Source organism: Strongylocentrotus purpuratus, unplaced genomic scaffold (genome assembly GCF_000002235.5).
Source record: "Strongylocentrotus purpuratus isolate Spur 01 unplaced genomic scaffold, Spur_5.0 spur5_scaffold_8, whole genome shotgun sequence".
NCBI classification, from domain to species: domain Eukaryota; kingdom Metazoa; phylum Echinodermata; class Echinoidea; order Camarodonta; family Strongylocentrotidae; genus Strongylocentrotus; species Strongylocentrotus purpuratus.
Window position 1 is genome coordinate 20579897 of NW_022145614.1, and position 72089 is coordinate 20651985.

The window sequence follows — 72089 nt, forward strand, 5'->3', positions numbered from 1 at the left end:
GTGAGATATCAAGCTACATAGAACTATGATCGACACAAAAGATATTGTCTTGAAAACAGTCAGAAACATTAGAACTTGAATGAATAAAACATAATGCAAATGAATAAGACTAGAATGAATAGAACACAAGTTAATTTCTACCATTTAAATCATCCAGTACCAAATACCTGAGCAAAATTCGAACCAGATGCATTTAATGGTAAACTTAAAGACAATGATTCATTGTCATGAGTTTATCGTCTAGACGTATTGCAAAAGATAATCAGAATAATAATGATCAGAATGATACCTCTACTATAAGGCCTAATTCTACATGTACTATACTACACTACTGCCATTGTAGATTATGCTAATAATACAGATGATAATAATAATATGATAACAATTATAATAATACTATATACTTATACTAATTGTCATCAAAATCATCATGTTCATATTCATCATAATAATAACAATAATAATGATTATAATAATTACAATAATAACTAATCTTAACGATAATAATCATGATAAGGATAATAATCACAATAACAAACATAATAATTACAAAAATAACATTAGTAACACCACCAACCATAATAATCATTGTTGTCATTATTATTGTGATACTGCTTCTAGTACTACTCCTACTACATGTACTAGGAAGAAGGAGGGGAAGAGGAAGAATCTTATTGTTTATTTTTTGTATTATCGAGGCATACAAATGCACAGGGAGGTAAAAGAGGGAAAAGTAAGGCGACGAAGAGGGAGAGAGAGGGAGAGAGAACGAGAGGGGGTAGCCTATGGCCCGGGTTCAAATTCAATTCTCTTTAATTTATTTGACCCAGTACTGATGATCATAATTTTATCTACCATGTGATTGCCATGTGTACGCCACACCGAATAGCACTAGCTCAAAAGATTGTACACACTAATATGTATATAGTAAAGCTACATACACTTAACTGAAGGAAAGAAACCTATAGAAAACGGACTGGATATTATTGAAAATACTATTCTAAACAAGAATGTACTACATGTACTACATTACGTTACAATTTCACGAGAGAAATAGAACTCGAGAGGGGAAGAAAAGAAGAAGTGATGAAAATGAAAGAAGACTAATAGCATGAGAGGAAAGAAAAGAGCTAAGAAGACAAAAAAAGGGTGTAAAAAGGAAAAGGAAGAGCAAGAGAGAGAGAGAGAGAGAGAGAGATAGCCTTGAGCTTTTGATCGGCTAATGAGTAATAAATGAAACAGATTTTGAGCGGAGTAATTATCTTTCGCCGGAGAACTTGCACAAGGAGCTAAAACTTGATGTTTTTTTTAAATCAAACATCATGGGGAATAGCAAAAAACGGCTGAGCATTTATTGCACTAATTGCCAGAGGAGCATTTAGACTGTGGGGCAAGGGCCAGTTACACATCTAAAAAAAAAGTTTCGTAGTCCCATCATTGGCAGAGAAATCTAACTATACTAAATGATTGTGATGAAGTTGCTGATGAGAAAACACTTTTGTTCTCCAAATTTCGTACATCCGTTAATGAGATAATCCGCTAATTAGTTTTATTGGATTTTAACAAGATTTCCTTGAAAAAGACTAGCGCCAACTATGGTAAATAAGCCATTGCCGATTCAAAAGGCTTCAAAGTTGCTATTTCTTGATTATTTTTTTGCAAAATGTTTATTTCAGACCTCCATATACTGTTCAAGTGTAAATTTTCTTCGCAATTTATTTATATTTATGCTGTTGGTGCACTTGAAACAAGACTAATTGCAATTTTCCATGTTTTTAATTTTTATTTCAGCACGTCATATCAAGACGAGTCTTGTTAAGCCAATTTCTTGCATCTTGTTTAGGTTACCATCTGTTTGTATATTCATGTCACTCATTTAACTCTTCCTTTTTCTCTATTTCTATCTCTTATCTCTCTCTCTCTTATCTCTCTCTCTCTCTCTCTCTCTCTCTCTCTTATCTATCTATCTATCTCTCTCTCTCTCTCTCATCAATCTATCTCTCTCTATTTCTCACCACACACATATTTTCTTCTCTAGTTTTCATGTCTTCTTTTAAAAATCTCTTTTTATTCCCTTGTTGTTTTTTCCTTGCTCCCCCTCTCTCCATCATATTTTACCTTATTTAATTCATCATGTCCTACTGAGTTTCATCAACTGTCATCAATATTGTTGCTTTTAGTTTAGTTTCCACTTCCCAAAAAATGATATTGCTGTTCAAAACTTTGTTAATAGGGTACTAGACAGCAACACTGCTCATGGTCTGCATAGCATCAGTTTAGAACAATACAAATTTCAAAGAGAAACCTAAGTGAACAAATTCATACCAAAAAAGCCAAATAAATTACATTCTTCTCTGTTTATTTTGATTTCATTCATTATGTAAAATGTATTACTGTACTACCATTTTGTCAAAGACATTTATCTACAACTAGTTTATGACCAGGTACTTTTTCTAATACTTGCTACTGCTAGTGAAATCAGAACTATGGTATGTTGTAATTTACAAATGCAGTTTCACTTGAACTGCAAAGATTGTTAACAAAAAAAATTAAAATATTGATGGAATTGAAATGAATTATGAAACATAGATAAGATGTGTCTAGTCATTTGTTATCCTTATATTCTTTATTTTTTAAATTTTGGTTAAGAGAAAATTTCCTAAGATATGGTGATAGGAAAATGGCCAAAAAGCTTTGATAAAATTTGTTAATGTTGAGAATTCATAAATCTTAAATTTTGGATTAGAACAAGTGTCCAAAGAGTGTGATGGAAAGTTTGAAACGACCCATATATTTGAACATAACAAAGTTTTATTTTGACTAGAAATCTTTGCAATGCTTCAAAATGGCAAAATATGCATGAAACAAATGAGCATGCAATGCAAGAACAAAGGTACATTACTGATAATATTACTGTTAACAAAATTATTTGTTTTGCTTTCCTTAATACAATTCTTCTCAATTAAATCAATATAATCATCAGGTCTGGAATAAATAGGGAACTGTGGGACATCGTTCCCTTGACATTTGAATTGAAATGTTTGCCTCATGATGAAATAAAAATTGGAACAATTTTTGACATTCAAACCTTGGGAGATTAATTTTGGCATCCTGGATACAAATTTATATTGTATTCCTAGGATATAAAAACATTTTTCCAGCTCTGAAATGATATCTTTACATATATTAAGTATATTCTTATATTACAGGTACACATAATGTATATGTAAAACACCCCCAGTCGACCTATACATTTGAATATGTCTATTCATGAAAGGTTGGTTATGTTGTACATAATTTGAAAAGGAACCATAGGGATATAAAAATCGTGCTCATTTTTTGTTTTAATCCCCGAATTTAATAAGAAATATCAGAGAAAAAGTTTCACAATGATCTTGCCTTTGTTCATTTGAATTTCGTTATATATATTGTTGCTATCAATAGAACCAGTTAATGTTGAAAAATCGGCTGATAAACAGCAAAAAATATTGCATACATGTACATTTTATGCTCAATATGAACGGCGTAAATGTTATTACTGATGGTCTCAAATAGGTCCAACAAATAATTCAATGAAAATACAAATACTATTTCAATGTTATGTGTACCTATTATCATTGATAATAAAATAACAAAGATATCCCTTACATCCAAAAATATTTTTTTGTGTTTGCTTCCTGTGAATCAACAGAGTTACCTGACCGCATAAATTCAGGACGATAATGTGTTATAAATTAGATTATGACCATTGTTCAATTGAAAATGTTGTATTCATGATCTGACAATTGCCTTCCTGTGTTGCCTCCACAATTGTGAATTCAATAAAATTAGGTTCCACAAAATATACACTTGGTTTAGACTGCTACATGCTTCTTGATAGTGGTTTAGACATAAAGTTAATAAGCACTAGCTGGCTTTTACTTGTTACCATGTGTCTGCACCAAATATGTGGCCTGAAATTTGTAACACCTTAGCATTTCTGTTTACATTCTGGAACATGCAAGATACTTAACAGAAATCAAATCAATAGCACTAGCCCAGTACTTATTATTTACTAACTTTCTTCAAGATATTTGCTGTAATAAAATTGGTAATACACTCTTGCTCCAACTCCAAACATACAAATTGAAGATACATTGTGCCCCCAAAACAGCACAGACAAGATGCTCATGAACTGGGAATGACATGTAATCAGTGGTGAAACCAACTACAACATTAGGGGTCTACACTCCTGTACAAGTACTTTCAATTAATCTTCCTCATTTTCGTTTTCCTCAGCTTCATCACCAACTTCTTCATCCTCCGAACTTTCATTGGGATTTAGTTCCATATTGTCACATTTGTTACATTGGCACAGATCTGTGCACACCAGACCTTGATTAGCGCAGCACTGTTCGTCAGCTTTGCCTAAGATGCACTTAATGCCAGTTCCAGCACACTATCAGGTGCCAGTGCAAGGTCCATCCAATCAATTACGAGATCATTACCATCCATTTTCCATCCGTTGGTTACGGGAGATGGCATATCTTGGAGTGGTTCAAGGCTCTTCTTGAATATTCTGGTTTGGAAATTTGCACGCTGTATGTGTTTCTTCAGGGAGTCCTGGTTCGGTGGCATAATACTCTCCGTTCTGGTAGCTGTCTTTAGCATTAGGTACCGCACCTCATTGACTGATGTCACATCCTTGTGCCCATAAAGTACACATAAGAAACGCTCCAAACCACTGGACACATCCGAGGGGACATCGAGCTCATTGCCAAGCTCCTTAAATGCTTGAGCATAACCTGTGTTCTTCCGCAGCAAATTAAATGCCATCTGCTTCCCTTTGCCATAAAATGAGCTTACAGAATCACATCCTGTAAAAGCATGGAAGCTAATAAGCGCATCAGTCAGCTCATCCCCAAGTAATTGCTGTTGCATGCACTGCTCTTACATCTATGGTTCTTGCCTTATCTTCCTTGCCTGTATAGAAGTAGAGTGGAGAACTAATCTGTTGTGACAGAGCTACAGCCAAAACAAAGACATCTGTGTCTGGAGATCGGATAATGGCAGGAGTACTGCTAGTAGTGTCAGCAATGTATTTCGCGTGCAATAACATGCGTGTGTCAGCCTCTTCATGGTCACAACACAAAGCATCAACTTGCGTACACAGTTCCATTGGTATCTGCAGCAATCATGTGGCATCTATCGTCGTGTGCAACAACTAACTGAATACCTTTGAGTTGCTCTGCATTGTATTTCTGCCACTCTGTAATCAGGAAGTTGACCCACTGCTGTTTATTTTGACTGTTTGCCAAAAACTTTTTCCACTGTTTCGGTGTGTTCTGGTCTGGTCTTGTTATTTTGACCCTTTGTGATCCGCTTGCAGCTCTCCTTTTCCTCTCAGCATTCTTGATAATATGCTCTGGATATGTGTCGGTGACAAAATGAATGCACGATGACTGGTTTTGATAACACATATTGAGTAGCTGATTCATGATTTTTTGCAGCAACTTGACCAACGGTCTTAGGCATATTCTTGGTATTCATCTGCTGAAGGAGTGCCATGCCATCAACGATCCAAATGCCGCCCTTTGGAGGATGGCATGGTTTTTCTATCCCAGACGAAGTTTCTTCTGATGGAGGAGACAAATCTTCGAGGATGTGAAGAAGCCTTGCTTTGTTGGTTTTAACCAAGCATCCATCGTTTTTTGCTAATGCTAGTGGCAATGGGCCGAGAGAATATGTCATCATGTTGCGCAAATCAACTTGCCTTGTTTTCCCAATGATAACAAGGCGGGCAAACAGATCTCTGTCGCTCTTCAGTAGCACTTCTTTTCCATTCACTCTTGATATGGAACTCTTTGCCAAATTGCTGAAGGTTTTCAGCTTTGACTTGGGCAGCGTGTCTTGGATGGATTTGTCATTGTCTTGTAGGCGCTCTTGACAGTAGCTTGTGAAAGCTGCATCTCCTTTAGCTTCTGCTACCATCAGATCTGTGGAAACATCTGATGATGCCACAACACCAGAAGCTAGATGAACAATCTCACTAGATGTACATGTAACATCTTCAAATGGATTGGCGAGGCTGGTAACGGTTTCCATGATGCGCTGCACATCTTCCTGATCTCTTTTCATGCGGCCTTCCGTCAGATCTTTACGTAATGCAGCTCGCTGCCCTTTTCCTGCCATCTCCTCGCACTGTCTCATGATTGCTGCTCTTTCATGGTGTCCCACTGTCCACCTGCAGACAGCTCCTTTATTCACGGTGAAACCTTTCAATCCCCCTCTTGTCTTTGAATCTCTGTTCACTGTTGCTCTATGGTTTGGTCACATGGAACGCCCACAAAACCATACGCATCCTGCCGTTGCACTGCAAAGTTTCCGTCTTGGAACTCCTTGAGAATGTCTGGATGAGTACGAACCAGCTCATGCATCTCCATCCAGTAGATGGGTAAGTATCGGGAGTAATTGGTCCGATTGTAGCTGAACATCCACGGCAACATTGCTCTGATGGCTGCTAGATGTAAATCCCAATTACCTTCTCTAGTTGCTCTCGTAAATTGCAACAGTGTGTCGACCATATCTAAATATGAACACCAATTACAAGCAAATGTTCCACTTGTCTTCTTCTTCTCTTCAACATGTTCGGCATACGCTTTCATCAGCTCATTAAATTCATCACTGTCCAGTTTATCTGCATAGATTTGGCTTGGAAATGAATCTTGCAGTCTCCCGATGAAATCTCTGTAGACTTTAGCCTCATCCTCTGTTATTGAATCCATGAATGATTGCCAACGTAGTTGGTGAAGCGCTTCAGACATCAGTTTGTGACATCGGATACTTCTGTTGTAATGTCTTCCATTCATGACTCCATTTACTGAACCAGCAGCAAGCACTTCCGACTCGATCAGGATATCCTCAAGACCTGCATCTCTAAACCTTGTACCAATGCAAGCGAGGAAAGTCATAGCGGTGTGAATGCACCCAACCTTAGCACAATTCTGTCCCTGAATAGGGGTGTCTGCCATCTTACTGACTGTGCTTTAGCATATATGGCTTGGTCCACAACTACCACGACAGAGCCTAACTTCAGCGAATCTGCAATCTCGATGCTTCTATGCAAGATGGTGTTAACTGCATTTGTTTCAGTTGGCGATGCATCTATTACGGGCAGATATGCAATTGTAGCCTTCGGGGGAAGAAGTGTGATCAGCATCTGGTTAAAACCAGTCCATCCTGGCAGCATACGACCATCATCTGAAGCTGAAGACTTGGTTATGAAGTAACCAGCATCTGATTTTCTTGCTCGGATGACTGGTGCGGCATGCTGGGTCTTCTCTAGCTTTGTCTTGGAACCAAGACTGCTTGGACTGGCCTTCTTCTTCCCAAAAAAGGGTATAAGCCTTTCCTCGGGAGCCTGTAGAGTGCGCTCTCAGGTCTTTTTTACTGTCTCTTGCCTGTCGTTTGTTGAGTCCACGGGACGAGAACTTGCAGCTGGTCTGTGCTGAATGGCAATGCCATTGGTATTGTGTGTCGTGCCCCTTCCTGAGAGTGTCTCCTCACTGAAGTCATTGTTGTCCCACACAAGTGTTGTAAAAACACTTTCTTGGAGGCATGACGGCAACTTCCACGAGGCCGCACTTTTGGATCAGAGAGCAATTTAATTGTCGGTGGAGCATTGTCTTTTGCGGGGTACTTTTGGGAAGGAGCAACAATTATTGTCGTAGTAGCCTTTGTATTTTACGGGGCACTTTTTTAGCAGAGCAAATGTCGGTGGAGCAATTGTCGGTGTCACCGGAGCAAGTGTCGCTTCAGGCGGAACAAATGTCGGCGGAGCAATTGTCGGCAGAGCAAATGTCACCAGAGCAATTGTCGCGTTTTGCGGAGCAATTGTCGGCGGAGCAAGTGTCGGCGGAGCAATTGTCGGCGGAGCAAATGTCAGCGGAGCAATTGTCGGCGGAGCAAATGTCGGCGGAGCAAATGTCGGCGGAGCAACTGTCGGCGGAGCAACTGTCGCGGAGCAAATGTCGCGGAGCAATTGTCGCGTTTTGCGGAGTAAATGTCGGCGGAGCAATCGTCGGCGGATGCCCGGTCGGATGAAAATGCAGAACGATGAACCCAGGGATTCTGAAAAAACAGTAGAGGGCGTACTTCCGATAGCATCTCTGGTAGGGCCGAAGTATAGCCATTTTTATAAAAACCCACTGCGCAAAGCTTTGATTGACAAGTTGGTTGGCTGTTGACCAAGGTCGGGGACATCTTCGTGCGAAGTTTAAATTTCCTTCATCGTGTGTCCATCTTATGTCAACTTCGGAACAGTGTGACACGGGCATAAGGAAATCCTTTGCAAATTGTTCAATCAGTTCGTAGACCTAAAATCTGCGTAATGGGGGGGGGGGGGTGCTTTAAAATTAGTCACAATGCTCGCCCTGCAGTCCCTTACAAAAAAGTTCTATAGAATTCTATTAAATACAAATCTATAGAATTTCTATACGTAATTCTATACAAATGTTTTTTAGAGATTTTATAGAAAAGTGGGCCACTTTTTTATACGAATTGTATAGAAATTTATAATAATCTAAAATTTAAAAAAAAAACAGAAAATGCAATAAATTTTCAATAATTTATCAAAGCAGGCGCGGATCCAGGGGGGCCAAGCGGGCCTTGCCCCCCCCCCCCCCCCCCCGCAAAAAAAAAGGAGAGAGAGAGAAGGAAAGAAGGGAAAGGGAAAGAGGAGAGAAAGGGGAAAAAAGAAGAGGAAGAAGAAAAGAAAAGAGGGAAGAAGTAGATGGGGGGGGCAAAAGGACTTGCCTCCCAGGCTGTTGCCCCCCCCCCCCCCCAAATTAAAAAATAAAAGAGAAGGAAGGAAAGGGAAAGAAAAAAGGAAAAGAGGAGATACAGGGAAGGAAAAAAGAGGAAGAAGAAAAGAAAAAAAGGGGATAACGACACAACAAATCGTCTTCTTTCTCTAATGATTTAATGAAACGTAAGCTTCCGCTTAGCGCGGGAGGGGGAAAACTAAATTCAGACGAGGATTATTTTTTGGGAACGGTACAACAAATCGTCTTCTTTCTCTAATAATTTATTGAAATGTCAAAGCTTCCGCGTTTCGCGGAAGAGGGAGGGGGAAACTCGCCCCTGCTCGTCACTGCTGGTCACCATTACGAACCAATATTTGGCTCGCATAATTTCAAATGTTGCCCCCCACCCCTGAGAAATCCTGGATCCGCGCCTGATGTAACAACGGCAACAGTTTCAATAAAAAATGTAAGTTCTTCTTACTTAAATCATTGGTCTGGAAACAATTATTTGCCCATTGTTGTGTATTGTATTACATTTTCACTGACAATGAATTCACATTGTAATGCAATTTTCAAGTTTCCCAGGCTTATTTAGGAGAACAGAAGACTGATATTATTTAGTTGTACGATAACATCACTCAGTTTGATTTGATTTGATTGGAGATATATCTCATTAAAAACAGAGTAAAGGCTATACAGTATCAAACAAACCTTCACCATTAAACTTCAAGCTCACTCACACATGATTTATTGCGACACTTTCAAGGCTACTTGTTCATGTATATACAAAGGGCAACAGCTTCAATATTAAACGTAATTAAATCATTGGTCTGGAAAATGTTAATGCCCATTGTTGTATAGTATACAACATTTTCCATAACGATGAATATACTTTGTATAAATGCAATTTTCAGGAAAACCATACTTGTCATTACTGTTATATTTGTTATATGATACTAAAGCAAATCGTTTCGCTTATCGATAATATAAATCAATGTGAAGTACGTGTCAAATAATGAAATCATTACGTGCTATTTTTAATCGGACTAGACATTTGAAATGTATAAAAAAAATGTATACACTATTGACAGCAAGCAAGTTTTTTAAACAAAGAATTCAGAAATTGAACAACATTGCACATTTTAATCTACACGGCATGCTCTACACCCTTAGTTGGACTGTCTTCTTAAGTCTTCCATATAAATATAAATTTAAAGGAGGTCAATAATCATTATGAAAACACCACTTTCGTAAGGTTGACACATCAATATATATTGTGCACACATGTAACAATGTGATAATATTTTTTCTTGGGGGAGGGGGATGGGAGGAGGGCAATCCAAAAGGGGACTGATATGTGAACATTAATATTGATAGGTCGCTTCACAAAAGGGGCATACATAGTCCTTTTTTTGTGGATAGTTTTTTTAGCAAAACACAAAATAGGTGGAGCCAACGTCCACACAAGTCACATCGCACCCATGGAAGTTTTGGCACGAATTTACAAAGGAGGTTTGTCGACAAATCTAGGTTTATGTGCTTCATATGACGCGTTTCGATGCGTTTCAGACCAAGGTTTAGACAAACCTTTGTCTGAAACGCGTCATATAAATTATGACGCACATAAACATAGGTTTGTCTACAAAGTTTGTAGACCCGAATTCACAAAGGAGGTTTAACCTCCTTTGTGAATTCGGGCCTTTGTGTCTGTGTCCTTCCCTTGCTTTTCACACGACACATTTTTTTGCCCATGTCTTTTGCGAGATGCCCCACATTCCGAGAATTTATTCTCTTAGACACAGCTAGAGCGTTCTGCAATTGAAAGCGAAATGTGCGAGTCAGGGGCGGCGATACACGTACACGTTTTCCCTCAATTTTCTGATGGGGATCGTCCCCCATGGATAATTTGAAAAAGTGCACACCAACAAAATGTATAGCAAATACTGACTAAAGACTGCAACACGCCTTAAGGCTCTGGTGGGCCCAAGAGTACAGCGTTTAGACTAATAGAAATGCTAAAATCTTCTCGCTCGGTCGCTACGCTCCTTCGCATAATATCCTAAAAGTATACAAGTAAATATTGTAGAAAATATGTATTCTGTTGGTATCACGTATGTACAGTTTACACTGTATGTAAACAAGATTAAAAGTTATAGAAATAGATCAGTGTTCCAAAAATGAATATTCAGCTTGCTCTTTTAAAAATTCCCTTCCTGCTGAGTACTTACTAAAATTTACCTAGTAAATATTTACAACCCTTCGGAAAGCACACTAGATATCGGCAAAGTAAAAGTGAAGCGTGAAAAAAAGTATATTGCTTGTTTTTATGCTGTAGTTTTGCTAAAGAATGTAATTTTGTAACACAACAAAACTTCAAAAACCTGTGAGGGGTTTACATATAAGACTTATCATACAGCTTTATGGGGGTAGTCCCTTCCGTCACCTCCGCCTCTTTCACTGGCGTACTGGGGGGGGGGGCAGTAACCCCCCCCCAATACAATTTAAACATGGGTTATTTTTAATTTGATACCAGTGATTTACAAGTATTGCTAAAATGGCAGTATTTTTCCATGAGCTCCCGGGGGCTCTACCCCCTGGAACCCACCAAGGGCCCTAAGGCGGGCCCCTGTTTGCTCATCTGGCCATTATTAAATGCCTACAGTCCTTGAGCTTTCGGGGGCTCTGCCCTCTGGACTCAACCAAGGGGCCTAAGGCGGGTCCCTAGATGCGTAATTTAGTGCCTAAAAGCCCTTCCGTTATGTATTTCTTATGTATTTCTTTGTCTTTATTTCTCCATATCCTCTGCACTCTCCTTATGTATTTTTTGTTTTCCCTTTTCTATTACCTTCCCTTCCCTGGGTATACGTGCTTGCACATGTACTATATATGGCTAAACAGTTTTGTAAAAAAAAAAAATATGCGCGAACGGTCAAGGTGTAAGAAGAAGGCAAAAAGAGAACAAAGACGGCATCCATGGAAGCCATGTGAGAGTGTCCACTTTTTTCGCTTTTACTTTCACCCTTGCTTTCTTTCCTGAATCAGAGTTTTCTCACACCTTGTAGAATCCCGTAGAATCGTGCAGGTTATGATCTTGTGTGTGTGTTTGTGTGTGTGTGTGTGTGTGTGTGTGCGCGTGTGTGTGTGTGTGTGCGTGTAACGAAATAACGTATACAATAGCTTGGCAATTCTCATGGTTATGAGATACAATGTGAAAGGAAATGAGAGAATAATGGTCGCGTAGCTTAAATCAAAGTTCCCCATTGCAGTCCTCTCTTTTTGGATATTTTTGCATTTTGTTTTTGTAAGAGGTGTAGCGCCAGAAGAAAGAAGAGGAAGAATAAAAGAAACGGGTGAAGAAGGAGATCGGGGGGCGAAAGGGCCTTGCCTCCAAGGCTGTTGCACCCCCCCCCCCCCCCTCCAATCTAAAAATAAGAGAGAAGGAAGGAAAGGGAAAGGGTAAGAGGAGATAAAGGGAAGGAAAAAGAGGAAGAAGAAAAGAAAAGAAAGGGGATAATTATCATTTGCAATTTTCCCGCCGGTGGATCGAGGAGGGGCAAAAGGCCCTTACCTCCCCCCGCCCCCGCTATAAAATGGGAAAGAAGGAAAAGGGAAAGAAGAGAGCTAAAAGGGAACAAAAAAGAGGAAGAAGAAAAGAAAAGCGTAAAAAGAACGGGAGATCAGTTCCGGTTAATCCTGCCAACAACGTGTGGATTCTAATTCCATAACGGTGGCTTACAAAATAATGCTGATTTCTTTCCGAGATTTTTCCTCAGTTTTTAGTAAATTATACTTTTGTATGCGTTTGTTGGAAAATGACAAATTCCTAAATTTACAGCCAGGCAATATATATGATTATTGAGAAAAGTTAGGGCCCGGGGATCGGCTGGAATCGCAAGCCTCCCCCCCCCCCCCCCACTCTTTTTGAAAAGGTATAGTAAAGAGAAATAGAAATAAAGAGAGCAAGAAAGAAAGAATAGTTAACAAGCTGCTCATCTGACCGAAATTAAACGCCTAAAAACCCCTGAGCTTTCGGGGTTCCGTCCCTTGCACCCCGTCTAGGGCCCTAGACTCCCCTGGATGCTAATCTGACGGAAATGTAATGCCTAAAACCCCTGTTTTTTGGGGGCTTCGCCCGCTGGACCTCACGCCAATTAGTGTCCTGCCAGTGTCACGAATAAGGTATAAAAATATGTTCATCTGACCGTAATCAGATGCCTAAAACCCCTGAGCTTCCCGGGTCGGACAAGGTATCAAAATTTGTTTATCTGACCGCAGGCGCGTAGCCAGGGGGGGGGGGGGAAATAGAAAACAATAGAGAGGAGAGGAAATGAAGAGGACGTAGGGAGAAAAAGGAGCAGACAAAAAAAAATCTTTGAAATTCAGACAAGAATTAAGAGTATAGAGAACGGTACAACGAATCGTCTTCTATCTCTAATAATTTAATGAAACGTCAAAGCTTCCGCGCTTCGCGGAGGAGGAGGGGGACTTAATTAAGACAAGGATTAAAAGTATAGAAAACGATACAACGAATCGTCTTCTATCTCTAATAATTTAATGAAACGTCAAAGCTTCCGCGCTTCGCGGAGGGGGGCGCTGAATTAAGACAAGGATTAAGAGTCGAGAACGGTACAACGAATCGTTTTCTTTCGTCAATGATTTAATGAAACGTAAAAGTTTCCGTGCTTCGCGCGGGAGGGGAAAATTGCATTCAAACGAGGATAATTTTCGAGAACGCTATAACGAATCGTCTTCTTTCACTAATAGTTTAATGAAACGTCAAAGCTTCCACGCTGCGCGGAGGGGGGGGGGGCTGAATTTAGACAAGGATTAAGAGTCGAGAACGGTACAACGAATAAGCCAGTTCACGGTTGCAGTCTGAGCATGAGCAGATCAAGGTCATTGCAGAACAAATTGTGAAATACACGGAGACGGAATACTGGATACGTGCTCATGAAAGTTATGTAATCATTATTCATTTATGCACAAGCAGAGCACTCCATGATACACAGGTGGAAGTATTCTTTGAAAAGGGGAAACAAAGGCTAAGTATGCAGCATCTCCATCGCTGTAGGAGTGATAATTTCAAAATGTACAAAGTGGGACCTCTTCATGTTTTGAAGATCTGTGGATATTCGGGGTCATTGCAGCCATGTGCTAACCGTGAACTGGTCTATTGTCTTCTTTCTCTAATACTTTAATGAAACGTCATAGCTTCCGCGCTTTGCAGAGGAGGGAGGGGGAAACTCGCCTCTCCCTACATCCCCCTGCATTACGTCACTGCTGGTCACCATTACGTACCAATCTTTGGCTCACATAATTTCAAATTTGCCCCCCCCCCCCCCTAAGAAATCCTGGATCCGCGCCTGTGAAAATATGTATCATATGTGCACAAAACCAACCCACCCATTGGAGGGCGATCTAATATGGACAAACCCAAGCTGACACCAAGTCGAGACATCAATGAGTTATTGCTCTCTGAGTGCAGAGGGTCAAGTAGGAATATATGGTATATGTAGTATTTACAGATGGGAAAGAAGAAGAAAAAAGAAAAGGGATAAAGGGGGTTATAACGTCAAAGTCAAGAATTAACGAAAAAAAGATCAAGAGTAGAGTTAAATATGCTACAGTACATAAAAAATAAAGCTTAATTACACATTCATGTGTCATCGACATACTTGTGAAGAAAATATGACTTAAGTCTACGTTTAAAAACTGAGATACTTGAAGCATTTGTTATGGTAGTATCAAGTGAATTCCAGAACCTGGGGCCAGTGGACATTAGTGTATTCAAAGTAAAGGTTGTCCTTGCATATGGTAAATGGAGAGCAGAAGCCTAGCTGTCTAGTATTATAGGTGTGAATTTGGTTATTTTTTCTAAAGATTTGAGCAAGGGCAGGAGGGAGGTCCCCAGAGTGAATGCTAAACATGAGCATTCCAAGCTGCATTGAATAGAGATCTTCTAGTTTTAGAATACTGTTTTCATAATAAAGTAGATTTGTATGTGCGCGATAATTCGCTTTACAAATTATTCTAATAACCCGCTTCTGCACAACAAAAAGCCTGTGGGTTTGAGTTTTGGATGATTTGCCCCATGCCAACATACCATAATTAATATATGATAAAATAAGAGTAGAGTACAAAATGAACAATACCTCTTGAGGTATACATGATCTCAACTTATAAATAACACCAGTATTTTTTTTACACCACTTTACTTAATTTGTCCACATGAGTTTTCCAATTCAGTTTCTCGTCTATGTTTATATTCCAAGAAATTTTGTTGAAGTTACTCTCTCAATTGGGTTGTTATTGAATGTCACTTCGCCTGGCAAAATATTAACTGAATTACTGAACAGTATATAATTAGTTTTCTGAAGATTCAAGGATAACTTATTAGCATTAATCCACTTCATTACTTTTCGAAACTCTTCATTAACAGTTTTCAACAATGTTTGTGAACATTTATGAGAAAAAAATACACTTGAGTCATCAGCAAAAAATATGAATGATAATACACTTGATGAGCGTTGAAAATCATTAATATACAAGATGAATAAAAGTGGTCCCAAAATGGATCCCTGGGGAACACCACATGTTACTTTTGGGGGACTAGAGTCAATTCCACTTAAGGACACATATTGCTTTCTATCAGTAAGATTACTTCTAAACTAATCCAAGGCGACTCCCCTGAAGAGAATTTCATGGTCTACAGTATCAAAGGCCTTGGAAAAGTCTAAAAATGTACCGATGGTGTGTAAGCGACTATCTAAGGCAGAAGCAAGTTTATTTATAAGGTGTAAGATTGCATGTGTTGTTGTATGCTTCTCCCGAAAAACCAAACTGATAATTACTGAAGACACATGTTTTGTTTAAAAATATTATAGTTCTTACATAAATAATTTTTTCCAGAATTTTTGAAAAAAAGGTTAACAAAGAAATCGGACGATAATTTGTCAGTAATTGAGAGTCACCTTTTTAAAAAATTGGTACAACTTTTGCGATCTTCATGTTTATCGGTACAACTCCGCTTGACATAGACAAATTAAAAATATGACCTAGTGGTTGAAGGATAACGACAATAAAAGGGGGTTACAAAATGATTTGTACCAAATTCATTTTGTTACAAAATCATTTTTACCGAATTTATTTTGTAACAAAATTATTTGTTCCGAATCTATTTTGTTACAAAATTTGTACCGAATTGATTTTGTTGCAAGATGACTTTTACCGAATTGATTTTGTTACCAAACGACTTTTACCGAATTGATTTTGTTACAAAATGACTTTTACCGAATTGATTTTGTTACAAAATGACTTTATACCGAATATATTTTGTACCGAAAAACCAGGGTAACACTTGGCGCCTGTGGACGCCAAGTGTTACCCTGGTTTTTTCGGTAACACTTTGCGCCTTGGGTCGCCAAGTGTAACCTTGATTTTTCGGTATCAAATCACCTCATTTTGTCACAGAATACACTCAAAACTGTATTTTGTAACAAAATTATGTTTAACAATTTATTTTGTTACAAAATGACTTTGTGCCGAATTCATTTTGTATTACAAAATGTGTTTTTTGTGGACGGAATACATTTCGTACCGAACTCATTTTCATTTTGTGTACGGAATTATAGTCTGGGCATATAGTTTTGTGTCCGCGGAAGGCACGTCCGGGGAAAAGTTGATTTGGGGAGAGGGGATTAATTATTAACCTTGATAAGGAGTTGTGTTCATACTGCATGCACTGCCTCATCCTGATAACACACTGGTAGCGTACACATGGTGTGTCTACACTCAACAATACCAAGATACTGTTTAAATTGGCAAGAAATAAAGAAGGTGCCTACGTACCGTAGTTATATACTGAGTAAGCCTAACTTTTAATAACTTCATACAAGGAAAGTTTAAAAATCAAAGCTGCAAAGCAAGGCAAAGACTACCGTAGCGTTCGCGCACGTATGTGCACGTTTCAAAATATGGTCCTGCTCTTCCATGGGGTCCAAAAGCAAAAAAATCATATTAATTTACATTCAATATATCAATTTTTGATCATGTAATTTACCAATGCACTATCCACCTTATCGACCCCTCGATCACCTCATCACCCCTATCGATACCGCCAGCCCCTCCCGCTACCCCCTCCTAAGTCCTCTAGGGTATATTACAAAGAACAATAACGATTTACAACTTGCCAATATTTATAGATATGCATATCTTTTTTCTTGTCATACTTTTACAGGTTCCAAAGAGCCTGCATTAGAGCCCACAATTTGCGCCTTGATAGTAAGTTATTAACTAAATGCGCTTTATAAGTATTTGTTATTTTTGTTATTAATAAGAGAACATAGTTTAATTAAACTATATTCTCTCAATAACAATAATAATTAATGCTGTCAGTATATTTGTCTTTTGCTTACTTGAAATTCTTACTCAAGGACATGTGACAGTTACTATGTACACTGTCGCTCATTAAGGTGGAATATTTTTTTTTTATCCCAATTTATGGAATTATTTTAAAAATAATTTTAAAATAGTAGATCTAGATAATAGTATACATTCTCAGATTTTATTGAATAATAATTTGCCAATGTGTGTTTTGCGTGACTGCTAAAGCATGTGTATGCTTCTATGCTTATCAACTAGGGGACCTATGCCCTTAAGTCATAAATGACAGTAATGAGGATTAATGCCCCACAAAAGGGCACTGATATAGCACATCGACACGGTTTTGATCCTGGGGCCTCACAGTTACGAGGCCATTGCTTTGTCACTGAACCATGACTGTACGCAGCGGGGGCTAGGGTAGGGGGCAGTTTCCATAAATAAAAAAAAACACAGAAAATGCAATAAATTGTCAATAATTTATTGCGTTCTACCCCGGTTCCCAACATAAAAAATCTTGTGTGTGCCCATGCCTTGAGCCATAATGCATGACCGTCCAGAAGATTTTTTACGTTGGGGACCGAGGTAAGATGCAATAAATTAGTAGGGGGGCTGAATTCAGACGAGGATAAAGAGTCGAGAACGGTACAACGAATCGTCTTCTTTCTCTAATGATTTTATGAAACGTAAAAGCTTCCGCGCTTCGCGCGGATGGGGGATGGGGGAACTGAATTCAGACGAGGATTATTTTCGAGAACGGTACAACGAATCGTCTTCTTTCTCTAATAGTGTTTATTGTTTGTTCGTTTGTGTGTGTGCCTGTGTGTGTGGGTGTTTGTGTGCGTGTGCGTGTGTGCGTGTGTGCGTGTGTGTGTTGTGTGTTTGTGCTTGCGCGATCGCGCGCGCTTGCGTAAATTAGTGTGGGCGTGTGCTCGTGCTGGTATGTGATGGCTATCGCCGATCATCCCCCCACTCCTCGGTACGGATTTACGCCCCTGGCTGCTATTATCTCCCAGGAAAGTACCCTATAATAGTACATGTACATTCTTTTACCGTGTGTGTAGGCCATTTAAGGGTTTTTAGAGGGTAGATTTTCCAAATACACTGTTGGTCATAATGGTGGAATATTTATTTTTACCCCAGTTTAGGGAAGGATTTTTAAAAATTATTTATTTCTAATAGATCTAAATAATGGCATACATTCTCAGATTTTATTGAATATTAAATTGCGAGTGTTTGTTTTGCGTGACTGCTATATCATATGTGTGCTACTATGCTAATCAGCTAGGGAACCTACGTCCCTAAATCATAATTGACAGTAATGAGGATTAATGCCTCACAAAAGGGCGCTAATATAGCTGATCAGCACGATTTTTATCCTGGGGCCTCACAGTAACGAGGCTATTGCTTAGCCCCTGAATCATGACTGTACGCAGTGTTTGCTAGGGTACGCGGCCCCTTCCACAAATCCCCCAAAACGAAGAAAATGCAATAAATTGTCAAAAATTCATTGCATTTTCCCCCGGCCCCCTACAGGAAAAATTCCTCTGTGTGGCCATGCCTTGAACCATAATGCATGGCCCTACAGAGGAATTTATATTAATAAATTAATATTCAATAAAATCTGAGAATGTATGCCATTATTTAGATCTATTAGAAATAAATAATTTTTAAAAATCCTTTCCTAAACTGGGGTAAAAATAAATATTCCACCATTATGACCAACAGTGTACGAACTTGTTTATAATGCTTAAAATTTGTTTTTAATGTAATGGTAGTTGACATATTATAGCACAGGAAACCATTTATCCAGGCGCGTATCAAGGATTTTCCAATAGGGGGGATCTGGGGGGGGGGGGCGGAAATTTGAAAATCGCACAGACCGTTATTTAATTAATTCAAGATCCCAATACCGACACAGGCTTTGGAAAGGGGGCAGGCTCACGCCACGTCACCGTCACTTTAAAGGTACCGGAAATACAAAGTTTTGGGAAATTTTGAAAATTGGGTGGATAGTGATTCTTTACAGTTGTAATATGTTTGGATGCCCCTGTGGATGTAGAATAAGCACTAGAAAATTCAGCCCCTAAAACACTTCTGCTTTTGAGAAAAATTGAATATAAAAATTTACCAATGCTCCCGGTAAATTTTGATAAATTTCAAATTGCGCCTACGGCTGTACAATGGTAGCTGCGACCATGAAAATTTCAGAATATGTAGTTGTATATGTGTAGTTGTATATGTATATGTAATTTCCAAACGGGAATAGCTAATTGGTCGATTTTAGACAAGAAACATTGTTTTAAAGCTTAATTAATATCTTGACCTTGAGAGGGAGCTATACAACATAAAGAGTTTATTATTTACAATTTCATAACTTTAGACTTAGATTTTAACCACGACAACGAGCACTGAATATTGTAGGATCGCATATATGCTTCCAATATGTTCATTTGAACCAAATTCATGATCCAATACCAAAACTTTGTATTACCTTTAACTTTGAAATTTGTTATCCAATGAATACAAAAGATATATCATGAGTGCTTTTACATGAACCCTTTTTAAATAAATAATATTATGCTGGATTCTGATCCAGATTGCACAACCTAAAATGATAAGATGGTCATCCCCAATACGCTTGCAGTTCTCAATTATGTGCACCCCTTCCTCCTTATTCCCTCATCTATCGTTACCGTCACTGCCATTGACGTATATGGCCGGCCCCCTCTTCAATAAAGGCTCCCAAGACTTCTGGAATAACCCAAAATGTTCTGATCACCATACTGCCGCTCTTTGGTGGGGCCGGGCGCGGCCTTTTCAGAAGTATTTTTTACTAACCTTTTTAGGCACTACGGCTTAAAATATTACAAGCATGCTTATAATTTTTTGAAAATAAACTGAATTCCAACTCAGTTTTACACAACCTAAAAATTAGCCCCCCCCCCCTCCATGCGCGCGCATTTCACACGCACATACCCCCCCCCCCCCAAGTTTTCCCCGTTTTCGTCGTTACTGTCACTAAGTGTCATTTCCTTGTCTTTCTTCCTTTCTCACCCGGCTTCTAGCTCTCTTCTTTCTCTTTTCTCTTTCTCCGTCTCTCTCTCTTTCTTTTCTTTTCTCTTCTCTTCTCATTTTTTTTCTTCTTCTTTTACTCCTTTTTTTCCTTGCTCTTTTTTTGGCGCCGCCACGCCAATAGGGGGGCCGCGGCCGTTTCGCCCCCCCCCCCTTGGATCCGCCACTGCACTCTCCCCTCTCTCACTCCCCCCCCCCCCCCCTCCCCCAACTCTCTCCCTCTGTCTCTGTCTCTCTCTCTCTCTCTCTCTCTCTCTCTCTCTTTCGAATTTCGAATACACATAGTACAGAAAGAATGGGTAGGGAGGAAGGACAGGAGAGAGAGAGAGAGAGAGAGAGAGAGAGAGAAAGGAGAGAGGGGAGAGACAGATTGGGAGAGAGAGAAACGTTGAAAGAGGAGAGATAGAGGGGGAAAACAGATTGGGAGAAAGAAACGAGAAAGAGGAGAGAGAGAACGGGACATTGGGAGAGAGCAATAGAGAGGGGCAGACAGATTGGGATAGAAAGAGGAGAGAGAGGGGAGAGACAGATCGGGAGGGAGAAAGGAGAAAGAGGAGAGAGATAGAGAGAGATGGAAAGAAATATAGAGAGAATAAAAGGGTGTGATAGGAGGGGGGGCAAATGACAACAAGATGCACAAAAAGAAGTAATTACTTGGTAATGAGAGAAGAAGAAAATCAACAATTTGAGCTAAATTCAATGTATTTGTATTTCTTTGTGACTTTGTTGTCTATATATATATATGTTTGAATTGAAATTGTAGACATGATGTTTAGGAGCAATTATACTCTACTGCTCTCTATTAACATATCCTTCTCTCTTCACCTTTTTTCCCCCCTTTCTCTCACTCCTCTATTTCCCACTTATATACAGTCAGTCATAACAAACTGAAGACATGCGATTTTATATCATTCACTTTCTTGTTACCTCCTTCTACCGTTCACTCCTTATTTCCCTCCCTGTTTCATTGGTGAGGACTGTGGTATATTAGTCAAGGCTCTAGGTCCTCATATGAAAGGTCCTGGATTCGGACCTTAATCATTGCTCATTCATCCTTTGACAAGGTTATTTATCCATAGTTATCCCTCTTGACCCAGTTGTATTAAATGCGTATCTGGCAATGCTGTGGGTATTAACACATTGCTTACGGGAACCGAATGGTCCCTGTATAAAGCCTATGTGAATTAGAATTCAATTTGTCAACCGGAACTAACAGGTTAATTGCAGGGCCCTCATGTTAAAAGTTACGGAGATTCATTTCATGCAAATTGCAGCGTTCATGTACCGACTTAATAAAAAGAGAGAACTGCCTTTATCATTTTGTAACGATTTGATCTAAATAGAGACATTCATAACTACCCAACCAGAGATTCTTCTAAGTTCCATTTGTATACGCCAAAGAGTGCCTTAGCCCACAGACAAACTGAAGAAATAATTCCTCTCCAAACATGCTTGTTATGCTTTTGAGGTACATTATAATAGTGCTCACTGGTGTACTGGTGGGGGGGGGGGTGCTTGGGGCGCTATCCCCCCCCCCACCCACAAAAAAAATAAATAACCATGACTTATTTTCCATTCCATACAAGTGATGGTAAGAAGCATTTATTTTTTTGTCCAATTTTTTCGGAAATATGTTGAAAAATATATTAAAATTATGCTTTAAAAAAGCTCAAATTATGCCAGAATTTTGCTAAATACAGCCAAAATATGCCAGGCATTATGCCAAATGCTAAAAAGGGTCAAAATTATGCCTGAAAGCATAATAATGCCAGATATGGCAACGTTACCAGTGGGGAAACTGAATTCAGACAAGGATAAGAGTAGAGAACGGTACAACAAATAGTCTTCTTTCTCTAATAATTTAATAAAACGTCAAAGATTCCGCGCGAGGGGGGGGGGGGGAACTGACTTTAGACAAGGACACGAGACAATGAATCGTCTTCTTTCTCTAATAAATGAATGAAACGTGAAAGCGAGTGATGGGCGGCCCGGCCTCTCTTATTCTTCTTCTAGTAATTTTCAAAAGGCTATGCATGCAGACTATCATGAAGTTATACTAAAGAGTGGAAGCAGTGTGAGGAAACAAAATGAGTTTTATAGGGGTATAGTTTATATGTGCTCTCATCAACTCTGTATATCCAACATGAATAACACAATCACCCCCCCCCCCCCCAAAAAAAAAAAAAAAACTGCATACAAAGACAAATATAACATTTGATACAATTATTTGGAAAAATATTTGCATAAATTTATTAAAATCAAAATCAAATATGGCTGAGTTGTTTTGTCGCTTGGCTAAGGATGAGAAATAATTGATATTTATTGCACTACATGTAAAAAAAATCATAGCCTAGTCCGTGAAACTTAGTGTATTTGTCCTTACAAAAGGGCTGATTTGGCATAACATCATATATAACACATGTACAACTGTATTTGAATATAATTATGGTGATATCAAAATTTAAAAACAAAAAAAGCAATCAAAATTTTCTAGCACGATATACCTTAATGAAGACCAGCCTATTATAATAAATAGCAACAGGCTTGCATAATACTTCAGTTTTATCAGCATACAACATTTTTCCAAGTATATGAATCTAATTTGCCAGGTAAAGACAAACAGTTCCTGAAACATCTCAGAACAGTTTCAACTCGTCTACCTGGCCTGACTTTATGCCAGTGATCAACCAAGACAGAAATGTTTTTCTCTTGCTATAAACCAATAGTGAAATTTGTTTTTTTACTTGGGAAACAAATACAGTTAATTTAATTTCACTATTTTCAGAGCAGTTCCAGATCGTCTACTTTGCTTGACTTTATGCCATTGATTAACTGAGAAACAAGGAGTGGAAGCCATGTTTTACTTGAGAAACAAGTTATCTATTCTTAATATTATGGAAATAAGTTACATGGACAATTATAGAAAGGTTATCTAAGAAAGTTTTTAATAATCATTAACAGGGTCACCACTTACCCATCAAATTTGGTATCTTTATTTTCTCGTTTATCATATATATTCCGACATACTTCAATTCAGTTTAAACGCCAAAATGTATATGTGTAAACTGTAAAGTGGTTAATAATTTGTATATATAAATATGCGTAAAGATAGCTAAACAATGAATTTTAAGTAAATAAAACGAGCCATAACCAAATGAATAATCAATACTATGTATAATTATTATTTGGGCATTACCAAAATGTATTTATGTTTTGTATCCCATTTCTGTTCTTTGTAAACTATGTCTGAGCCCGTATTTTACTTGTGAGCGAAACTCGGACAAATAAATTCATTTAATCGAAATAGCCTCCACGATTCAAAGCGCCACGTGGCTATCATCCCATAATGTCATCACATTGTAAAACCAGAAACTTTCATGAATTTGTAAACTACCTTGATTTTAACAGCAAGAAACTTCTTGTGAATTGCAAAATTTCAATGTAGTGTCAGTTGTGATTCCAATATTTCACAGCATGAAACTCTCACAAATCTTTGATGAGTTACAAATCAACAATGGAGAATAATCAAGGCAAATCACATAAAGCAAATCAAAGCAAGTTGAGATACTTGTAGTTAGGTAAATACTATAACACGTCTGCAATGAATTGATGCATCCATTGTATGAAGAGAATGAAATGCAGAGATCGACACAATAGGAAGATTTATATACAGCTTTTTAGAATCACATTTGCAAATATACAAAAGGAATCCTCATAATATCATAACACTATTAACATCCATTGATACCACCATTGCAATTCTCTCAACAAAATATATAGATACAGTTCTTTGGCTTTTAACAAAAATATTATTATTTAAAAAAAAATATTATTGATTCATCATTTTATATATTCTCATTGACTTGTTAAGAATATTTGATATCATTGCAAGTTATTCTCCTTCAATCAACCTCTATTATAATGGCCCACACCTCACTGAAATTCTAACAACATAATGTATGATCGGAGCCAGAAGGACATTAAAGGTAAAGACCAGTATTGGAAACGCCCCAATTTCAAAAAATGAAATGGAAGCTCTTATTACCAATCATGTGAAAGAATATGTTTTGACTAATACATGATGATACAAAATTTGCCGGGAAACCGCCTACTAATTCATATATTTGGTAAATTTGTTTCTCTCATGGTCTGTGAGAGATATAGGGTAGTCCCATATACATCTTTCTGTGTATAGTGCTTGTAACTTTACGAAGAATGGGCCAAATTTCTTATCATTTTGATGATTCCAGAACCTTGCAGATGCTAGATGATCAACCTTTTCTGATCGATTTCACAACGTTTCTTTCACAATGCAATCGCATGACCATAACTGGTCTTTACCTTCAACTCATAAACCTGAATACAGAATCAACGCCACTTTGGCTCCAAATAGGCAATATATAGCATTTCAAAGCATTGAGCCAAATTAGTTTTGGCCTACTCTCCAAACAGGATACATGTATCACACTTATCAATTCATCTCTAACTAAGAAATAATTATATTGGTGAGTTGGCATTTGTGGTTTGAGAGCACCAATAACTTGCACCTGTAGATGAGTACATTGTGAATATTTTTTAACAAATCTCCTGCAATAAAACCATATAAATTCAATGTAGATTTGACAAAAGTTTATTCATTTCTGACCAAGAGCTCTGTTTAACTCCTCAACAATAATGATGTAATTTGGGGAAACTTGACAGGCACCTTTGTTCTTTAATTCCTGTCTGTACTAGTTTAGCCAGGGGGATTATACCACCCAGCAAGGTCACTGACAGGTGGGTATCTCATCAACTCAGCTCTCAATTAACATAAGAAAAAGAGGATCATGGGGACCAACGTGCACTGCTTAGGCATTGTGTTCTATATAGAGGGAGCAAGTAGCTCCAAGTAGTACAGTGGGCTTAAAACAAAAAGTCACACTTGTTAACATGGTTACTATTGGAAGTGACATGGAATTTGGAAGGAGAAGAGAAACGATACCGGTAATGATAGAAAATAAATTCTCACAAAATCCAACAAAACTTACACCGAACAAGATAACAAATAAATGACCTGTGCCAAACGGTTTTGGTAGAAAATGTATAGGGGCCGAGTAATGAGCATGGAAATCAAGGTAAGTAGGCCCGACACCATGTGCTTAACACAGGTCACTATGAGCAAATGAGAGTTGTGGTTTTTATTGAAGATGACTCCAGCAAGTTTTTTTAGAGATTGTTTTTATTTTACTGGTTATAACAATCAATCCACTGCAGGATAAACAATCCAGAATGAAATAAAGCCATGTTCTCTTGACATAGGATTCCCGTACCAGAGCTCAAGATAAGCTTTAACATACCAGTACATACATTTGTACAATTGTTGTCTTTGTTTCTTGTTTATCTATTTTGTATATTTGTGAGTTTCTTCTAAGTTGATATATTTAAAATACTGTTACAGCTGACCTGAAATGGTGCTAGAAGGGATTTTGAAGTAGTGCTAAGGAAGCTACTGATTATATTATTGGTAAGCAAATAGATTCTCAGGTATAACTTGCATCAGAGGGACTGATCACAGATTTTCTTTTAGCGCCAAACCCAGAGGTGGAACAGGGACGCACGTCCAATTTTATATTTCTTACCAACTTCCTAAAGCACATAAGTACAATATGAGTCCACTTACGATGAGTACCTCTCTCTTTCAATATTTTGGAACTGCCACTGAACCAGATTTAAATTTAATTCTTCTTTTATCTTCTTTTACTTTCTTAACCACTGAATAATTGGGAAACCAACTGAACAAGAAAATTTTGACTGAAAAAGATGAAGAACAAAAAACAACACCTTTGTTCGCAATTTGGAAAGCATTATATATACAATAAGTTTAAAAGTAACTTTGGCACATGACTATACAAAGACATCGTACAGGTAGTGGTAGACTGGTAGTCCAAAGATCTGGGAGTCGCCCAAAAGGGCTGGTAAGTATTGTTGCTAGAGGGCTAGCCAACTTATGGTTTGAGGGGTGGTTGGATGCTAGTTGAGTGGACTAGTCCCACGATAATACCCAGGTGAATTTTTGTCCCAGTCTGCCCCTCTACGAAGACTACCCGATCGCGTGGGCTTGGTGTTACCGGATTCCACCACTCAAATCTGTGATGATCCCCTGCTGCTTGAGTAACCTGAGTATGCCCCTTTCATGATGTATATCATGGGTCCAAGACTTCCATATCTCCCTCATGGGTAGGGAATCATAGTAGTGGAGGGCAGCACCAGGCTTGTTGGGGTCGTAGCCGAATCCTGCCACAGCCACCTCGTCACAGAGTCGCACCCCCATCATGATGGCTAGCATTCCACTCGTTGGGATGTTCTGTGTGGAGATGGAAATAAGGAGAGTTTGTAAATAAACAAGATGAAGTTGAGTTCTGGTCATGCGATTGCATTGTGAAAGAAACGGTGTGGAATACAGTGTAGACCAGAAAAGGTTGATCATCTAGCATATAAGAATTTGTGTGTATTGCAAGGTTCTGGAATCATCAAAATGATAAGAAATTTGGCCAAGTCTTGGTAAAGTTACAAACACTGTACACAGAAAGGTGTATATGGGACTACACGAACATGTGGCGTAAAAATCCTACCCTGGAGTTTTATGATGTTACATGACATATTTAGAATATGATGGCATTTGAAGAGCCATGCTTTTCAGGGAACATGTCTTATCTGATGTTCTTCAACACTTGCATAATAAGAATGATAACGCTCACAAATTATTTTTCACCTCTTCCCAGAACTCAACCTTCTCTTTCAATGCATTTTTTAACAATGTTTCCAATTGAGATGCATGGCTCTACGTGTTATTAGTGTCTGTGATATGGTGTAATATTTGAAGCCCTAAAAAATATGCGCTTCAAAATGATCATGAAGTGCCTCACAAAAGTAAAAAATCTTTAAGTGACCGGTTCTACCATACTCATTTTCCCCTATAGGTTGTAGTGTTATAAAGACCATTGGGAAAACGGTTTTAGAAATTTCGAATTTCAATCATAAATAACTTGATAATCCTACAGGCGATCGGCTTTTAATAGTCATGGGATTCCTGATTGACCTAAAGGTTTATAATTATGATTCCAGCATGAGCTAAAGCCAGGATTTTGTTTAGAATCAGAGGCAAATTACACAATGCTTGAAGTATGTACTCTAGAAGAGAGTGTGGCATCACAATCACTTACATGCGTGTGTGAATATTCTACCATCATGTTACATAGATATAAAGTCTTATTATCAAGTCTTTCTTATCAACCTTTGGTTGATCTCCCTCATCTAGTCACTTTCATGTACATCTCTCTATACCCCTTTCACTTTCTCTCCTTCCTTTACAGTCTGGCTCTTTCCTTGTTCTTTCACTCTCCTCTCTCTCTCTCCCACATGTACTTTCTCTCACCCTCTCTCTTATACCCTGTGTTTCCTCCTCTTTCCCTCTCTCTGTCTGTATCTCACCTCCTCTCTTATACCCTGTGTCTCTTCCTCTTTCTCTCTCTCTCTCTCTCTCTCTGTCTGTCTCTCACCCCCTCTCTTATACCCTGTGTTTCTCTTTCTCTCTCTCTCTCTGTCTGTCTCTCACCCCCTCTCTTATACCCTGTGTTTCCTCCTCTTTCTCTCTCTTTGTCTGTATCTCACCTCCTCTCTTATACCCTGTGTCTCTTCCTCTTTCTCTCTCTCTCTCTCTCTCTGTCTGTCTCTCACCCCCTCTCTTATACCCTGTGTTTCCTCCTCTTTCTCTCTCTCTGTCTGTCTCTCACCCTCTCTCGTCTCTCATCAATCTTTCATCCATTTCCATTCTCTCTCTTTATCCATCCCCTTATCATATCCTACTCTGCTCCACTGAGTGCCTTGAGCACTTTACAGGGTGCATATGTGCACTATATAAATATCCAATATTATTAGAGACTTAAAACAAAACACTCTTTCGTTCTTCTCATCCACCTCTTCCTCTTCCTTCTTCTCTCTCTTCTCCCTCTTTCTAAGAACCATCAATTACCTTATTTGCCTTGCCGTCGTTGAGCTGGTATCCCATCATGCTCGCTGTATCTTGAAGAATCTCTGGATTGAAGATGCGGAAGTCTTTGGTTGGCTTGGGAACGCTCAGAGGTATCTTCTTCCAGAACCCGTCACGGCTATTCTGCATGATTAAAGATAATACCACATAAAGCCTTGTTAGCGTTGGTTGTGATAAGATGACAAGATTTCTACGCTTTTTGTATCTTTTATCACACAAACAAGTGTATATCACAGGATCTTTGTTGTGCGCAGCTACAATTGCTTTTTATCCACAATTGCCAGGTATTTAGTAGACACACATTTAAAAAAAACTGCTATGGTTTAGCAAAGCATATGTGAATGAGCATTAAAGCTAGCAATTAGGAAAGTGGGTTGAACATGTCATCTCATTTTTCTACTCCTATACAAAAGGTATATGTACAAGATATTTTGATGCTCAGTCCAATATTTGTAACGCATTGGGTGTAAATATGCTAAGGAATGACAAAGCAATGGGAAAAAAGAGAAGAAGAAGACAATGAAGAAGAGGAGGAGGAGGAGGATAAGGAGAAGGAGAAGAAGAAGAAGAGGAAGAAGAAGACTTTTTGACTTTTGAAAGTAAAACTTTATTTACAATACATATAATAATTAAAACAAATAAAAAAGATAACAGTGATGCACTTAATATAATAAGTGTTTGTGAATCATATACCAATAATCAACAACAAGTAGTACGTAATACATGAGAAAGTAACCATTAAACAATTCATAAAAAAACAATAATTTCGACGGTAGAAATTGAGAAAAAACATAAATTGTACTAAACACTGATTACAAATGATTACACATCCATAGAGTGTTTCAAAACGATTAAATTATGAGAATTCATAACTTCCAACTATGAGCTTCTTCTCAAGACAAACTTATCACAAACAACAATTAAATCAACCATGTGAGATCAATATCATCTGAAAGAAAGAGTACATTATTGTACGACCATATCTTATGAAATAACACCAAATTGTTTTGTAATTTGTGAAATTCATAATCAAGAATGACTCTGTTCTTGATTCTAAGTTTCCAAAAAGGAAGTGGATCAAGAAAACGAGAGGTACGATAAAGCCAATATAATGTGCTTTTAAGAATGACAATAAAAAAGTTGGATAGGCGCACGGCCTCCCTGTTACGACCTCCTGCATGTGGAACCAGAGTCCAGTAGAGGTCAAAGTCAATGTTTACTTCGGGTAGAAGACTTGACAGAAGATGATGAAGAAGATCCAAGGCCGGTTGTATAGAAGTACACTCGATAAAGAGGTGTAGAATAGTTCCCTTCTTGCCACACCATCCACATGAAGAGGAGATATCGGGATTAAGATGATGAAGAACGGCAAGCGACGGAAGAACATTGTGTAATAGTTTGTACTGAGTGTCCCCATCTTTCTTAGATGATGGATAGCAGTAGATTTCAGTCCAGTTGATTAGTTTAGAAGGGGAAAGTAACCCAGCCTCGTGCCAATGAGTAACTTGAGCTCTAGGAAGAAAGTTAATAGCACGGTTGAAGATTCGATATATCGATTTAGTCGGCGTGGCAAGAATGTTCTTGTTGTCTTTAGTTATGATCGAGAACGGAGAGGTAACAGGTTCAGTCAGATTATGAAGATAAGCTGAAGCTGCTGACAGTCTTAGTCCGCTGTTCGAAAAGAATCTAGGAAACAAACCGGAAATCTCTTTGTGAAGTCGAGAGAGGTCAAGTTCCAAAAGGCGTAAAGACGGACGCTGCAAAGTGGAGGCAATGACGACCTCGTCTGCTCGGAGCCAGGTACCGTTGTTCGGGTTTACAAGATGCTTGACGAGTTTGATTCCACATGCAAATAGTCTAACAGGGAAGATCTTGTCGCCATCCAGTGTAAATTGAAGAAATTTATAATAATTCAAGGGAATGTTTAACACATGGTTGACAGTAAAGGACGATGTCTCGACGCTTGCTCCAGAGGTAATCCAAGCACGCAAGATGAGTAAGAGGAAGAAGAAGAGGAAGAGTAAGAGGAAGAAGAAGAAGATAAAGAAGAAGAAGAAGAGGATGAGGATGAGGATGAGGATGAGGATGAGGATGAGGATGAGGAAGAGGAAGAGGAAGAACAAGAAGAAGAAGAAGAAGAAGAAGAAGAAGAAGAAGAAGAAGAAGAAGAAGAAGAAGATGAGGAAGAAGAAGAAGATGAGGAAGAGGAAGAGGAAGAGGAAGAAGAAGAAGAAGATGAAGAAGAAGAAGATGAGGAAGAGGAAGAGGAAGAGGAAGAAGAAGAAGAAGATGAAGAAGAAGAAGAAGAAGATGAGGAAGAGGAAGAGGAAGAGGAAGAAAAAGAAGAAGAAGAAGCAGAAGAAGAGGATGAGGATGAGGATGAGGATGAGGATGAGGAAGAGGAAGAAGAAGAAGAAGAAGAAGAAGAAGAAGAAGAAGAAGAAGAAGAAGAAGAAGAAGAAGAAGAAGAAGAAGAAGAAGAAGAAGAAGAAGAAGAAGATGAGGAAGAAGAAGAAGATGAGGAAGAGGAAGAGGAAGAGGAAGAAGAAGAAGAAGATGAAGAAGAAGAAACAACATAGACAGCAAAGTGATGTGAAAAGGGCTTCATCAATCATCATACCATCTTACGTCCTCTAATAATCGTTTCTAGCCAAACAAGATCCAGTGGTTTGAACATCATAAGGACAAACGTCCAGCCAGGATCATACTGCTCTGGACGCCTGAACGCACTCTCCGGGTAGGCCATCCGGAAGGTAGTTTTACGTCCAACGTCATTCTCATGATTGATGGTAGGAGCAGAGTTTAACCTGGGGGGTGGGGGTAGATGAGTTCAGGTAAGAGTGAAAGTTGAATTCTAGTACAAAATACAAATCACAAAAAATTTGTAAGCTTTTCATTCTTTTTATGTCACTTGGGAAGAATATCATGGTAGAAATATCCCCTGAAAATCATTTTTTTGTTTAAATGCCATTGCATTCAAAATATGATGAGGACTAGCTGACCAATTCAGACCAGACTTTCATGCCACATGTTCATAGAGCATGTGATTTTCAGCAAGGGTGATATAACTTTTTTGTTGTTTTAATCTCTCCAAAACCTCACGGTATACATCTATTCTATATAATCAACCTTTCCTAATTACTTCCAAACAGGTGTTTTTTCCACACAAAGTACTAATCACCAGTTCTCACTTTTATCTTGAATCTTTGATCTTGAATTCTGGAAATGACAATCAAACAAACTTACACTAAATGTTTAAAACTGTGAAAAAATGACAATTGCCTAAAAATATTGGTATAAAACATGCTAGACATGTAAGTACTAATGGGCAGTAATGAGCAGAAATTCTTATAGAACTTAACTATTTCACAAGTTCTTCTTTGACCTACTAAAAAATAAATTTAAAATAAAAACAATTATTTGTTAAATAGTAATTTTATTTGAAAAAGGAGTGGCACATGCCATAGGCATCTTGCGATGCTTATATAACTTTTGACACGTGGCGTTTGTGTATGTTTATGAATTTAATAAATTTCTTTATTTCTGTATTTCTTGATTGATTGATTGATTGATTGGGGGAGGTGCATGGTTCTCTTGGTGTCATATCTCAAGGAGGTTTAAAAGAGTCAACTCACCTGAAGACCACATCAAAGTTATCAATGACCTCCCCTAGCCTTGTTCTGGAGGCGATGCCACCGTTTCCCTGCACTACACAACGAAGACATGAATCTCTGAACAAAGAAAACCAAACAAATATTGGGTTACTTTAAAGGGCAAGTCTGCAATCATAGTCAGGTTCCTTAGGCCCATATTTTTTTTAAAGATTCAGTTACACATTGGATAAATGTATATGCACCAATCTTTATACAGATACTTATCACACCCCAAAGCTTCTTGTTTATATCTCCACAGAACCCAGTAATTGAGATCCCATCTTCATGGCTAATCATGCTAAATTATACACATTAGTGCTGTGGTCAAATGTTTAACCGTCCGGTTTCCGACCGTCCATGGCACTATCCGTTTTTTATTGGCCGGTTTCTTTTTGCAGTTTTTTGTTGTTTTTTTTAATTTTTTTTTTTACCGGTAATTGTTTTTATTGGAAAATCCAAAGTGTACATAATTAGAAACAAAATCACTGAACAAAAACAGAGACTTTACTGTCAGGCATGCTTTGGAATAATGAATGGGTTTCACTTTGTTCATGAAGCTAATAAATCAAGTTTTGCCAACATTATAGTCATCATAAGTCAGCGCTGACTATTGAATGTTGAATTGCAGAGCAACAATCTACACGATAACAATCAATTGCAAGATTATTATTATTATTATTATTATCATTATTAGATTGAGAAGTTGACTTGTAAAACTAAGTTCCCAGCCTTGAAATACATGCACAATACTTTACTGATGCCATTTATTTAAAAATTATTAAAAAAATAAAATCGTTTAATAAGTTAATTAAATCATTTAACCGAAAACCATCCAGTTTTGACTAGCGGTTAAACGGCAATGGAAATATCTGTGATGTTACAACACCAATGCACATATTATGTAGTTATTACGTTAGCATTCAAATTTCAACTCTTACACATGCACATACAGTTATATTCTGTGTAAGCTTAGTCTAGCAAAATGTTAATTTTCCATTCAATAAAACACATTTTTATGGAAATATTGAGACTACTTTAACTGACACAGGTGCTAGTATCCCAGACCATGGCTGATATAGAGATATTCATTAAACACAGGATATCAATAATTTCATGACAACGTCTTGATATCGTGAACTATAAACACCGGCATAATCTATGACAGGTAAACATGAGTCAATGTGAAATGAACATGTTAAATCAATACCAATTAGCAAGATTATGGCCAAATGACAAGCTGCACATTATTAAAGGTAATACAAAGTTTTGGGAAATTTTGAAAATTGGGTGGATAGTGATTCTTTACAATTTTGATATATTTGGATGCCCCTGTGGATGTATTATAAACACTAGAAAATTTAGCCCCTCAAACACTTCTGCTTTCGAGAAAAATTGAATATAAAAATTTACCGGTGCTCCCGGTAAATTTTGATAAATTTCAAATAGAGGCAGAGTGTTCAAAAGTCCGGGAAGGTTCCAAGACGGGAAAAACAAAAAAGCCTGAGTCCTAGAGGGAAGATGACGAAACAAAAGGGTATGAGGATGGTGAGGATTGAGATGGATACTTGCACTTAGTGTCTCACAGTTACAAATTCCATGAAAGACACTTAAATGCAAATGAACAGAGAAGGTAATTTCGGCAAGAAGCAAGAGAAGACTAAGAAAGTGTTCAGAGCCGTTCCTCATATTACATCTCCCCACGACGCTGTTTGAGGGCAAGACTAGTGGCTGTTCTTTCTCTGAACACGTTCAACTTTGTTAATCCTGTGCAGAAGTTGTAGGATGCCATGCAGGTACACCATAATCAAGAATAGATAACATGAGTGACTTGTATAGGCAGAACATTGAGGGTGACGAAGCACCACATGCAACCAGTCTTATAAACATGGGCCCGTATTAAATTCAATACTTAAGTACAAAATTAAAGCTTTTTACTAAGTATTTGGCTTAGATAAAATACTTAGCCATTTATGGTATTCAATTCACACTTTTGGCTAAGCCAACTCCATACCAGACTTAAGCCAATTATTTGGTGGCCTTGATTGGCAGGCATATGGTTTTCTTACGCAGTATTATATCCTGCGCACAAGTATATCAACGCGCATTTATTGCGACGCATCAATTGCGCATTACTTTTGATTGACTGTGTGACGTCACAATGCTTATCAGTAAGTATTTTACTTAGATTTTGTCTTATAAGTCTAAAATATATAAGTCTAAAATGCGATTAGAATACGAGATAAGTCAATTACTAAACTTAGCCATTTACTTAGTAAATTTCTTACTTATGCTAAGTATTAAATCGAATACAGGCCCAGGCGTATAAATCAATGCATTTAATGGCATGATTTGATCTTTCATATAGTTCCTAGAAAGAAAGTGCTTACTATGTATAATGTATGATTTTCGTGCAACCACATTCAACAAGTCTTATAAACCAGGCGTATAAATAAATGCATTTAATGGCATGATTTGATCTTCCTTTTAGTTCCTACAAAGAAAGTGCTTAACATGTATAAAATGTATGATTTTCGTGTACTTACTGAGGTATATCTTCTGGAATTTCAGTTTGAGGCATATGTTTCAGAATATTCAGTACTGTCCTTTCTGTGCACAGATAACAAGAAAAGAAAGACATTAATCCCTCCTGTGCTGCCAATTTCTTTTTTTATTGTCAAAAGTGATTTACTTAAGTTTAAATTTAAGCTTCAATTGCATATTTCATTGCTAAATTAGGCTTCAACATGTTTCTGCTGCAGGAAAAAGATCGTAGCATTATTTCATCATCGTCATCATCATCATAATAACTACAAATTTAAAATGGGGGTGTGTGGGGGGGGGGTGGATGAAGAAAGAGAACAGATAGAGGTATAGAGAGGGGGTCACACACAAGTATAGACAAACACACAAACCAGGGACCCGTTTCACAAAGCCTTTTTTCAATTACAAATGACAAAAATCAGTGACAAATCTGCTGATAACCAATCAGAAGCAAGGGTTTCAGTAGCTTATAACAAAAACTGTCATTTGTCATTGAAAAAAGGCTTTGTGAAACGGGCCCCAGGGGTCCTACTGAAGATGATCATTACCTGCATCTCTGAAGCCAAATGGCATGGGTAGATTTACTGCATTGGGTCTATCAAGGAAGCTAGAATCTACAAATAGAGGTATATCTGGATCAAATCTAAAAGAAAAGAAAAAAGAAATGAAAAATACAAATAGAAAATACTAATCATACGTCTTTGAATTCCTAAAATGTCTCAAGTATTGAAAACTCTGTATACACCTTTTTCTCAAGTCTCAACAAGCTTTGCATCAGCCTTGCATGACACAGAGTTGAGTGCGTCCCAGAAAAAACCGAGAATTGTCGATGTTTTATCATACACTAACTTGATCACAATGATAATTAATAAATGACACATATTTGTAAAGCTTAGACCCTCCTCTTTCATTTGATGCAACCTATATGATGCATATTTGATGCACCACGCGTTACCCCGGGGTACCGTAGTACCCCGGGGTACCGCGTTGTGTAGCGCCATCTCGCGTCCACTCGAGTACAATGTATGGAGTGCGTGTACATAGTTCCGTGGTATCTCTATGGTGTATACTATGCATGGTGTGCATGCATGCACTGCTCGCGCTATAGCGCTCGCTCACGATCACAAGCGCACTACGGTGGCTATCGAAAGATAATACCACTTCATAATGTGATTTTCATTTTTATTATTCAATTGGAAAATTTGTTTATTCACAACACATGAGATTATCATGACTGCTGTACACAGATAGCATCATAACACAAAATAGAACTTTCATTTATAATTAATAATTTTAATTATACCACAATAATAATACAGGGTGTATCATAACAGCATGAAATGATATCAATAATAGAATAATTACTCATAACAACAATGAATTTTAGAAATACAGGACTTAAAGGATTTTTTACAAGAACATTGGACACAATTGAAGGTTGAAAAAATCACACAAAAATAATTTCCCACTTTTTGGTAACCCAGGGTACAGCCTTAAAAAAAAAAAAAATAATTCAACAAAATGGCCGAATTTTTTTTGGTACCCCAGGGTACCATTTATGTCATCATTTCATGCATGAGTGTTTAAAAACAATTTGAAGAAAGGGTACCAAAAAGTCATTTGGCGAACAGTATCTGAATTTCAAAGAGAAAATCATATTTCAAGAAAGTTCATTTTCTGCCCTTTCGTATGACACCTCAATCAGCAAAAACGAGCCAGGAATAACATAGTAATGCTTGCATTTCCATGATTTTATTAAACAAATTAATTTTCACTGGCTGCCTGCCATAGCAACAAACAACAAACTCTGTTTCGTTGAAGATCAGCCATGCATGAAATATTTCATCTTCTTCGTTGTTAGGGCAGACAGCCAGTGGAACAGATTCGTTTAATAAAATTATGGAAATGCAAGCATTACTTGAAACATACAGAACTTTGTTACTCATGCATGAAATATGCATCATATGAGTTGCATCAAATGAAAGAGGAGGATCTAAGCTTTACGAATATGTGTCATTTATTAATCATAATTATGATTAAGTTATGATAAAACATTGATTATTCTTGGTTTCGTTTCTTCTGGGACACACTGTATATTACATGTACTACAATGCCCCCTGTAAGATTTTGACATTAGGGCCAGAATTCACAAAGGAGGTTTGTAAAAAACGCCTAAAAACGTGTCATATGACGTACGAAAACCAAGGTTTGTCGACAAACCTCCTTTGTGAATTTGGGCCTAGATGTCCACAAACATTTTAAATGTTTAACTCACCGATCTCCATAAAGATTCTGCAATCTCGTTCTAGCATAACCTTTCCGGCACGTTACGTTTGAAGACTCAAAGTATGCTCTGTCATGAGAGTAGAAAGGGAACAAAATCATTTCATTTCATTTCAAAAAAAAGTTTAAGCATCCTTTTCATTTTGTTATCTTGGGCAAGTGTAAATTGGAATAACCTGATAAAAAGTTGATGGTGATTGAAAATATTCATAACTGCAAACATAACTTTACACCAATCTCCTTCAATATTGAAAAATACACACTCCTGAATTTCCATATGATAATCTAACACTTTCTTGAGTGAATGGAAAGAACTTACCTATTGATCGGGACAGCTAGAGACGGAAGAGGTCCTCTAGGGTCGGGCTTGACTTTATGTCTCATGGGTCGTCTCATTGACCGAGAGTCTTCTTCTGAATCTAGAATTGTTGGAAAGAGAGAAAAATCCAAGAGATCTAGATAACAATCAATCCTCAAACTCCATAAACGTTGTTTTTTTGGAAGTCATATTTGACTACCTACTGGTATCTTCACTAATATGGACATCATTACAAAAATGTCAGAGATTTTCAACTTCACATTAGGAATAATTGTTATCCAAAAACGTTTTGCCCATATCTCTACCCCCCCCCCCCCCAGTATATAATTACACTTTTATTCAATAAGTTTTAGTTACAAACTGAGGATATTAAAAACATATTTTATGTATAAATGCCAACAAGGAGAATATATATCAGCATGGGTCAACCTATCCTTTTGCCTATCAATTCACATTCCTATCAATTCGCATTACGCAATTCGATTGCGTAAATTGAGGTTGGGACATTATTTATAGGCAGGGCGGCCCATTTATAGCAGTCCCCCCCCCCCCAATGAAATCCTCTGAATAAAATCAACATTTTGAAGTGAATATTGACTAAGAATCATCAAAAGAATTAGTTACTATTATTTGTATCAAGATTGATAACTTTAATGAAATATGAACAAATAACAAAAATTGATTTATTCATTCTCATATCAAATTGTGAAACCAATTCCAAGTCTACTGACCTAAAATGACCTTTGACCTTGACTTTGTGACCTGAAATTTGTGTCATATGATTTGTGATCCTTGATAACCCTTGGGTACAAGTTTCATGGAATTTGAAAAAACACTTTTAAAATTATGCTAAAAAATTCAAAATCTTGATATTGATGCCACAACAAAGTCTAAGTTTGCAGACCTGAAATGACATTTGACCTTGACTTTTCACCTATTAAAAAGACTAATCACATGATTGATGATACTTGATAACCCCTATAATCAAGTTTCATGGAACAGGAATGTATATTTTCAAAATTATATAAAAAAAATTAAAAACTTAACCTATTGTTGACGACAGCGGAAAAGCAGCGCCTATGTCTCACTTTTGCTATGCAGGCGAGACAAAAATAGTGTTCTATGAATAATGATGTACATGTACACCTAAATGAAATTGCTGACTTTTAAATAACATAGTTGAGCTACACAAATGCCTGTAGTCTAAAAAGGGGGGGGGAGAGACTGTTTCAGAATTTACAAATGTATGTATATTTACTAGCCAAAATTACTGACCAAAATTACTGACCTTGCAAGGGGAGTACTAATAAGCAGTCAATTCTTGGTCTAAAAGAAATATAGTCCTTAGTACTATAAGAATAAAAGGGTTTGACTCCAAAATTAATACACCTCGGAAGCAAGGGCAAAGGGAATTCATTACAAAATAATATTTTGCATGACCCGAAATTAGTAAAGAAAAAACAGAAGATTAAAATTAGTGGAAGAGCCCACAAAACCATAATATTAGTGCCAGGTAGGAATTTAGTTTTGAAATAAAATCATACACAAAATCACACACATTCACTCTCAAATCCTTGTTAGGTATTAAAGGAAATCAACTTAAAGACTATTAGCGAGCCATAGTAACCAATTATAGTGTTTAAAAAAATAACATATAGAGAGATGGTTACAAATATGTCTTCTGCTCTTTGTTAATATCATCCGACCCAAATATAAAATACCAAAAATGACAAGCATAGAAAAAAAACAGGCAACTTATATCTGAAATACAAAAAAAAAAACAGTGTATATTATATTGATTGTTTGATGGGTATGGTTAGAACTAGTGACAAAGGTATTTAGGTGATGTCAAAATTGTACTCTGCCGTTTCAGGATCACTGAGGTGCAATAGTATTAAAAAGCATGTATTAAAAGTAACCAAAAATTTGTAGGCCGAAGCATAACTAAAACCGGTCAATATTTTTTGTTAAATGCCAAGCAGTCATTAGCAAATTTCATGCCTGCAGTTTTGAAAATAAAAGGTCCAGAATCTGCATATGCAGTATACCTCATGCACAGTGTCATTTTTGTTTTTAAAAAAATTCTATACTGAGGCAATGCTAGGCAAGCCTGGCAATGAAATATCATACTCTTGAAAGAATTGAAACTCTAAAAAACACTGATGTTATACTGATCATATGGGCATAATTAATAATTTGAAACATCATAGTGCCATAAGGTTTGTTTTGACAGAATAGTTGTTGGCCAAGTGAAACAAGAAGCATTTAATCCATCAGTAGGAGTACTAAAGGAACTATACAACATTTTGAAAGTTGTTAGTTTCATTTTTGTTTTAAAGTATTAAAAAAGAACATCAGGAAACCAAAATGAAAATATTCAAGGAAAATTATTTTGCTTAGAAAATAGTGTTCTGCAAGAGAAACTTGGAGATTTGATTTATATTGGATAATAGAGATAAACACTTAGTAAAAAAAGCAAAAATTTGTCTAAATTGTTTGCAAATTCTCATCCATTCTAAATATTGCATTGCACCTTTAGTATACGAACTTTTTTGTTTATGCAAAGTGGAAAAAAGAAGAGTCCAAGATCCTGATAATACTTGGCAGAAATATTGATGAGAAGAAGGCGAGAACAAGGAAAGATGAACAGGACCCTGTTTCATGAAACTTGTTCTCAATAACAGGTTACGATAACTATTAAAGGGAAAGTCCACCCCCAAAATAAGTGTGTTTCGATAGAGGCAGAATAATAAGAAAGTTATGAATTATTGAAGTTGTGATCAATCAAATACAAATTGGCAACTCTGTGACTTATTATACGAGCTCTCCTTCATTTGCTTTGTGCATAATATTCCATAAAATCATGTTTTCTTCGTTATTGGTGACAGAATATATATTTGTTCCTTGCAGGGGGAGTATAGAAACATATTTGCAATTATTATATTTAGGGTGCATGTATGGTTGAAATTTTTCTTGAGGGAAAATGAAAATTTTAGATTTTTTTAGTACTAAGCAAATGGAAGTTGAGCTCGCATGATACGTCATAGAGTTGCCAATTTGTGTTTGATTGATCACAACTTCAAAAATCCTAACTTCCATATTTTTAATCGGAATTTGCTCAAACTTTCACTGACTTGTTTCTCTCATTTTTCTACTCCTATTAAAACTAACTTAATTTCAGGGTGGACTTCCCCTTTAAACAGTATAAATACTGAACTATAAATTGCATTTGATCGGCTGTACATGAATTTGTCATTGAACTTTGACACGTGCTATCGATAACAAGTTTTTATGAAACAGGGCCCAAAATTAAAGTGTTTCTACTAATGGAAAAATGAAATGTCACACAAATTTTCAGAATGAATGGAATACTTACATTTTGTTTTCTATGGACCTACAATGTGTGATGTGATGAAAACAAATACATTACATTTAGCTTTTTTTCTTTCTGGCATTCCCTAATTTGTCATTCCTTTCCAAGATAATTATGATGAATTCGTTTTTTTCCTTCAAATCTTGCTGAAAGCTGACATAATTGATTAACAAAATACCTCCATTATTACATGTTGACATACAATGTATCTGTCATAATCTATGCTTAATGCAGGGAGACTCCCATCTCCATGCTCTCTATTGAACATTTGAGAGGGCTGGACTTCAGATTTTGTCATGTGTTTTATTGACAATAAATCAAACTTGAATTGGATTGACTTGCATGAGCTGAATGTCAATGCACATCTTGATGCATTTTGCAAAAACAGGAATTTACTAATTGGTTTACGACCTCATGAGAGAACGAGCCCTAATAAACCAACTCCATTAAGCAAATGAATTTGTGGATTTCTAAAGGCCGAGTTTAGGTTTTTCATATAGGGCGCAGTAAACGGGCTCAAAATAAGCTGCAGCATTGTGTTTACATGTAAAATGAATGGCTGCTGCGTGCAACAAAGGACTTGATGTATTCACCGAGATTTGTGTTCTCAGATTCAGAAATCTCAAGCATATTATACTTTACATTGTGATAAAAAATAAAGAAAACGCTACGATTTTGCCGCATCGTATCTGAATGAGCCTCAATATGGCTGCTGGAAGTTAAAATTATATGTATCAATCAGAAAATAAAATTACAACTTTAATTTATAAGGGAATTGAAAATCAAAATTTGTGTGCAGGGAAAAAGCAAAAAAGATGCCATACAAACTGAAAAGTTAACACACAAGTCATGGATTCTTTTGAGTATGTTGCAAAATGAACGAGGGGATCAACAAATATAAGCTTGCAGGGTGAAATTTTCCTTCTTGCATCACATAACACATGCCGATATTAAACTTCATGGTAATAAACAATCAAAACAAATTATAAGATGCAATATGAACAGTACATGAACACTTTGAGTCGGTAGCTTTGGTTTAAAGGTACTATGTCCCATTTGCAGGTCAAAAAAATGACAAGGTTAAAATTCCAAGTGGGTTATTGATGTAGACAAATGCTCATGTATCCTTTTCAGCTCATTTTCTGTATGTTATTGCCAAAGAAAAAAGTCACTCACTCACTCAATACTGTCTGACAGTGGAGTCTAGAAAGTAAACGGGTTTCCTTGCATAATTTGAATACTAGGACACTGCTTACGTTTAAATTTCACAGATAGGACAAACATGACATATTCATAATTCCTGTAAAGTTCTACAGAATTTGATGTTGGCTGCAAAAGGGACATAGTATCTTTAAAGTGTACAATCATGATATCTTCTTCTTATTATACACAAAATCAAGGAACAATATTTGCATGGTTATCCTGTAATCAGCCTGTTGTAGAAACCAATACATAACCAATGTCAGTTTTTTGACTGGTATTTTATGCTTTTGCAGTAACTCATGCACTTCTTATTTCCATTGGAGAAGATGAAATTTTGCAAATCAATAAAAATCCTTTATCATCCATATTATCAGTACAAAGTGGCCATAGTTATTGTCCACAGCGATTTGACCCTTATACAGAACTTCATTCCAACATCAAAGCATAATCATAGGATTTTGTCCAAGTTATTGACCTTTTCATGCACTAATTTTCACTAGTGAGCAGGCTGATCAAATATCTACGTGGTGACGACACTCAATTATCCTACGTTCATATTTGAACAAAACCGAGAACCCTCACCTAGGCTGGGCCTGGACCGGCGCTGCGGCATACCCATATTGTCATAACCGAAGAGCTGGTTGGAGCGACTGTTCTTGCTGTACTGAAGCAGCATGACATCTACGGCCAGGACCAGGATACACACCAGGATGAGGTAGAACAGACTACGGAGGATACTGGGAGCCTGGCGGTCCACCAGGCGCAGAACGGTGGTACGCCCCATCTTGGATGATTCGTTCGTTCGTGTCTCCTTAGATCAAGATAGTTAATATGTAAAGTTCTTTAATTAAAAGTAAATTAAATTAAATTAAGTTCTTCCATCGCCCGATTGCTGCAATGGCCGTTTCATTAACAAGGGCCAGGTCTTCATCTGTGCAACCCGTTCCACCGCACTGCAAGATGTGGTCCATCAGAAGATGTGGTCCATCATGATAACAGAAGCTGTTGGCTATTTAGAAAGTCAAGGCATGGTACAAAGTTTTTGATAATGATGCCACAACAAAGTCTAAGTTTGTTGACCTAAAATGACCTTTGACCTTGACATTGTGACCTGAAATTCTCTCATCACATGATTGGGAATACTTGATAACTCTTTATTCCAAGTTTCATTGAATAAGAAATTATACTTTCAAAATCATATTAAAAATTGTTGACGCCGCCGTTGCCCGAAAACACTGCACCTATGTCTCGCTTTTTGCTACGCAGGAGAGACAAAAACTATTCATTGGAGACAAGAAAAGCAGGTTTTCTTTATAAGCAGGTGGTCTTTATGTACAGGTGGTCGCTAGAGCAGGTTTCACTCACTGCAATCTATCAAAAGAGATTATACAGTACAAGAATGTCAGGGAAGGGAGAATGTGATGAATATGTTTGGTGCTCACTAATTTACAATCATGACTTGAGCCTTCTTTACCAATTTTGTTTTGATGCAATACATTTTCTACAACCATATATAGTTAACGTTATCGTGGATACAATAGTACAACAGGCCATTTACAATATGTACAATATGCAAGAGGACCCCGATTGTATTACCTGTTTGACCACCTTATCACTTATCATGACCGAAGGAAACTTGTCTCATCTGATCAGCCTTCTGTCTTTCTCGTCAAAGAATGATGTCCTTTTAAAGTTGACCTGCCACCATAGGTAAAGCGCTATTTTCATGTAGGTGTCTCAACTCCAAGCTGAGGCGCTGACCTCTTACAAAATGACCATCTGTCTGAAACAAAGGAACATCAAGAACAGGTTTCAATAGGCATATCTTCATATGACCGAAGTTGCAGAATAACCCGCTATTTTCAGACTCGGGATATTTTCCCGAAGCTCAAAATTGCGTCTTCACCAGACCGTTACGCTCATCACAAACAAGCGTAATTTTCCTCTCTCCCCATCTCCAAGCAGTGAAAATAATATGTAAGAAAACTACTAAAGCCCTGGGAAACTAAAGAAAAGATCTTGGTGCCGTACTATAAAAACTTATGATTGATCCGGATTGATCGCTAGTCCTCCTATCAATCGCAAACTTACACTCATTTCTCTTCAGTACAGAGTTGAGATCATTTTGAATCAATTGCAAATAAAGATGGGGCTCTGCTTAAAAAAATGAATTGCATACAAATTACTGTAATGAATACCGAATTCTGCAAAAACAAAATCAAGAGCATGTTCCTGTGAACAAAAAAGCATATTACAGTTACTTCAAATCTTGACTAAATGCTAATTGTGCACAGTCTTTGCAAAGGACATGTGAAGAAACATTCAAAGAATTCATTTAGTATGTAATAATTATTCATGTTGTCTAATATGCAGACTACCTATGAGCAAAAATCTTGGAATATATCACAAACAGCATTGCACTCTTTGAAATGCAGCATCACTGATTATGGTAATGCAAATCTATCATACTAGCTATGTCACTTTGCAGTGCAGGTATGTACTCATGGAGTACTGGTATGCATTATAATACAGATTCAATTCTCGTCAAGTGCAGACAGCAGGTGGAAAACCACAGATAGACTAAGTCTCTACAGACCCATTGAGCAGTACAGAAATCAGCTAATACTTTTTGTTGAGATACATGTATATATGTATATATATACATACATGATACATGTATATATAGTGGAAAACCACAGACTGATCTTTACTGACCAATAGATAGAACAGTATAAAAAGTCAGTTGATATACTGGTACTGCATTTGAAGACATGTAAGAGGTATCACCATGGTTCTGAGGGCAACATACATGTATACATATGGTGTGACACCATTCATTTACATGTAGTTTTGACTCATATCACACAACTTCCTTGTCCCAAGAGGATGGCAATCAGGGCAAATTACCCTGCTGAGCTAGTGTGGAAGAAAGTAGCTCGCTAGCTCTCTATAATTTTTTACCCATTTCTACAAAAGTGCTGATTCAGTGAATTTCTTATGGCCTAGCTAGGTGAGCTCAGCCTGTCTCTGATCCCCCAGTGTCAACGTAAATCCCTAGACATACATGTAGATTTCCCCTGAGAGACATTGCAACTAGGTACACCTGGACTTGACCTCTTGACCTCTGAACCCAGTCACCTTTACTCATTCACTATCCTTGGATTGAAGAGGTCAGACACAGCATAGAAGATGTTGATAGAAATGGGGTGATAAGACATTCATTTTTACCTTTAATATATCCATTATGTCTTTAAGATGCTCTCTCTCTCTCTCTCTCTCTGTCTCTCTCTCTTTCTCAATCTCCCTCCCTCTCTATTCCCAAGCTTTCTTCTCTTATCCCCACTACATACCTGTACATGTTCATGTAAACCTCTATCTCTTCTCTGTTCGAACATATTCCTTTCTTTAAAAACATGTCTTTCTGGAGAGGGCTAATAAATGATTTATTTTTTAATAGAATGTTCAATGTTTAAAAAAAAACATTACAATATTGCTTCTATAGAACACAAACGTTCTTAACATACATGTATGAGAATTAACAATCTCCAATTGTTTTCCAACTATATTTCTTAATACATGTACATAATTTCAAAAAATAATATTGTTCATTTACTTACAGAAAAATCTGCATTACTCGTGGTCGCACAAGTCAAATTTTCCCTAAATGGAATGATTTTTGGGGACCAAACTATGCCTAAAAAACATGTGGTTATTAACACATCCGAAGTCAAATTTTGCATTATAAGTCAATTTTGTGTGTGTGTGCAGTCCCAACAGATTTAAAGGTAAAGACCAGTATTGGAAACGCCCCAATTTCAAAAAATGAAATGGAAGCTCTCATTACCAATCATGTGAAAGAATATGTTTTGACTAATACATGATGATACAAAATTTGCCGGGAAACCGCCTACTAATTCATATATTTGGTAAATTTGTTTCTCTCATGGTCTGTGAGAGATATAGGGTAGTCCCATATACATATTTCTGTGTATAGTGCTTGTAACTTTACGAAGACTGGGCCAAATTTGTTATCATTTTGATGATTCCAGAACCTTGCAGATGCTAGATGCTAGATGATCAACCTTTTCTGATCGATTCCACAACGTTTCTTTCACAGTGCAATCGCATGACCATAACTGGTCTTTACCTTTAACTTGTGCAGAGGTACCTGTGCAGCAAACGTGTCTAACTGTCTATCATACTCATAGCTGTATATAAACTTGGCAAACATGTACATTGGAGGGATCTATTCCACATACAAAATTAATCCCTCTCCACAGAAAAATTTCAAAGCTGTATTTGTCGAACATTCAAAACCTCCTCTTAAAACAGGAGCACTTTGCTTCTATGAAGAAACCAATACTCATACTCAGTTACTCACCCTACAAATACTGAACCGAAATAGAGAAAGACAGCACACCGTTAGTGGTCAGTAGGGGGCTAATTAATTCAAAGTTTGCCTAGAACATCTGCGCCACTCAATCCGTCTGCCAGAGCATTAAACCATAGACCTATAGTCAGAAAATAGGACAGATGGAAAGGGGAAGAGAGAGTATAGCATGAAAAAGGGGGAGGAGCAAGGGCGGAAAGAGAGAGAGAGAGAGAGAAAGAAAGAGAGAGTGGGATGAGAGGGGAATACATAGAAACAGAATATGACTAAATTAGAGACGGAGTATAAGAATTGTCAATAATTCCACAGCAAAAATCACCACACTGCAGAATATCAAGCAGTGGTAATGTAAAACGGGAATAAATAATGTCAATATGATAATTTTCTGCAAATTTTTACTTGCAAATTTTCCCACAGAGCCAGATAAACCTTGGGATTCATATCCTGGATCATACAGAAAATCTGTTTTTTTAAGGTGGAGGGCCATGAGTTATTAGTTTTGGAAAGACTATCTTTCAAACCGAATCCTGGTTTTTAAGTAGAGGACATTTAAATGTGTTTCCAAGTGGTATCACTATATCATTTAAAGGGGTGACCCAAATTCTTTGACAAAAAAATTTATTGATGAATTTGAAAGGAAAAATATGGAACAAGAAAATGAAAAAATGGTCCTCAAATGAATAAATTACAGTTATGGTTAAAAATAGGTCCACAGAATCAATATTCAAAATTATCAAGAAGGGAATTTCCTCCAAAAATTAGATATATTCAATTATGCACATGTCATCATTTACTTTATTCACCATGGCACTTCACATCGACTTACAGCCAACCATGGTTCCGGGATAGTTTCTAGGAGCTGCTGAAACAGATTACATTTTCAGGCTTTTCACCCCCACCCCTCCTTTCTCTCTCTCTCTCTCTCTCTCTCTCTGCATCTTGGTGGGGGGGGGGGGTGGCATACCCCACAGTTGCTAACCCTCCCTAAATATCTTCACGACCTACTCACCCAAAGCTGCTGGCCTACAGTTTTTAGCATCACGGACAATAAATTAGATATCCCTATTCTGGACCAGTAATTACATACAAATAGGACTATTGTATGCAACAGGCCTTTCTAACAAATCATATGTTTGAAAGAACCTTATTTTACAAGGAAATGACTATTAGTTGTTGAATCGACTTAGGAGCTATAGAGCCAGTAAGTAATAGTCTGATTTTCAGACCATTGTACCAAATGGTCATATGTATTATGCAGCGCAAAGATTCAATCAGTTTAATTTTGGCCATTACAAGAAGTGGGAAAACAAAGAAGCAGAATGAGTTCAGAAAGAAGAAGGGGGACAGGAGGAATAATAGTAGAGCTTTCATTCCAGGTCTGCTTCAGATACTTCTACATTTACATGTAGGTCAGTACAAAGGGATTACGCATGAAGTCAATATCGTGAGAATCTTTTGGATTCTCCCTGGTTTGGATGGAACTGGAAGCAATCCAAGGAAGTAAAAAACATTCTTGCCTTCGCTCTGATCCATGACAAATCTCTTCTGACTCTGACTGAAACCATCAAACTATCTTCTCTCTTCTTCTTCTTAACATGGTTTTATCCTGTTTTCTTGATTCCACACACTATTAAAGGCACTATTGACCACTTTTGACTTTCAAAAAAATTACCATTTACCATTGGTTGAATTGTACCAACAACAACAAATATTTAAAACCCTGCAAACCTCATAAGGGAAGCCAGTTAATATATATTATTCATGATAGTGGATCTGCACATTTTCACCTGCTTATTTTGATCCAAATTATTAACAAAATTATCTTTGCAACGGCTCAGATACCGGTACTCTCTCTTTTCAAGCATCAACTGAAATTTAACTATCTGACAGATTCCTTGTTGGGGGTTACCAAAGCCTTACTTGGCCTTTAAAGGGAAACTGTATACATGCATTATGGTCAGATCCAAGATTTTTTTTAATTTTTTTTTTAATTTAGGGGCATAATATTCCAACCAATTTCTGATAAGCATCACTATCACATTTTGGGAATTCCATATCACTCCTAAATTCTCTGACAAGCAAGAAAAAAAGTAGCATAATTACCTGAATGCCTATATAAAACTATATATATTATTGGAAAGGCATGTGTACTTAAGTTTTGCCAGTTCAGTTTTAAGGGGGGGGGGGGCCAAAACTGGTCTGTGTCTGAGTCAACAAACACGTTTGGTTACGATAAAGCGCACATACACTGCAACTTTTGACCATTTTCATCGGCCTTTTAATCAGCCTTTTCTCTCGAACGGATTCACAGTGGCTGTTTCATCGGTGTCACACCGATAGAAAGAGAATTGCTCTTGCTCTTGAGCAGGAGAATTTAATCGCCTATTTCTCTTCTTCTCATGGGCTATTCTATCGGCTTTTTCTCCTCTGTACCATTCAATACTGGCCGTTTCATCGGATGCGTCTGGACTCCGGATGCATCCGATGAAAATCAAGCCAGTTTGAAAGGGGTATAAGAGAAGAATGGAGAATGAGGAACCTCCCATCCTGGATGTATTCAAGGAGGACACAGGCAGGGTTGTATCCTTTCATGATGATGGATTGAAGAATGGGAATCATCCAGGGGAACACTGCTGCCATTGAGCATCTCAATCGATTTTTAAGAGAGAGGGGATATAGGATAGAGCCTGCAATATGAATTATGAGTCATGACGCACATGAAAACATACCTTGTTCTCTTTTCATTTCATATATCAGATGGCATCGCTATATATAAGGTTCTTCCCATCCTTTTACATTACATTGCATTCTCGGATCCCAATGACAGGGTGATAAAGAAAGCTCTATTTGAACTGTAGATGGCAATAAGACTAATACTGCTTTCTAACTGGGTTCTACTGATTGAATTTTCCTTATGTAAACAAAGATGAAACCGCAGTTTTCCCCCTGTCTTTTTCTAACTGCCGGTGAAATTCACTCGCTGTGGCGAGCCCTTGCTGGAAGTGAAGAATTATTGCGTAATTATTAAGCCCCCATTCCATCTAGCTACATGTAGCATGCAGCATGTTCAACCATAAGTCAACACAGCTGGTTACGATAAAGCGTGCGTATACTGCGACCTTTGACCATTTTAATCGCTGTTTTAATCGCCTTTTTCTCCCGAACGTTTTCTAACTGGACGTTTCATCGGTGTCACACCGATAGAATGAGAATTTAATCGCCTATTTCTCTTCTTTTCATCGGCTATTTAATCGCCTTTTTCTCCTCTGTTGCTTTCTAACTGGACGTTTCATCGGATGCGTCCGGATGCATCCGATGAAAATCAGTGCAGTTAGAAAAGGGTATTACATGTACCCCTTTTCACACAAGAGGAAAAAAATCGTATTAGAAACATGTGAAGAAACATTTATACATTGACTTGTAACTTAAAAGTATGTTAAGATTATAAGTACCCCCAAAAATACCTTGTTTAGGATGGAGGTACCCAATTTTAAACAATGGTGAAAGATCATACATGTATGACTTTGTCTTTGATTCTTTATAATTCTCATCAAAAACAATGCCTCAACTTTCATTTACACATTTTGCAACACGACATTCAGTCTCATTCACACACAAAAATTTTAATGAATTATCGTCTACATACACGACGTATATAATACTAGGGTCATCATACAAAATTCTTTTTTTACCATCATTCAGACGGATTATACGTATATATATGAAACTACATGTATAGAGTCCTCATGATCATACAAAACATTGTTTACCGTTGTGTGAATGAGGATGGTGGTGACATGTACATCCCAGTCTATCTGTACTTGAGATGACGACAAGGACAACTGCTAGGTGCACAGTACATACAGTGAGGAACAATCAACGACTAATGTCGTCGCATGAACCTCAAAGAATGTACCGTCTGTTGATTGAACGCTTTATTAAAATCATTCTTGCCATCTGTTTGAAACCCACGTATGTATCAGTACATGACTTCTCAGTGAGATTGGGTCTGCATACATGTATAACAACCAGAAGAGTTACTTTATAGTATGAGCACTACTAGTGCATATAAACGTCATTCTTTCCATTTGTTTGACAAAACCCCAATTACAATTCTCGCTACCCTAAATAGGTACGAAAATCTCGAAATTCGCGAGACGAGGTAATTTTCACTCTCTCGGGTCGTCACTACAACTTCCGGTATAGAGTCCCATCCCGCTGGCGCTAGCGCCTGTGTTCGCTGTGCAGAGTTTTCACGCACGCTAAAATCGATGCCAATCAGTGTAATTTGTACAGATTATAATATGCAATGGAAAGCTTCGGGCAGAATTAGTGACTTTAGCACAAAAGGCCGTTAAACTCTACCGTGAAAGAGAGGGTTGTGATCACGAACGCCTGCACAGGAAGCTGTAATGTCGAAAAGCTATCCCATAATGCAATGCGCTTTTCAGGATTTTCCCCGGATCTCGGCAGAATCGCTATTTGGGGTAGCGAGAATTACCAGTATACACTGTACATGGACGTAAGTTCAAAAGGCTGATACATATAAATTCTGAAATGTTATTTTGTAAATACATTGATAAATTCAATGCATACACTGTATATTATTGAAGACATTATTTCCATCTGTTTGATAAGCCACGTCTATGAATACCAGTACATGAGATAATTAGGGCTATGATTGCATTATTCTGAAGAGTCACTTTGAAGTATATTGAGTGAATATTATTGTATTAAAGTCACGCTTTCCATTCTTAATTCCAGAACATGACAGTAGATGTGCATGAGCATGTCTTGTAGAAATTACATGTACCGTAGGCCTACATTGTATGTACGTACAAAATGTAAATGTACATGTACTGTACATGCCCATTTGTTATCTGAGGAGTAATCCAGACCTGCCAACCTCAAAAATGTATTCTTCACGTTCAATTCCAAAAGTTGTATTTTACTGACAAAAATTGTATTAAAAAAAAAACAGACTGATACGCAGATTGATGCCTCTTATATTCAGGCAGAGCTGCCAACCCCATCTGAACAAAAATCCTATTCTTTTCCCCACAAAAAATCCTATTTTTGATCGGTTAGTACTTTCTCACCGCAAACATGTGTTGTTGTTTTGTTTGTTTGTTTTTTTTTGGGGGGGGGGGGGAGGGGTTGCATTTAAGTTCCTTCATACAGGAAGAATTTTTGTCTGGATTAATGGTTGTATATATGCATGATTTTGTCATGACTGGTGTGTTCGATGAACCAATGAACATCCCCAATTGCCGATGTGAGATGCTTGTAGTATATCCCCAATTGCCCATGTGAGATGCTTGTAGTATACTTTAAAGGACAGAATGGGCATTTTGCCATTGAAAATGGCACACACAGAGACTTTTTTTGAAAATCGTACTGTCATATTTACTTCTAAAAATCTGGTTGGCACATGGCAGCTGACATGTAGTGTACCACTGTACCTATTTGAAAATTTTGAAAATTAGAGTGTACATTTAATAACCAAGTAACCAATCCTCAAATAATCCTTGAATGGTTTTCAAATATTTTATGTAAAACATTAATAGGCCTACTCTTAAGTAATACTCCACTACAAATGTGTCATTTTATTGATCTCCTAAGCACTTAACTGCATTTTTTTGTCCTCTTCCAATATGGCCAAGAGAGTCTTACATTGTACCTTTGTTCCACTTTACAATACAATATGAAACAATAAGAAGAAAAAAAGAATATGTATTTTATATCAATAAACAGAGACAGTAAGTACCAAAATCTTACAGATTTGTATGACTGATTTAAGGGGGAATTGATTTTTTTTTTTTAAATCAAAACCACATCAAAATAATGAAGTAAATATGTACAGTACATTGGGATTATTTATCAAATATCTTCATAACTGACTTAAAAATGACAAGGGAATTTGTGTGACCATAAGACCATAAAGCATTCCAGTCCCAGGGTTCATGGTCCATAAATACAACCGAACCAGAGATCTGTCATGATTCAACCAGGGCCTGATTCAACAGTACATGTGTGTGTACAAGTGTGTAAACTTATTACTTTGCTGATTGAAAATGCGCATTCTTCAAGTGTCCAACAGATAGACCTGCAGGTCAATTATAAGTTGGAGTGGGGGGAGTGGAGGGGGGGGGGGGGGGAGTGGAGGGGGGGGGGAGTGGAGGGGGGGGGGGAGTGGAGGGGGGAGTGGAGGGGGGAGTGGAGGGGGGGGTGGAGGGGGGGGGCAAATTTGCTACAAGCACATCTTCAATCTTGTCTTAATTTTTGTAATACCGTATTCATTTACAGCCTGCTTTCAAGGCAAAAACAGTCAAATACATTATTTTCCTTGCTGAAATGAACTACATGTATAATTCGGGCCGATGGCAGCCAATCTGTATTATTCCCTTTCATTAATACAGTCACACTCACGAGAATGACATCAGATCGATGTTACAATGTTACAGTACATTGCCCTGAATTTAATCTTCAGATTAATGAGAGGACAGCACAACCATGGTCAATGTTTTTTTTTTATCTAGGTAGTGGAAAATTTATATATTACACTTATGAGAAAATAACACTTGTACATTCATTTAGTCACTAAATCCACATCTCCTGCTGTTACATGATGTAACAGGGCGTGGTAATAAGGGCCCATGAAAGCCTCCCCCCCCCCCCCCTACAAAAAAAAAAGATAACTAAATAAATAAATGAATTATCATTGAGTTCATGGATACAAATCCTAAAAATTTGTGGTCTAGAGTCTGGACCCCCTACAAAAAAGATGAACTTTATGGAACACTGTCTAGTGCCTACATTGTCGTGATATATATAGAGCTCATTCATCCCCACTAAGTACACTTGTTAAAGATAACACAAAAATACAACACATGACACCCAAGTAAATGAGTAACCCACTCATCATAAACTTCAGACACAACAGCATAGTTAAACATGCATTTAGAGGATGAGTCATTCGTGCCTAATTGCCAAAAGTCAACACAGCTCAGCTAAACAAGAAGCTTCCATCCTCCCAATCAACCTGTTCAGCTTCAAAATGTTAAAGGCAAATCCAACCCAAATAGACAACTACTCAAAAAGAAAGCAGAAAAATTAGAGAAGTAAACTGATGAAAGTTTCAATTAAATCTGACTAAATATAGGAAAGTTGTAATCACTATATGTATGGGCACTTCAAATTGGCTGAAGCGGTAATGTCAATGTGATGTAGTGCCGGACTACCGGTACTTTCCCATCTGTTCCAACATATAAAATGACTAAAATTTTAAGTTTTTAAATCATGGCTCAGGAGCGTCTATTCTTTCTAGAGGATCTATAATAATATGCTATCTATAATATATTTTGAGTAGTGCTCCAAGGGAGAAGGGACTAATATGAGAAAAACAGAAATTAGTGATACTTTTGTACATGTATGAAAAATGGGAGTTATCCATTCCACATCCTACTTCACAATCCACTGACCAAACTTACTACCAATTTGAGATTCACATAGACTCAGTGATCTCATATTTCAAACATTCATAACTTCCTTACTATTGGTCCGATTCATTTCAAACTTTTGCCATTCTGTTTCTGTTATTTTTCTGCTTTCAAAGTTTCATACAAATCTACCGTAACTTATTACAAGGGTTGGATTGCCTTTGGTCCTGAAAAGCGCTATATACATGTAAGAACCAGCTATTATTATTATTATTATTATTACATGTACAGTATTCAGTACATTTTAAACACATAAGCAAAGTTTGATTTCCAAATTGAATACAAGTAGAAAGTGCAAAAATCACTGGTAAATTTGAGTCTATTTCCATTGCAGTACATTGGGCTGTTTAGTGTTCATGAATAAATGTGATTCAATTGAAAATAATCATTCAAGTCTCTGAATTGGCAAAACTGAATTAAATTCATAATCACTATTTTCATGTGTATACCGGTATGTACAAATTGGCAAGTTTTTTTTTTGTGTGTGTGTTATTTTTACTTTCACACTTATTTTTGTACATTGCTTTGTATCATGTAATTAAATTTTTTTTAATACGATCCATTTGTCTAAAGGTCTATACATATACATGTAATTAACGGGTAATACAACAATATTTATTGCACAAACCTGCCTTGAACAAGAATAGGCTCAAGGATCCGGTTATGATTATTATAATGCGTATTCATTCAAATCTGTGTATATTTCTAGATGTACTGTACATGTACATGTATACTTCTTTAAAATAAAGAAATTATTACAACAACATAGATTTTTTGGTACGGGGCTTCCTTAGGACCTACTAAACGATATTAGACTAGGAGCCCCCGGCAAATAATTCAATTTAAGGGTGTGGGGGGAACCTTTTGGAGCCCCCAAATAATGTTAAAACATTGGTTTGTTGTTGTACAAATGCCATTTTTGGTACAGGGATTCCTTAGGACCTACTGAAGGATATAAGGGTAGGAGCCCGGCAAGAATATCATATAAGGGTCTATGTCTATGTCTATGCTGGTACTCGTCAAAAGCCTTTTCAGCAACTAAACGAGGATATTGTGGTGTGGTGTCTCTCATAGTGGTCATGATTGATTAGTGCATAGTGCGTATATACAAGTTGTGCGAGTAAAAACAGATCCTCCTATGATTTAGGCGCTGATGGCTCCCTTGAACTTCTCCACAGAGGGCAGTTCAATGAAGTTGGTAGGGAGCTCATCCCAGTCCCGGAGTGTTCTTGGGAAGAAACTTTGCCTGTAGCTGTCAGAGTTGGAGCTGGGTCTCATGAATCTGTGTCCGTGACCGTGACCGTGACCGTGACCGTGTGGGGCGGGGGGCGTCGCCTCGTAGCCCCCAAATAATTTAGAAGGTAATATAACATTGATTTGTGGTTGTACAAATGCCATTATTGGTACAGGGCTTCCTTAGGACCTCTGCAAACCACATCCATCAAATAAAAATGGTACAAAGACGGGCCGCTAGATTCACCCTAAATGGGTACCACAACACCTCTAGCATGACCTCCGTGCTCCAATAACTTGACTGGACCACACTCAAGCAACGCAAAGAAAATTACAGACTGGTGATGCTGTACAAGCTCCACAACAACCTGGTAGCACTCGACACAGCACCCTACATCAACCTACACATTGCTGCGTTACTATCCTGGCTGTGTATCAAAATCTGTATACCGGTAGACAAACTCTATTGATTCTCAACATTTCAAACACCACTGCTCAAAACTCAACTGGGTTCACTCAAAATCGGTACTTCTTAAAGTGACAATTGATCACACCTAAATAGCAGTAAAATACAATCTTAGGCCTAGGCTAATACATGTATACATCGGCTCCACCTATGAGATTGATTGTATCATGCATGCGTTTAAGGCCTATTTAAGCCTTAAGGGTCCTTTTCCTTCGTGCGCAGTAACAGTTAAAAATACGGCTGCAAGAATTTCAACACAGAGCTCAATTTCGACAAAGAAAATCCAGTAAAAAGACCCTTAAACACAACATACAGTCAATCTGGTAAGTGGAACCAGTGTATATTAGCCTAGGCCTAATTTTCTAGAATAAATGCATCAGATATATGAATCCGCTAAAATTTTGGGCAAAGTTTGGTGGCCACATTTGGCCACAAAGTTTGACTTCATTGTTACTATTATTTTTGACAAGTTCATTATTCTGATTACATCATTGTTACTATTATTTGTGACAATTTCACAAGCAAAAAAAGAAAGTATGCACTAACGCGCATGCATACTTAGTGCGTACTTTCTTTAGGCCGGTTGAATCGACGAAACAACATGGAAGAATCGTCGGGGTAGGACGAAGAATCACCCCCTTCAAATTAAAATTTTAAGTTGATGGATAGATGCCCAGAGGAGTCGAGCAACCTAGTAGATCTAAGTCAAAATTGTAATTAGACTCTACTCCCTTTGCATATTTTGAGATAGACTAATGTCACCCAACCCGCTGTTACTTTGTAAGAACGTTTATCGATGCACCACCGCCCGAAGCTCCGACGCCTTCGGCATCGGCGTCGGAGCTTCCCGGAGTTAGGCCTAGACTAGACCCTATATCATTATTTATGATATCATTTGAAATGGTAAGTGACTTTGACTTTGTTGCCAGGCCAGGCCAGGCTCATTCTTTCACAAAGCTGAGCTGAGCCGCATCATCATGCATGCATCACCATCATTAATCGGGCTCTTCCGCCCGCCTACTCCGATCCCGGCTGCGCCCGGCTGCAAACATTGCTCCGTAGGGGTCCGCGATCCGCGCGATCCGCACGGCCGTCCTGCAATAAACGTAAAACGGTACCCTGCAACGCGAAAATCGGCCAAATGCTATCTTCTAGCATCGACAGGAATACAAAAAAATAGGAACGAAACATGAATAATGTAAAAGTATTATAACAATGATCTAACCTGTCGAAATGTCAGTCCCGACTTCAGGGCTCAGGCGGACTTGCTGTGCGTTCAAAAATATATCCAACTTACAAATTGATCTTACAGATCAGATCATTACTGTTAGCGCCAGCTACGTTCAAAGTACAGGTAACGTACATTAGCGGCAGCAATTTTTTTTTTAATCGCTTTTTCATCTATACCCTCATCTCATCTTAGGGATTGGCTTTGCCTTTATTTATTTCAAATGTACTACTACTGTACTATATGCATTTTGTTTTAGGACCATAACAAATATCTTCTCAACAAACAATGTGAATAAATCTTCCTTCGAGAGTGTTACGATATATTTTGTATCAAAAGGGGTTAAGGGGCAAATATGTCCCCAAATGTTAAACAAAATGATTTCGATTTTTTGTTTTTGTCTTCTTTTTTACTTTTCTTGTGTATGTATTTTCAATAACTGCCTTTATATTTAGCATAACTTACCTTTACTTACTTTTGTTACGTTTTTAACGAAAGGCTATTTCAAGAGTAAGAAGCCTTTATATTAGTTTTAAATCCTGTACGTTCAATCACATCCCTTTTTTTAATGTGCTTATCCATTTTTTCTGTCATTGCAATATAAAGAGAGAGAGAGAGAGAGAGAGAGAGAGAGAGAAAGAAGAAGAAGAAGGAGAATCTATTTGTATTTCGTTTATTTGTGTATATATATTTTGTATGTAGCATGGTTTAATTTCGTTATGAATATCCTATTAAATATTAATTCAGGATTCATTCCAATAAAATGTTTGAATTGAATCTTTGGGCGAGTAGGACCGCTATCGAAACTCAACTCCTCTCAGAAAGGCAGAACATTTAATATTTATCCAGAAGGATACAAGTAATATCAGGGTAGGTTACATTGTGTCAAAGGCAGTGGCGGATCCAGGGGAGGGGCCCGGGGGGCCCTCTTGAGAAAAAGAAAAAACATGTAAAAACACGTGATTTTTACCTTTTTGGGGGGTTGCCCCCCCCCCCCCCCCCCTGGCGCTCAAGAGGGGGGGGGGGAGGATGCAAATTTTAAAATATGCGAGGACCAAAAAAAAAACATGTGCTCACTACCCTACTACCCTACTACCACTACTTGTACCAAGGGAATACTGCGTGGAGGGTGGGCCGAATGGCGCAGCGTGGTCGGACTGATTAAGGGGCGGGGGGCTGGGGACTGGGATGATGGCTCACGTACATATTTGGGGCACGCCTTTTTTTCTTCATCTTTTTTGGTTCAGAAATGTACGTTTTCAATGTTTTCAATAAATGTTTTCTACAAATATTCGGGGTCACGTGGCGTCCCCCCCCCCCCCCCCCCCCGCATCAGCGCCACAGCCGTGGGATGTTTTTAGAAAAAAAATGTTTAATGAATACAAAATAAAAACTAGACTTTAATTCGTCACTTTGACGAATTAGGTGATACGTATGCTAATGATTTACACAATGAAGAATGCATTTTCACGATTTCATATCGTTATATAAAATGCTTCTCCCGTTATGATCTATATCGTTGTTAGTGAGTATATTCTCAATGATTGAGGCAAGAATAAAGTAAGCGAGGGGAAATGAAGGCAATGACAAACGAGAGCGAGAGAGAGAGAGAGAGAGAGGTAGACAGAATATGGCCGGGTTCAAATTCAGTTTTCTTTAAATGATTAGACCCAGTACTGAGGATCTTTTTATCTGCAATGTTTTTGTTATTTGACGGCTTTAGACGCTACATAGAAATGCCATCTTTTGTCACCAAATATTGTTCAAATAGCATTGTAGAGACGATGAACAACTACGAACGCATAGTCGTTAGCCATGAGAATGTCAATTTCTATCCAGGCGCGGATCTACGGGGGGGGGGGGTTTAGGGGGTTCAAACCCCCCCCCCCCCCCTTGGGCGGCCAAAAAAAAAAAAAAAAAAGAAAGAAAAAGAAAGAAGAAAGAAAAAAAAGAAAGAAAAAAGAACGCACGCTGGAGAGAAACCCTTTCAAGTGCAAATATTGTGAGAAGATATTCAACTCATCTGGTAACTTAACCAAACACATGATAAAAAGGCTGGATATAACTGTGTATTAAGCTGTTACTTGATTTTAAAAGACGTTATCATGCACTGCTTTTTATGGTCTCCATTGTGTTAATAGATGCCAGGAAAACATCACTTACGGGGTTCAAATAAACACCCCCCAAAAAATCGGCTCGCCGCTACGCGGCTCGTGGACGATGCTCTGCATCGTCATTATTTTGGTCAAACCCCCCCCCCCCTTAGCAAAAAGCTAGATCCGCCCCTGCTATCAACCAAGTAGAATCAACTGTTTTTTGTTTTTGTCACCAAATATTGTTCAAATAGCATTGTAGAGACGATGAACAACTACGAACGCAAAGTCGTTAGCCATGAGAATGTCAATTTTTATCAACCAAGTAGAATCAACTGTTTTTTTCTTTTGTCACCAAATATTGTTCAAATAGCATTGTAGAGACGATGAACAACTACGAACGCAAAGTCGTTAGCCATGAGAATGTCAATTTCTATCAACCAAGTAGAATCAACTGTTGTGTTTGTCACCAAATATAGTTCAAATAGCATTGTAGAGACGATGAACAACTACGAACGCAAAGTCGTTAGCCATGAGAATGTCAATTTCTATCAACCAAGTAGAATCAACTGTTTTTTCTTTTGTCACCAAATATTGTTCAAATAGCATTGTAGAGACGATGAACAACTACGAACGCAAAGTCGTTACCCATGAGAATGTCAATTTCTATCTCGTTCTGCTATAATCCGAACATTAGAATCAACCAAGTAGAATCAACTGTTTAACAAATTTATCATGAGTTCTGAAATTTCAATTTGTTACTGCACGTCATAATAGTATTAAAGAGCAGCAATGGCGAACGATTGTCGCTAAAATTCAAAAATTGTTGCTTAGATTGATTAAATTACCATGAGACATCAAGCTACATAGAACTATGATCGACAAACATGATATTGTTTTGAAAACAGTCTGAAAACATTGGAGGTAGAATGAATAAGAGATAATGTGGTCATGTAAGCAAGTGCATTATGTCCATGTTAATCCCCTAGTTCCAAAATCATGATTGTATTCTCTATTTATTTCTCCTATATAATTTATTTCAATTTAAAATAGAAATTCTAATGTTCCTTCTTTTGGCTTGATTTTTTCATTTTCATTTCGTTCAAAATTTATTAATTTTTAAGACACCATAGCGCGAATTCTATCGTTTTCCGGGATAACTTCACCCGAATCTTTGATGGTCGCGGTTCACTGATCTTTTCCGAAAAATCCGTAGATTTTTCCGTAGAGATCAGTGTCACGGTGCCGTAGAGATCAGTGGGTTATTGGTCGCCAATCACAGCCACTAGGGATTTGCATCTCAACTTGAAATTGAAATTATTTTTATCGGACGTGTGATATTTGTACTTGTTACGTAATCGCACTGTACGCTTTACTAGTCATTGAATGGAAGTTGGCCGGATTCCAGCCGGAAAACCAATTTGAAGGATGTGAAAAGTATAAGGGTCTACGATTAAAATTGAATTAATGTAACTAAATAAATTATTTATTCACCTGAATTTTAACAAAAACGAACAAAAATAATGAATTATATTATTATTAATATTAAACTAGAAAAGTTAAGGTTAAAAAAGACAGTAATTTTCCTATTAATCTCTATGTGTAATACATATATAACAATTGGAGGGGGGGGGGGTAACTTTGGATCGGTCCGCTAGCGCTCAGAGAAAATACGTATTAAAGAGATTAATGGAAGTTCAAGAACAAGGTCTGATCTTTCGAAAAAATGATATTTTATCAAAAGTTAGGTGGTTCTTCGATAGTGGACTAGTCTTCTTGCAGACGGTCATTTTCCTAACTCTACGTGTACAACATAATGATGGAAAATTGGAAGGGGGAGTAACTTTAGATCGGTCCGCTAGCGCTCAGAGAAAATACGTATTAAAGAGATTAATGGAAGTTCAAGAACAAGGTCTGATCTTTCGAAAAAATGATATTTTATCAAAAGTTAGATGGTTCTTCGATAGCGGACTAGTCTTCCTGCAGACGGTCATTTTCCTAACTCTACGTGTACAACCTATGGGACAATCGGAGGGGGGGGGGGTAACTTTGGATCGGTCCGCTAGTGCTCAGAGAAAATACCTATTTAAGAGATCAATGGAAGTTCAAGAATAAGGTCTCATCTTTCGAAAAAATGACATTTTATCAAAAGTTAGGTGGTTCTTCGATAGTGGACTAGTCTTCTTGCAGACGGTCATTTTCCTAACTCTGCGTGTACAACGTATGGAAAATTGGAGGGGGGGGATAACTTTGGATCGGTCCGCTAGCGCTCAGAGAAAATACGTATTAAAGAGATTAATGGAAGTTCAAGATTAAGGTCTCATCTTTCGAAAAAATGCTATTTTATCAAAAGTTAGATGGTTCTTCGATAGCGAACTAGTCTTCCTGCAGACAGTCATTTTCCTAACTATACGTGTACAACATATGGAAAATTGGAGGGGGGGCGGTAACTTTGGATCGGTCCGCTAGCGCTCAGAGAAAATACATATTAAAGAGATTAATGGAAGTTCAAGAACAAGGTCTGATCTTTCGAAAAAATGACATTTTATCAAAAGTTAGATGGTTCTTCGATAGCGGACTAGTCTTCCTGCAGACGGTCATTTTCCTAACTATACGTGTACAACATATGGACAATTGGAGGGGGGTGGGGGTAACTTTGGATCGGTCCGCTAGCGCTCAGAGAAAATACATATTAAAGAGATTAATGGAATTTCAAGAAAAAGGTCTGATCTTTCGAAAAAATGATATTTTATCAAAAGTTAGATGGTTCTTCGATAGCGGACTAGTCTTCTTGCAGACGGTCATTTTCCTAACTATACGTGTACAACATATGGAAAATTGGAGGGGGGGGCGGTAACTTTGGATCGGTCCGCTAGCGCTCAGAGAAAATACATATTAAAGAGATTAATGGAAGTTCAAGAACAAGGTCTGATCTTTCGAAAAAATGATATTTTATCAAAAGTTAGGTGGTTCTTCGATAGTGGACTAGTCTTCTTGCAGACGGTCATTTTCCTAACTCTGCGTGTACAACCTATGGGACAATCGGAGGGGGGAGGGGGGTAACTTTGGATCGGTCCGCTAGTGCTCAGAGAAAATACCTATTTAAGAGATTAATGGAGGTTCAAGAACAAGGTCTCATCTTTCGAAAAAATGATATTTTATCAAAAGTTAGATGGTTCTTCGTTAGTGGACTAGTCTTCTTGCAGACGGTCATTTTCCTAACTATACGTGTACAACATATGGAAAATTGGAGGGGGGGGGTAACTTTGGATCGGTCCGCTAGTGCTCAGAGAAAATACCTATTCAAGAGATTAATGGAGGTTCAAGAACAAGGTCTCATCTTTCGAAAAAATGACATTTTATGAAAAGTTAGGTGGTTCTTCGATAGTGGACTAGTCTTCTTGCAGACGGTCATTTTCCTAACTCTACGTGTACAACATAATTATGGAAAATTGGAAGGGGGGGGGGTAACTTTAGATCGGTCCGCTAGCGCTCAGAGAAAATACGTATTAAAGAGATTAATGGAAGTTCAAGAACAAGGTCTGATCTTTCGAAAAAATGACATTTTATCAAAAGTTAGATGGTTCTTCGATAGCGGACTAGTCTTCCTGCAGACGGTCATTTTCCTAACTATACGTGTACAACATATGGACAATTGGAGGGGGGTGGGGGTAACTTTGGATCGGTCCGCTAGCGCTCAGAGAAAATACATATTAAAGAGATTAATGGAATTTCAAGAAAAAGGTCTGATCTTTCGAAAAAATGATATTTTATCAAAAGTTAGATGGTTCTTCGATAGCGGACTAGTCTTCTTGCAGACGGTCATTTTCCTAACTATACGTGTACAACATATGGAAAATTGGAGGGGGGGGGCGGTAACTTTGGATCGGTCCGCTAGCGCTCAGAGAAAATACATATTAAAGAGATTAATGGAAGTTCAAGAACAAGGTCTGATCTTTCGAAAAAATGATATTTTATCAAAAGTTAGGTGGTTCTTCGATAGTGGACTAGTCTTCTTGCAGACGGTCATTTTCCTAACTCTGCGTGTACAACCTATGGGACAATCGGAGGGGGGAGGGGGGTAACTTTGGATCGGTCCGCTAGTGCTCAGAGAAAATACCTATTTAAGAGATTAATGGAGGTTCAAGAACAAGGTCTCATCTTTCGAAAAAATGATATTTTATCAAAAGTTAGATGGTTCTTCGTTAGTGGACTAGTCTTCTTGCAGACGGTCATTTTCCTAACTATACGTGTACAACATATGGAAAATTGGAGGGGGGGGGGGTAACTTTGGATCGGTCCGCTAGTGCTCAGAGAAAATACCTATTCAAGAGATTAATGGAGGTTCAAGAACAAGGTCTCATCTTTCGAAAAAATGACATTTTATGAAAAGTTAGGTGGTTCTTCGATAGTGGACTAGTCTTCTTGCAGACGGTCATTTTCCTAACTCTACGTGTACAACATAATTATGGAAAATTGGAAGGGGGGGGGGGGGTAACTTTAGATCGGTCCGCTAGCGCTCAGAGAAAATACGTATTAAAGAGATTAATGGAAGTTCAAGAACAAGGTCTGATCTTTCGAAAAAATGACATTTTATCAAAAGTTAGATGGTTCTTCGATAGCGGACTAGTCTTCCTGCAGACGGTCATTTTCCTAACTCTACGTGTACAACCTATGGGACAATCGGAGGGGGGGGGGGGTAACTTTGGATCGGTCCGCTAGTGCTCAGAGAAAATACCTATTTAAGAGATTAATGGAGGTTCAAGAACAAGGTCTCATCTTTCGAAAAAATGATATTTTATCAAAAGTTAGATGGTTCTTCGATAGTGGACTAGTCTTCTTGCAGACGGTCATTTTCCTAACTATACGTGTACAACATATGGAAAATTGGAGGGGGGGGGGTAACTTTGGATCGGTCCGCTAGTGCTCAGAGAAAATACCTATTCAAGAGATTAATGGAGGTTCAAGAATAAGGTCTCATCTTTCGAAAAAATGACATTTTATGAAAAGTTAGGTGGTTCTTCGATAGTGGACTAGTCTTCTTGCAGACGGTCATTTTCCTAACTCTACGTGTACAACATAATTATGGAAAATTGGAGGGGGGGGGGGTAACTTTAGATCGGTCCGCTAGCGCTCAGAGAAAATACGTATTAAAGAGATTAATGGAAGTTCAAGAACAAGGTCTGATCTTTCGAAAAAATGACATTTTATCAAAAGTTAGATGGTTCTTCGATAGCGGACTAGTCTTCCTGCAGACGGTCATTTTCCTAACTATACGTGTACAACATATGGACAATTGGAGGGGGGGGGTAACTTTGGATCGGTCCGCTAGCGCTCAGAGAAAATACATATTAAAGAGATTAATGGAAGTTCAATAAAAAGGTCTGATCTTTCGAAAAAATGATATTTTATCAAAAGTTAGATGGTTCTTCGATAGCGGACTAGTCTTCCTGCAGACGGTCATTTTCCTAACTCTACGTGTACAACCTATGGGACAATCGGAGGGGGGGGGGGTAACTTTGGATCGGTCCGCTAGTGCTCAGAGAAAATATCTATTTAAGAGATCAATGGAAGTTCAAGAATAAGGTCTCATCTTTCGAAAAAATGACATTTTATCAAAAGTTAGGTGGTTCTTCGATAGTGGACTAGTCTTCTTGCAGACGGTCATTTTCCTAACTCTGCGTGTACAACCTATGGAAAATTGGAGGGGGGGGGGGGTAACTTTGGATCGGTCCGCTAGCGCTCAGAGAAAATACATATTAAAGAGATTAATGGAAGTTCAAGAACAAGGTCTGATCTTTCGAAAAAATGACATTTTATCAAAAGTTAGATGGTTCTTCGATAGCGGACTAGTCTTCCTGCAGACGGTCATTTTCCTAACTATACGTGTACAACATATGGACAATTGGAGGGGGGGGGGGGGGTAACTTTGGATCGGTCCGCTAGCGCTCAGAGAAAATACATATTAAAGAGATTAATGGAAGTTCAAGAAAAAGGTCTGATCTTTCGAAAAAATGATATTTTATCAAAAGTTAGATGGTTCTTCGATAGCGGACTAGTCTTCTTGCAGACGGTCATTTTCCTAACTATACGTGTACAACATATGGAAAATTGGAGGGGGGGGGGGCGGTAACTTTGGATCGGTCCGCTAGCGCTCAGAGAAAATACATATTAAAGAGATTAATGGAAGTTCAAGAACAAGGTCTGATCTTTCGAAAAAATGATATTTTATCAAAAGTTAGGTGGTTCTTCGATAGTGGACTAGTCTTCTTGCAGACGGTCATTTTCCTAACTCTGCGTGTACAACCTATGGGACAATCGGAGGGGGGAGGGGGGTAACTTTGGATCGGTCCGCTAGTGCTCAGAGAAAATACCTATTTAAGAGATTAATGGAGGTTCAAGAACAAGGTCTCATCTTTCGAAAAAATGATATTTTATCAAAAGTTAGATGGTTCTTCGATAGTGGACTAGTCTTCTTGTAGACGGTCATTTTCCTAACTATACGTGTACAACATATGGAAAATTGGAGGGGGGGGGGGGTAACTTTGGATCGGTCCGCTAGTGCTCAGAGAAAATACCTATTCAAGAGATTAATGGAGGTTCAAGAACAAGGTCTCATCTTTCGAAAAAATGACATTTTATGAAAAGTTAGGTGGTTCTTCGATAGTGGACTAGTCTTCTTGCAGACGGTCATTTTCCTAACTCTACGTGTACAACATAATTATGGAAAATTGGAAGGGGGGGGGGTAACTTTAGATCGGTCCGCTAGCGCTCAGAGAAAATACGTATTAAAGAGATTAATGGAAGTTCAAGAACAAGGTCTGATCTTTCGAAAAAATGACATTTTATCAAAAGTTAGATGGTTCTTCGATAGCGGACTAGTCTTCCTGCAGACGGTCATTTTCCTAACTCTACGTGTACAACTATGGGACAATCGGAGGGGGGGGGGGGGTAACTTTGGATCGGTCCGCTAGTGCTCAGAGAAAATACCTATTTAAGAGATTAATGGAGGTTCAAGAACAAGGTCTCATCTTTCGAAAAAATGATATTTTATCAAAAGTTAGATGGTTCTTCGATAGTGGACTAGTCTTCTTGCAGACGGTCATTTTCCTAACTATACGTGTACAACATATGGAAAATTGGAGGGGGGGGGGGGGTAACTTTGGATCGGTCCGCTAGTGCTCAGAGAAAATACCTATTCAAGAGATTAATGGAGGTTCAAGAATAAGGTCTCATCTTTCGAAAAAATGACATTTTATGAAAAGTTAGGTGGTTCTTCGATAGTGGACTAGTCTTCTTGCAGACGGTCATTTTCCTAACTCTACGTGTACAACATAATTATGGAAAATTGGAGGGGGGGGGGGGTAACTTTAGATCGGTCCGCTAGCGCTCAGAGAAAATACGTATTAAAGAGATTAATGGAAGTTCAAGAACAAGGTCTGATCTTTCGAAAAAATGACATTTTATCAAAAGTTAGATGGTTCTTCGATAGCGGACTAGTCTTCCTGCAGACGGTCATTTTCCTAACTATACGTGTACAACATATGGAAAATTGGAGGGGGGGGGTAACTTTGGATCGGTCCGCTAGCGCTCAGAGAAAATACATATTAAAGAGATTAATGGAAGTTCAAGAAAAAGGTCTGATCTTTCGAAAAAATGATATTTTATCAAAAGTTAGATGGTTCTTCGATAGCGGACTAGTCTTCCTGCAGACGGTCATTTTCCTAACTCTACGTGTACAACCTATGGGACAATCGGAGGGGGGGGGGGGTAACTTTGGATCGGTCCGCTAGTGCTCAGAGAAAATATCTATTTAAGAGATCAATGGAAGTTCAAGAATAAGGTCTCATCTTTCGAAAAAATGACATTTTATCAAAAGTTAGATGGTTCTTCGATAGCGAACTAGTCTTCTGCAGACAGTCATTTTCATAAGTCTACGTGTACAACGTATGGAAAATTGGAGGGGGGGGGGATAACTTTGGATCGGTCCGCTAGCGCTCAGAGAAAATACGTATTAAAGAGATTAATGGAAGTTCAAGATTAAGGTCTCATCTTTCGAAAAAATGCTATTTTATCAAAAGTTAGATGGTTCTTCGATAGCGAACTAGTCTTCCTGCAGACAGTCATTTTCATAAGTCTACGTCTACAACATATGGAAAATTGGAAGGGGGTGGGGGGTAACTTTGGATCGGTCCGCTAGTGCTCAGAGAAAATACGTATTAAAGAGATTAATGGAAGTTCAAGATTAAGGTCTGATCTTTCAAAAAAATGCTATTTTATCAAAAGTTAGATGGTTCTTCGATAGCGAACTAGTCTTCCTGCAGACAGTCATTTTCCTAACTCTAAGTGTACAACATATGGAAAATTGGAAGGGGATGGGGGGATAACTTTGGATCGGTCCGCTAGCGCTCAGAGAAAATACGTATTAAAGAGATTAATGGAAGTTCAAGATTAAGGTCTTATCTTTCGAAAAAATGCTATTTTATCAAAAGTTAGATGGTTCTTCGATAGCGAACTAGTCTTCTGCAGACAGTCATTTTCATAAGTCTACGTGTACAACGTATGGAAAATTGGAGGGGGGGGGGATAACTTTGGATCGGTCCGCTAGCGCTCAGAGAAAATACGTATTAAAGAGATTAATGGAAGTTCAAGATTAAGGTCTCATCTTTCGAAAAAATACTATTTTATCAAAAGTTAGATGGTTCTTCGATAGCGAACTAGTCTTCCTGCAGACAGTCATTTTCCTAACTCTACGTGTACAACATATGGAAAATTGGAGGGGGGGGGGGGTAACTTTGGATCGGTCCGCTAGCGCTCAGAGAAAATACGTATTAAAGAGATTAATGGAAGTTCAAGAACAAGGTCTAATCTTTCGAAAAAATGCTATTTTATCAAAAGTTAGATGGTTCTTCGATAGCGGACTAGTCTTCCTGCAGACAGTCATTTTCCTAACTCTAAGTGTACAACATATGGAAAATTGGAAGGGGATGGGGGGATAACTTTGGATCGGTCCGCTAGCGCTCAGAGAAAATACGTATTAAAGAGATTAATGGAAGTTCAAGATTAAGGTCTTATCTTTCGAAAAAATGCTATTTTATCAAAAGTTAGATGGTTCTTCGATAGCGAACTAGTCTTCCTGCAGACAGTCATTTTCCTAACTCTAAGTGTACAACATATGGAAAATTGGAAGGGGATGGGGGATAACTTTGGATCGGTCCGCTAGCGCTCAGAGAAAATACGTATTAAAGAGATTAATGGAAGTTCAAGATTAAGGTCTTATCTTTCGAAAAAATGCTATTTTATCAAAAGTTAGATGGTTCTTCGATAGCGAACTAGCCTTCCTGCAGACAGTCATTTTCCTAACTCTAAGTGTACAACATATGGAAAATTGGAAGGGGATGGGGGGATAACTTTGGATCGGTCCGCTAGCGCTCAGAGAAAATACGTATTAAAGAGATTAATGGAAGTTCAAGATTAAGGTCTTATCTTTCGAAAAAATGCTATTTTATCAAAAGTTAGATGGTTCTTCGATAGCGAACTAGTCTTCTGCAGACAGTCATTTTCATAAGTCTACGTGTACAACGTATGGAAAATTGGAGGGGGGGGGATAACTTTGGATCGGTCCGCTAGCGCTCAGAGAAAATACGTATTAAAGAGATTAATGGAAGTTCAAGATTAAGGTCTCATCTTTCGAAAAAATGCTATTTTATCAAAAGTTAGATGGTTCTTCGATAGCGAACTAGTCTTCCTGCAGACAGTCATTTTCCTAACTATACGTGTACAACATATGGAAAATTGGAGGGGGGGGGGGTAACTTTGGATCGGTCCGCTAGCGCTCAGAGAAAATACATATTAAAGAGATTAATGGAAGTTCAAGAACAAGGTCTGATCTTTCGAAAAAATGATATTTTATCAAAAGTTAGGTGGTTCTTCGATAGTGGACTAGTCTTCTTGCAGACGGTCATTTTCCTAACTCTGCGTGTACAACCTATGGGACAATCGGAGGGGGGGGGGGGGTAACTTTGGATCGGTCCGCTAGTGCTCAGAGAAAATACCTATTTAAAGAGATTAATGGAGGTTCAAGAACAAGGTCTCATCTTTCGAAAAAATGATATTTTATCAAAAGTTAGATGGTTCTTCGTTAGTGGACTAGTCTTCTTGCAGACGGTCATTTTCCTAACTATACGTGTACAACATATGGAAAATTGGAGGGGGGGGGGGTAACTTTGGATCGGTCCGCTAGTGCTCAGAGAAAATACCTATTCAAGAGATTAATGGAGGTTCAAGAACAAGGTCTCATCTTTCGAAAAAATGACATTTTATGAAAAGTTAGGTGGTTCTTCGATAGTGGACTAGTCTTCTTGCAGACGGTCATTTTCCTAACTCTACGTGTACAACATAATTATGAAAATTGGAAGGGGGGGGGGGTAACTTTGATCGGTCCGCTAGCGCTCAGAGAAAATACGTATTAAAGAGATTAATGGAAGTTCAAGAACAAGGTCTGATCTTTCGAAAAAATGACATTTTATCAAAAGTTAGATGGTTCTTCGATAGCGGACTAGTCTTCCTGCAGACGGTCATTTTCCTAACTATACGTGTACAACATATGGACAATTGGAGGGGGGGGGGTAACTTTGGATCGGTCCGCTAGCGCTCAGAGAAAATACATATTAAAGAGATTAATGGAATTTCAAGAAAAAGGTCTGATCTTTCGAAAAAATGATATTTTATCAAAAGTTAGATGGTTCTTCGATAGCGGACTAGTCTTCTTGCAGACGGTCATTTTCCTAACTATACGTGTACAACATATGGAAAATTGGAGGGGGGGGGGGGGTAACTTTGGATCGGTCCGCTAGCGCTCAGAGAAAATACATATTAAGAGATTAATGGAAGTTCAAGAACAAGGTCTGATCTTTCGAAAAAATGATATTTTATCAAAAGTTAGGTGGTTCTTCGATAGTGGACTAGTCTTCTGCAGACGGTCATTTTCCTAACTCTGCGTGTACAACCTATGGGACAATCGGAGGGGGGAGGGGGGTAACTTTGGATCGGTCCGCTAGTGCTCAGAGAAAATACCTATTAAGAGATTAATGGAGGTTCAAGAACAAGGTCTCATCTTTCGAAAAAATGATATTTTATCAAAAGTTAGATGGTTCTTCGTTAGTGGACTAGTCTTCTTGCAGACGGTCATTTTCCTAACTATACGTGTACAACATATGGAAAATTGGAGGGGGGGGGGTAACTTTGGATCGGTCCGCTAGTGCTCAGAGAAAATACCTATTCAAGAGATTAATGGAGGTTCAAGAACAAGGTCTCATCTTTCGAAAAAATGACATTTTATGAAAAGTTAGGTGGTTCTTCGATAGTGGACTAGTCTTCTTGCAGACGGTCATTTTCCTAACTCTACGTGTACAACATAATATGGAAAATTGGAAGGGGGGGGTAACTTTAGATCGGTCCGCTAGCGCTCAGAGAAAATACGTATTAAAGAGATTAATGGAAGTTCAAGAACAAGGTCTGATCTTTCGAAAAAATGACATTTTATCAAAAGTTAGATGGTTCTTCGATAGCGGACTAGTCTTCCTGCAGACGGTCATTTTCCTAACTCTACGTGTACAACCTATGGGACAATCGGAGGGGGGGGGGGGTAACTTTGGATCGGTCCGCTAGTGCTCAGAGAAAATACCTATTTAAGAGATTAATGGAGGTTCAAGAACAAGGTCTCATCTTTCGAAAAAATGATATTTTATCAAAAGTTAGATGGTTCTTCGATAGTGGACTAGTCTTCTTGCAGACGGTCATTTTCCTAACTATACGTGTACAACAAATGGAAAATTGGAGGGGGGGGGGTAACTTTGGATCGGTCCGCTAGTGCTCAGAGAAAATACCTATTCAAGAGATTAATGGAGGTTCAAGAATAAGGTCTCATCTTTCGAAAAAATGACATTTTATGAAAAGTTAGGTGTTCTTCGATAGCGGACTAGTCTTCTTGCAGACGGTCATTTTCCTAACTCTACGTGTACAACATAATTATGGAAAATTGGAGGGGGGGGGGGGTAACTTTAGATCGGTCCGCTAGCGCTCAGAGAAAATACGTATTAAAGAGATTAATGGAAGTTCAAGAACAAGGTCTGATCTTTCGAAAAAATGACATTTTATCAAAAGTTAGATGGTTCTTCGATAGCGGACTAGTCTTCCTGCAGACGGTCATTTTCCTAACTATACGTGTACAACATATGGACAATTGGAGGGGGGGGGGGTAACTTTGGATCGGTCCGCTAGCGCTCAGAGAAAATACATATTAAAGAGATTAATGGAAGTTCAATAAAAAGGTCTGATCTTTCGAAAAAATGATATTTTATCAAAAGTTAGATGGTTCTTCGATAGCGGACTAGTCTTCCTGCAGACGGTCATTTTCCTAACTCTACGTGTACAACCTATGGGACAATCGGAGGGGGGGGGGTAACTTTGGATCGGTCCGCTAGTGCTCAGAGAAAATATCTATTTAAGAGATCAATGGAAGTTCAAGAATAAGGTCTCATCTTTCGAAAAAATGACATTTTATCAAAAGTTAGGTGGTTCTTCGATAGTGGACTAGTCTTCTTGCAGACGGTCATTTTCCTAACTCTGCGTGTACAACTATGGAAAATTGGAGGGGGGGGGGGGGGTAACTTTGGATCGGTCCGCTAGCGCTCAGAGAAAATACATATTAAAGAGATTAATGGAAGTTCAAGAACAAGGTCTGATCTTTCGAAAAAATGACATTTTATCAAAAGTTAGATGGTTCTTCGATAGCGGACTAGTCTTCCTGCAGACGGTCATTTTCCTAACTATACGTGTACAACATATGGAAATTGGAGGGGGGGGGGGTAACTTTGGATCGGTCCGCTAGCGCTCAGAGAAAATACATATTAAAGAGATTAATGGAAGTTCAAGAAAAAGGTCTGATCTTTCGAAAAAATGATATTTTATCAAAAGTTAGATGGTTCTTCGATAGCGGACTAGTCTTCTTGCAGACGGTCATTTTCCTAACTATACGTGTACAACATATGGAAAATTGGAGGGGGGGGGGGTAACTTTGGATCGGTCCGCTAGCGCTCAGAGAAAATACATATTAAAGAGATTAATGGAAGTTCAAGAACAAGGTCTGATCTTTCGAAAAAATGATATTTTATCAAAAGTTAGGTGGTTCTTCGATAGCGGACTAGTCTTCCTGCAGACGGTCATTTTCCTAACTCTGCGTGTACAACATATGGACAATCGGAGGGGGGAGGGGGGTAACTTTGGATCGGTCCGCTAGTGCTCAGAGAAAATACCTATTTAAGAGATTAATGGAGGTTCAAGAACAAGGTCTCATCTTTCGAAAAAATGATATTTTATCAAAAGTTAGATGGTTCTTCGATAGCGGACTAGTCTTCTTGCAGACGGTCATTTTCCTAACTCTACGTGTACAACATATGGAAAATTGGAGGGGGGGGGGTAACTTTGGATCGGTCCGCTAGTGCTCAGAGAAAATACCTATTAAAGAGATTAATGGAGGTT

General features: G+C 38.0%; 1 protein-coding gene across 3 annotated transcripts; it reads right to left on the minus strand.

Moving 5' to 3' along the window:
* Nucleotides 1-25412: 25412 nt before the first annotated feature.
* Nucleotides 25413-56555, minus strand: LOC754196 (CMP-N-acetylneuraminate-beta-1,4-galactoside alpha-2,3-sialyltransferase). Of its 3 annotated transcripts, none has more exons than XM_030975186.1 (12): nt 56452-56555; nt 46020-46149; nt 43235-43417; nt 42221-42449; nt 37063-37162; nt 36736-36813; nt 35009-35103; nt 34463-34526; nt 31902-31997; nt 30887-31073; nt 28249-28389; nt 25413-26580 (listed from the first exon to the last, which is right to left on the minus strand). In XM_030975186.1, exons 3-12 carry the CDS (start codon nt 43259-43261, stop codon nt 26341-26343), a joined length of 1257 nt encoding a protein of 418 aa, XP_030831046.1. In that variant the 5' UTR covers nt 43262-43417; nt 46020-46149; nt 56452-56555; the 3' UTR covers nt 25413-26340. The 3 variants fall into 3 exon arrangements, with proteins under 3 accessions (XP_030831046.1, XP_030831045.1, XP_030831047.1); XM_030975185.1 differs by having other exon boundaries at nt 43235-43421; XM_030975187.1 differs by lacking the exon at nt 46020-46149 and having other exon boundaries at nt 43235-43421; nt 56452-56541.
* Nucleotides 56556-72089: the final 15534 nt, after the last annotated feature.

Excerpts from the sequence above, each read along its gene's own strand:
- LOC754196 (XM_030975186.1), bottom strand. The coding sequence starts at position 43,261 with ATGATAAGTGATAAGGTGGTCAAACAG. Across the intron at positions 37,163-42,220 it reads CCGGTCCAGGCCCAGCCTAG|ATTCAGAAGAAGACTCTCGG; the intron begins GTGAGGGTTCTC and ends CAACAATTCTAG. Across the intron at positions 28,390-30,886 it reads TTATTAGAGGACGTAAGATG|AATAGCCGTGACGGGTTCTG; the intron begins GTATGATGATTG and ends TTAATCATGCAG.